Here is a 72,089-nt window from a genome sequence, read left to right as displayed (position 1 = left end):
CCCAGAAAATTGTTGCAGTTACAAATGTTTAGGCATTTTCATGTTTATTTCTTTTGTTTGTATTCGTATGACACAAAAAAGTGGAAAAACAAAAAGCCAAATCTGACACACTCCATGTAAAACCCCAAAATGGACTGGACAAAATTATTGGCACCCTCAATTTAATTTATTTGGTAGCAAACCCCTTGGACCCCTTGGAAAAAATAGCTGAAATCATTAAAAAGGAACCCTTCCAATCTGAAAGACCTGGAGCAGTTGGTGAAAGAAGAGTGGTCCAAAATTCCAGTATAGAGGTGTAAGAAACTCATTGATGGTTACAGAAAGCGATTGATTACAGTTATTTTTTCCAAGGGGTGTGCCAGATATTAGATTGAGGGTGCCAATAATTTTGTCCAGTCAGCTTGAATTTGTCTGGAAGTTGATCAAAGTTTTTTATCCACCAATTGATCAATCCTTCTTGACAATGCTGCACACAGTGGACACAGGAACATAAACATCTGTTAATTGATACAGGTGAGTGTTTAATTACAAATTACAGAAGGATCACACATTTGGAATGCAATTATTTATTACAATTTTGAGAAGATGCCGATAATTCTGTCCAGTCCATTTTTAGGGTTCGGCGTGGATTGTGTCAAATTAGCATTTTGTTTTTCCACTTTGTTTTGTGGCATACAAATACAAACAAAGGAAATAAACATGAGAATGCCTAACAATTTGTAATTGCAACATTTTTTCTGGGCGAAGTGGTGCATTATCTGACAGAAATACAGGGGTGCCAATACTTTTGGCCATGACTATGTATATATATATATATATATATGTGAGCATGCATCATGGTAGAGTCAGTTAAGAACTAATACAACTGAGATTATTGAAGCAGTATATAACACAGCTGAAGTGGGCAAAGTACAGAAAGCCATGGCAGCCAATCAGAATGCATTTCTTGAATAAAGTGACTACAGTGAATTGAAAACTCTTAATCTGTTACTTAATAAGATCCATAATCCTAAAGAGACACCATCATTTTATCTATTCAGATCAAAGTGACAGTGCCTCCTGCCAGCCACCCCTAGTAAGGTATACATATCCATCCACACTCCTGTGACCCATTCCTGTTCTGTTGAGGTCCTTTGCTCTAATAAAGTGGAGGTTCTGAGCAGGGCTGCTGTTAGGAACCATGGAGCCCCATACAGACAACCTAATAAGGCCCACCCCAACAAAAAGTTTACTATGCTTCATGTTTAATGAGCACAGTGTGTGATCAGTATTGATCACTCATTTGCTCATTCAAGAAAGGAAGGGGCTGGTAAATTTGATATATTTACTGGACCTTTCCCCTACTCTCCATCCTGAAGGATGCTATTGTGTGCTTGCAGCTTCCGGTGGAAAGAAGAGGAGGGAAGCCTGCTGCACTGCAGGGGTGGGGCACACAGGGGGGGCCTGGGAAGCAGGGGGAAATGTATGGTGCACAGGGAGGATGATGGGTGCAGCAGGGGGGCAATTACTGGAACCAATCTTCTGTATAGCTCTCTCTTTCACAGCTGAAAGCCAACAGGAGGGAGAGAAGAAGAAGAAGCCAGCTTTCAGCTGCTGCAGAGAGAGCCCAGGAATTGCCACCCCACCCCCATGCCAATCACCCTCCCTGCACACATCCGATTCATCTAGCTGCCTGGCCCCCCTGCTGGCCTGGCCCCCGTACAGGGGACCAGTGGTACCCCCTTATCCACAACCCTGCTTCTGAGTATGAGGGTTCATGTGAGAGTGCTCAGATGTGAGTAGCCAATCAGCAGGCTGAACACTGTCATGTGAGGGATTTCACCATCCATCTGTGTGGTTTCTCCAATTGAAATGAGCGTCATCACACCTTATCTCAGGTGACACATTGGGAAAAATGTATATTTAGCTTTAAAATTTTGTATGAGAAAATGAAAAAAAAAATAGTTTACCTAAACAATATCCTGATTTATATATTATGCATAATTCCTGCTAACAGATAAATAAAAAGGTCTCTGGGAAGGAATAATTTATACATTAGGGGCATTATATCTACTGAAGCGTTCTATAAAAGTATGAATACAAAATTACAAATTTGAAAAGCAGACAATGTGAATCAAGGATATATGGTGGCTGTTGACTTAATTACCTAGGGCAGTTTAGATCTGCCTGCCAAGGCGTTACATTTTCTGGCTATAAAAGGTAAAAAAAGCTGCAGAATAAAAATATGTATAAAGTGTATTTGAGCTGTGGCAAAAAAGAATGTCGCAACTACAGGCATTTCTCTATGTCAATGTAACAAATTAGATATGTCTACAGAACAAACATTCCAGTGCCTAAAAACCATATACAATGAAATGTGAAAATATTTACATATTCTTAAAGAAATACTTTCACCTTCAAAAAGGTCTAAGGCAGCCATGTCTCATACTGCACCTCCATTTCAGTGTTGTAGTCTTCATCTGTGTCTTTGGCATTCACCATTTCCAGCTGTGTCCTTCACTGCACTCTGTGGTTTCACCACAGAACATAGCAGTGATGTAGGGTTCGGAGGAAGGTGATGCAGGTAACTGGCACTCCTGCAAGTGTTGAATTCTGAAGAAAGAGACAGAGACTGAAGTAAGGAATGAAGGGAAGTTAGGTGCCAGCTGAGGTGAGTATACTTACTTTCCTATTTCAGGGAATCTGGATTTATTTTTAAGATGACAGAGGGCTTTAACAAAAGCTTTAAAATAATCCCTCACTGACCTTTGTAATTACAACCACTGTGTAGCAATTCATCCTCAACATTCACAAGCAGTTAAGGAGCTCAAGTCAGATCTCAGCACTTGTGTCTTTCTGTGCTCATGCTCTGTGTATACATTGAGTTTAGAAGGCTGACAAATCAATACTGACTGAAGAAGATGAGGTACAGAGAGAAAGTGAAAGTAAAAATGGGAAGTTTGGGCTGCAATCTTTGAGGATGAATTACTCCACAGTGGCAGCAATTAGTAAGTGAGGGCTTGTTTTAACTCTAGTTTACTGCTTGGTAATTACTTGAGTGTAGTTTGGCTACAGTTCAACTTTAAAGGGGTTAGTTCACCTTTACCAAAAAAACTGCCTATGCAGTTAAGGTATCTGTAGATAAAAACAAACTGTGTAGCTCTGAATAAAGTTGAATAATGCCCTTGCTATAGGTGTAGCATACATACCTCCCAAAGCCTGACTGAACTACTTCCAGGACAATGCCAGGATTTGCTGGTCGTTACTGCTCACCTCCTTCATCACAGGAGTGAGTGCTCAAACACTGAGCTTAAAGTGTTACTAAACCCACACCAGTAAAATCAGTCTGTATATGCAGTAAAGCATGCTTGTTATACTCACTATGGAACCTAAGGGGTTAATCCTCTGCATTGTGTAAAAAGGTTGTTTGAACCTTTTTCTCTGCCCTTCCTCTTGTTGAAATGACCACCTGATACAGACTGAACCTGTGGTCACATGCACATGCTCAGTTTGGTGTGTACTTCTAGAGAGGTTTTGGGTTTTTTTTTCTTGGGAGGGTGCATGTGATCAGCACAGGTCCAATAAGCACTGTCCAGACAGAGGGTCAGAGGTTTCACATCCTCCTAAAGCAGAAAGAAAACTCCCCCTATAAGTTTTAACAAGTGCTCTGCTGAAGTCACAAAACTGCTCTAACTGCTGATGAGAAAAGGTATTTAGCAGTTTATATTTATTAAAATAATTGCATTTCCTATGTACCTTGGTTTGTTTATACTTTTGTACGATTTCAATAAACACAACTGTTAATAAAAAAATTAATAATGGCATTTCCATGTTGTGTGTTCTGTGGGAGACCAGATATAGTGGATGCAGGGTTCTGGGTTTAATAACACTGTAAAGCTATTGCATCAGGGGAGAACTGTAATGACCAGGCCCCATTTAACAAAGTCCTAGTGACGTCCTTGGAGTATTCCAGCCAGGCTTCGGGAGGTATGTAAATTGCCTACACTTACAGCAAGGGCATTATTCAACTTTAGTCAGAGCTACACACATTGTTTTTATCTATATACCCCTTACCAGCATAGGCAGTTTCTTGCAGCTGTGACCTAACCCTTTAAATCACAAATTCAGGTTTTTGTTACAAAATCCTCCCAGCCCCTTTATTTAACCCGCTAATTATACAGCTCAGCCACCTCTCTCCCTTCACAAGTGCTTACTTGCTTCTTCCAGTTTTGGCTGCTTGTCTTGTCTGCATCCCAGTTCAGAAAAAAATCTAATGCTGGCCTGCCCACAGGGCTGCTGTTAGAAACCATGGGGCTCCATACAGCCAACCTGACAGCACCCCCCCCCCTCCACAAAAAAAACAGAAATAACTAAGCTTCAGTTATGAATAAACACAACAAGTGATCGGTACTGATCACCCACTGTGTTCATTCAGTAAAGAAAGGGCTGGTTAAAGGGACATATTTACTGGAACTTTCTTCCACTCTCCATCCTCAAGAATCCTATTGTGTGCCTGCAGCTGCCAGTGGAAAGGAAAGGAGGGAAGCTGGCAGCACGGTGGGGGCACGGGCAGCAGGGGGAAACATATGGTGCACAGGGAGGGTAAAAAGGTAAAATCAGTCTGTATATGCAGTAAAGCATGCTTGTTATGCTCACTGTGGAGCATAAAGGATTACTCCTCTGCATTGTGTAAAAAGGTTGCTTGATCCTGTCTTCTCTGATCCACCCCTTTTTCTACTGTCCCAAATCCATCTGCCATAGCTCTAGGAGACACTGTGCACATGCTCAGTTTAGTTTGTATTGTTAGAGAGTTTTTTTGGAATAGCATGTGATCAGCACAGTGCCAATCAGCACTGCCCAGGGGGTCAGTTCTTATGCACCTTCATAGGACAGCCAGAGCAGAATAAAACTCCTCCTACAAAGCTCTAACCAGTGCTCAGCTGGACACTGATAGAAGTCGCAAGACTGCTCTAACTGCTGATGAGAAGAGATATTTAGCAGTTTATATTTACTAAAATAATTGCATTTCTATACTCTGTGCACTGTGGGAGACCAGATATATTGAATGCAGGGTCCTGGGTTTAGTAACACTTTAATAAGTGATTGGACAGTACTGACTGGCATATTTAAGGCTTTGGATATCTTTTTATATTCTTTTCCATCTTTATAAAGTACCATTATCTTATTGCGCAGGTCTTTTCTGCTCCCCATGGCTCAGTATCTAGCCTGCTCAGTGTATCCACGTGAGAGCAAACTCAATGACTACACACAGACACTAATTGCAATTTAAAAAGTTACAGATGTGGGAAATTAACCTTTAATTGCCATTTTAACATGTGTGTGTCACCTTGTGTGTCTATACCAAGGCTAAACATTCCAGGGTATGAAAACTTTTGATCATGGCCATTTGGGTGATTTCTGTTATCATTATGATTTCAAAAGGAGCCAAACAACTATGGGATAATAAATGGCTTCATATGATCACTATCCTTCAATAAAAGACAGTTTTTTGGCACGGTCAGTCATATTTTCAATATCAATACCAACATTTCATGATTTCTGCCAGGGTATGCAAACGTTTGAGCACAACTGTATATGTGAAACCTTATTATTGATCCCACTATATTATTGTTAGGTATAGATTATTAGTAGACAGTGTGATTATTGTTCCAGTTATTACTATTGGTTAGAAGTTATAATATCTTGTATTATGTTTGTATTATCGATGACATGTACCCATTGTCTGATCCATTGTACTGGTTTGATATATCAGGCATGCTGGTATGTAACCTTTGAATGCATTATTTTTCTTAACCCTTCTCGTGCTGGGTTGTATGTGGTTACTAGAGGTAACAAAAAAAAAAAACAACAACCGTGTACCTCTAGTAACCACATACAACCCAGCACTAGAAGGGATAAGAAAAATAATCAAAGATTTACAACCCATCATAACAGAGGATGGAACTCTGAAAGAAATATTCCAGCAACCCCCAATACTGGCCTTCAGACAACCCCCAAACCTCAGAAATAAACTAATCAGTAGGAAACTTCCTTCTGATGATGATGTCACAAATAATGGAAGCACACCCTGCAATAAAAAATGCTGCAAACTGTGCAACCAAATCAATCCATCAAAAAGTGTCAGACACTCAAAAGGGATCTTCAATATTTCTGGATCATACAGCTGCACCTCCAGTAATGTTGTGTACCTTCTCCAGTGCAGAAAATGCAGCAAAGGATCTTATGTTGGCGAAACAGGACAGAAGTTGCAAACAAGGATGAATTTGCACAGACATACCATCAAGGAACTTAAAGAAGATGACTTCTGCACACCTGTGGGACACCATTTCGCACAACCAGACCACACAATGGGAGACCTCAATATTTTAGTTCTTAAAGGAAATTTCAAATCCATTCAGGAAAGAAAAACTTTTGAACTAAGAATGATAATTCTATCTGACACAAGACATAACGGCCTGAATTTGGACATGGGATTCCTCAATCATTACATAGATAAATAGTGTAGCGCTCATAATAAATAATAAATAATGTGACCAATTCATATAATACAATAATGATCAAAATTCATACAATAAAACACTTTATAGCAATAAGGAAAAAATATATAAATGGTGTCAAACTTATAATAAATAGCTGTGTTCCGTAATGCATACACGTGTTCACACTCTAAATAAATATAACAGGTGTCTAAAAATTAAATACCATGCTCACACACTTACTGTATAAAATAATACCTCGGTTATAATAAAACCTTTATAAAAATAAAGTGCTATAGTGCCAAGACAGTGCAAAAAAGTGCCCACTCTTTCAAAAAATCAATCAAAACAATGTCCTTTTGGTGATAGATAGAGATGAGCGAAGTATTCAAAAATTTGATTCGGCTGATTCGGCGAATTCGAGGAATAAATTCGATTCGATGCGAATATATTTGCTGCGAATTTAACTTATAAAAAGGGTGTTTCTAGGCTTCAGAGAGCCTTTATATTAATGCAGAACACTGTACCCTTAATTTAAATGCCCTTGGAGTCTGCTGGGGAAGAGAAATAATACTGTCAGTCAGTATGACATGCAGATGAGTGCCGTCGATCTTAGAATCACCGCACACTTCACTCATTTGGGCAGTCACGGGGCCAAAACCAGAGTGTGGAGCCACAGTGTGGCGGTGGAGGCAGCAGCAATGGGAGGCCATACAGCACCCTATGACAAAATGGAACCCACCAGCAGTGTGAGGAGACCTGAAAGTGGCACATGGCAGAGTGTGGCGATGGAGACAGCAGCAATGGGAGGCCGTACAGGGACCCATGAGACAATCTGGACCTGGCAGCAGCATGAGGAGGCGGTACAGGGGCCCATGACAGATTACGGGCCTGGCATCAGCATGAGGAGTCGGTACGGGGGCCCATGGCAGATTACGGGCCTGGCAGCAGCAATGGGAGGCCCGTAATCTGCCAGCACCCTATGACAAAATGGAACCCACCAGCAGTGTGAGGAGACCTGAAAGTGGCACATGGCAGAGTGTGGCGATGGAGACAGCAGCAATGGGAGGCCGTACAGGGACCCATGAGACACTCTGGACCTGGCAGCAGCATGAGGAGGCGGTACGGGGGCCCATGGCAGATTACGGGCCTGGCAGCAGCAATGGGAGGCCCGTAATCTGCCAGCACCCTATGACAAAATGGAACCCACCAGCAGTGTGAGGAGACCTGAAAGTGGCACATGGCAGAGTGTGGCGATGGAGACAGCAGCAATGGGAGGCCGTACAGAGACCCATGAGACACTCTGGACCTGGCAGCAGCATGAGGAGGCGGTACGGGGGCCCATGGCAGATTACGGGCCTGGCAGCAGCAATGGGAGGCCCGTAATCTGCCAGCACCCTATGACAAAATGGAACCCACCAGCAGTGTGAGGAGACCTGAAAGTGGCACATGGCAGAGTGTGGCGATGGAGACAGCAGCAATGGGAGGCCGTACAGGGACCCATGAGAGACTCTGGACCTGGCAGCAGCATGAGGAGGCGGTACGGGGGCCCATGGCAGATTACGGGCCTGGCAGCAGCAATGGGAGGCCCGTAATCTGCCAGCACCCTATGACAAAATGGAACCCACCAGCAGTGTGAGGAGACCTGAAAGTGGCACATGGCAGAGTGTGGCGATGGAGACAGCAGCAATGGGAGGCCGTACAGGGACCCATGAGAGACTCTGGACCTGGCAGCAGCATGAGGAGGCGGTACGGGGGCCCATGGCAGATTACGGGCCTGGCAGCAGCAATGGGAGGCCCGTAATCTGCCAGCACCCTATGACAAAATGGAACCCACCAGCAGTGTGAGGAGACCTGAAAGTGGCACATGGCAGAGTGTGGCGATGGAGACAGCAGCAATGGGAGGCCGTACAGGGACCCATGAGACACTCTGGACCTGGCAGCAGCATGAGGAGGCGGTACGGGGGCCCATGGCAGATTACGGGCCTGGCAGCAGCAATGGGAGGCCTGTAATCTGCCAGCACCCTATGACAAAATGGAACCCACCAGCAGTGTGAGGAGACCTGAAAGTGGCACATGGCAGAGTGTGGCGATGGAGACAGCAGCAATGGGAGGCCGTACAGGGACCCATGACAGATTACGGGCCTGGCAGCAGCATGAGGAGGCGGTACGGGGGCCCATGGCAGATTACGGGCCTGGCAGCAGCAATGGGAGGCCCGTAATCTGCCAGCACCCTATGACAAAATGGAACACACCAGCAGTGTGAGGAGACCTGAAAGTGGCACATGGCAGAGTGTGGCGATGGAGACAGCAACAATGGGAGGCCGTACAGGGACCCATGAGAGACTCTGGACCTGGCAGCAGCATGAGGAGGCGGTACGGGGGCCCATGGCAGATTACGGGCCTGGCAGCAGCAATGGGAGGCCCGTAATCTGCCAGCACCCTATGACAAAATGGAACCCACCAGCAGTGTGAGGAGACCTGAAAGTGGCACATGGCAGAGTGTGGCGATGGAGACAGCAGCAATGGGAGGCCGTACAGGGACCCATGAGAGACTCTGGACCTGGCAGCAGCATGAGGAGGCGGTACAGGGGCCCATGACAGATTACGGGCCTGGCAGCAGCAATGGGAGGCCCGTAATCTGCCAGCACCCTATGACAAAATGGAACCCACCAGCAGTGTGAGGAGACCTGAAAGTGGCACATGGCAGAGTGTGGCGATGGAGACAGCAGCAATGGGAGGCCGTACAGGGACCCATGACAGATTACGGGCCTGGCAGCAGCATGAGGAGGCGGTACAGGGGCCCATGGCAGATTACGGGCCTGGCAGCAGCAATGGGAGGCCCGTAATCTGCCAGCACCCTATGACAAAATGGAACCCACCAGCAGTGTGAGGAGACCTGAAAGTGGCACATGGCAGAGTGTGGCGATGGAGACAGCAGCAATGGGAGGCCGTACAGGGACCCATGAGAGACTCTGGACCTGGCAGCAGCATGAGGAGGCGCTACGGGGGCCCATGGCAGATTACGGGCCTGGCAGCAGCAATGGGAGGCCCGTAATCTGCCAGCACCCTATGACAAAATGGAACCCACCAGCAGTGTGAGGAGACCTGAAAGTAGCACATGGCAGAGTGTGGCGATGGAGACAGCAGCAATGGGAGGCCGTACAGGGACCCATGAGAGACTCTGGACCTGGCAGCAGCATGAGGAGGCGGTACGGGGGCCCATGGCAGATTACGGGCCTGGCAGCAGCAATGGGAGGCCCGTAATCTGCCAGCACCCTATGACAAAATGGAACCCACCAGCAGTGTGAGGAGACCTGAAAGTGGCACATGGCAGAGTGTGGCGATGGAGACAGCAGCAATGGGAGGCCATACAGGGACCCATGAGAGACTCTGGACCTGGCAGCAGCATGAGGAGGCGGTACGGGGGCCCATGGCAGATTACGGGCCTGGCAGCAGCATGAGGAGGCGGTACAGGGGCCCATGGCAGATTACGGGCCTGGCAGCAGCAATGGGAGGCCCGTAATCTGCCAGCACCCTATGACAAAATGGAACACACCAGCAGTGTGAGGAGACCTGAAAGTGGCACATGGCAGAGTGTGGCGATGGAGACAGCAGCAATGGGAGGCCGTACAGGGACCCATGAGAGACTCTGGACCTGGCAGCAGCATGAGGAGGTGGTACAGGGGCCCATGACAGATTACGGGCCTGGCAGCAGCAATGGGAGGCCCGTAATCTGCCAGCACCCTATGACAAAATGGAACCCACCAGCAGTGTGAGGAGACCTGAAAGTGGCACATGGCAGAGTGTGGCGATGGAGACAGCAGCAATGGGAGGCCGTACAGGGACCCATGAGAGACTCTGGACCTGGCAGCAGCATGAGGAGGCGGTACGGGGGCCCATGGCAGATTACGGGCCTGGCAGCAGCATGAGGAGGCGGTACAGCGGCCCATGGCAGATTACGGGCCTGGCAGCAGCAATGGGAGGCCTGTAATCTGCCAGCACCCTATGACAAAATGGAACACACCAGCAGTGTGAGGAGACCTGAAAGTGGCACATGGCAGAGTGTGGCGATGGAGACAGCAGCAATGGGAGGCCGTACAGGGACCCATGACAGATTACGGGCCTGGCAGCAGCATGAGGAGGCGGTACAGGGGCCCATGGCAGATTACGGGCCTGGCAGCAGCAATGGGAGGCCCGTAATCTGCCAGCACCCTATGACAAAATGGAACACACCAGCAGTGTGAGGAGACCTGAAAGTGGCACATGGCAGAGTGTGGCGATGGAGACAGCAGCAATGGGAGGCCGTACAGGGACCCATGAGAGACTCTGGATCTGGCAGCAGCATGAGGAGGCGGTACGGGGGCCCATGGCAGATTACGGGCCTGGCAGCAGCAATGGGAGGCCCGTAATCTGCCAGCACCCTATGACAAAATGGAACCCACCAGCAGTGTGAGGAGACCTGAAAGTGGCACATGGCAGAGTGTGGCGATGGAGACAGCAGCAATGGGAGGCCGTACAGGGACCCATGACACACTCTGGACCTGGCAGCAGCAAGAGGACGCGGTACAGGGGCCCATGGCAGAGTGGCGAAGCGTAAGCAGCTTAAATTGAAGGCCATACAGAGGCCTATGTTAAAAATAATAACATGTTTGGGGCATGATTCATGGCGGATTTAGTCAGTTGTGTCAGGAACTGGTGGTTTGAAATCCAGACTAATCCACGCCTGATTCATTTTCACAAACGTGAGTCTCTCCACACTTTGGGTGGACAGTCGTGTCCTCCGCGGAGTTACAATACCTCCTGCCGCACTAAACACGCGCTCCGATGCCACGCTACTGGCCGGGCATGACAGCCTTTCAAGGGCAAATTCAGCTAGTTGGGGCCAAAGGTCAAGTTTCGTTGCCCAGTAGTCAAGGGGATTGTCTACCTCGGTTGGCAGGGTGCTGTCCAAGTAGGCCCGAGCCTGTTGTTTGAGGTCCTGCTCCAGGTCCACCTGATGATGCTGCTGCTGCGGCTGGTTAGTAGTTTCCTCACTGCGCTGGTGAAGAAAGCTACACATCATCGACTGCAGACTGAGGCAGCTGCTGCTGGTGGAGCTGCCACTGCTCCTACCACCCCACCCCTCCCCTGCTGCCATGGCAGCGGAACGCGAGCGCACAGGGCCCACAGTGTCTGAGGATGGACGTTGGCGCAGACAGGCAGAGACCAACTGACTACATAGGTGGTTTTTATAGTACGTTATTTTGGCCTCCCTCTCAGCAGGTGTGAAAAAGGCCACCATTTTTGAACGGTAGCGAGGGTCCAACAAGGTGGACAGCCAAAAGTCATCCCTCTGTCTGATGGTTATTATTCGGCTGTCGCTACGCAAGCAACCGAGCATGCTATGGGCCATTTGTGCCAAGGAATGCGAGGGACTCCCTGCCTCCATCTCCACAGCATACTGCCACGGTGCGTCTGGGTCCTCTGTCTCCTCCTCCTCCTCTACCAGATGCTCCTGCTCCTCCACTCCTGTCCGCTGAGTGGAAAAACCACCCATTTCACTCAATAATTCCTGAGCACCAATGTCCTCCTCTACCTCCTCCTCTTCTTCCTGTCCTGCCCCCACAGGGGTCATGTGGCGTTGAGATCTGTGAGCCACGTCTACCACACCCTGACCAGCCATTGTTAACAGCATTTGTTCCAGGATGTGCAATAGAGGAATGACGTCGTTCATCCCATAGTCCTGCCGACTCACGAATAGCGTGGCCTCCTCAAAGGGCCTGAGCACGCGGCAGGTGTCACGCATGAGCTGCCAATGGCTGACATCTAAGTTACACAGGGGAGTACCTTTATCCGCTTGTAACATCAGGAAATCGGTGATGGCCTTTCGCTGTTCGTAAAGGCGGTCTAACATATGTAGGGTTGAATTCCAGCTTGTTGCAACGTCACAGCATGAGGAGTCGGTACGGGGGCCCATGGCAGATTACGGGCCTGGCAGCAGCAATGGGAGGCCCGTAATCTGCCAGCACCCTATGACAAAATGGAACACACCAGCAGTGTGAGGAGACCTGAAAGTGGCACATGGCAGAGTGTGGCGATGGAGACAGCAGCAATGGGAGGCCGTACAGGGACCCATGAGAGACTCTGGACCTGGCAGCAGCATGAGGAGGCGGTACGGGAGCCCATGGCAGATTACGGGCCTGGCAGCAGCAATGGGAGGCCCGTAATCTGCCAGCACCCTATGACAAAATGGAACCCACCAGCAGTGTGAGGAGACCTGAAAGTGGCACATGGCAGAGTGTGGCGATGGAGACAGCAGCAATGGGAGGCCGTACAGGGACCCATGAGAGACTCTGGACCTGGCAGCAGCATGAGGAGGCGGTACGGGGGCCCATGGCAGATTACGGGCCTGGCAGCAGCAATGGGAGGCCCGTAATCTGCCAGCACCCTATGACAAAATGGAACACACCAGCAGTGTGAGGAGACCTGAAAGTGGCACATGGCAGAGTGTGGCGATGGAGACAGCAGCAATGGGAGGCCGTACAGGGACCCATGAGAGACTCTGGACCTGGCAGCAGCATGAGGAGGCGGTACGGGGGCCCATGGCAGATTACGGGCCTGGCAGCAGCAATGGGAGGCCCGTAATCTGCCAGCACCCTATGACAAAATGGAACCCACCAGCAGTGTGAGGAGACCTGAAAGTGGCACATGGCAGAGTGTGGCGATGGAGACAGCAGCAATGGGAGGCCGTACAGGGACCCATGAGAGACTCTGGACCTGGCAGCAGCATGAGGAGGCGGTACAGGGGCCCATGACAGATTACGGGCCTGGCAGCAGCAATGGGAGGCCCGTAATCTGCCAGCACCCTATGACAAAATGGAACCCACCAGCAGTGTGAGGAGACCTGAAAGTGGCACATGGCAGAGTGTGGCGATGGAGACAGCAGCAATGGGAGGCCGTACAGGGACCCATGACAGATTACGGGCCTGGCAGCAGCATGAGGAGGCGGTACAGGGGCCCATGGCAGATTACGGGCCTGGCAGCAGCAATGGGAGGCCCGTAATCTGCCAGCACCCTATGACAAAATGGAACCCACCAGCAGTGTGAGGAGACCTGAAAGTGGCACATGGCAGAGTGTGGCGATGGAGACAGCAGCAATGGGAGGCCGTACAGGGACCCATGAGAGACTCTGGACCTGGCAGCAGCATGAGGAGGCGGTACGGGGGCCCATGGCAGATTACGGGCCTGGCAGCAGCAATAGGAGGCCCGTAATCTGCCAGCACCCTATGACAAAATGGAACACACCAGCAGTGTGAGGAGACCTGAAAGTGGCACATGGCAGAGTGTGGCGATGGAGACAGCAGCAATGGGAGGCCGTACAGGGACCCATGAGAGACTCTGGACCTGGCAGCAGCATGAGGAGGCGGTACAGGGGCCCATGACAGATTACGGGCCTGGCAGCAGCAATGGGAGGCCCGTAATCTGCCAGCACCCTATGACAAAATGGAACCCACCAGCAGTGTGAGGAGACCTGAAAGTGGCACATGGCAGAGTGTGGCGATGGAGACAGCAGCAATGGGAGGCCGTACAGGGACCCATGAGAGACTCTGGACCTGGCAGCAGCATGAGGAGGCGGTACGGGGGCCCATGGCAGATTACGGGCCTGGCAGCAGCAATGGGAGGCCCGTAATCTGCCAGCACCCTATGACAAAATGGAACCCACCAGCAGTGTGAGGAGACCTGAAAGTGGCACATGGCAGAGTGTGGCGATGGAGACAGCAGCAATGGGAGGCCGTACAGGGACCCATGACAGATTACGGGCCTGGCAGCAGCATGAGGAGGCGGTACAGGGGCCCATGGCAGATTACGGGCCTGGCAGCAGCAATGGGAGGCCCGTAATCTGCCAGCACCCTATGACAAAATGGAACCCACCAGCAGTGTGAGGAGACCTGAAAGTGGCACATGGCAGAGTGTGGCGATAGAGACAGCAGCAATGGGAGGCCGTACAGGGACCCATGAGAGACTCTGGACCTGGCAGCAGCATGAGGAGGCGGTACGGGGGCCCATGGCAGATTACGGGCCTGGCAGCAGCAATAGGAGGCCCGTAAACTGCCAGCACCCTATGACAAAATGGAACACACCAGCAGTGTGAGGAGACCTGAAAGTGGCACATGGCAGAGTGTGGCGATGGAGACAGCAGCAATGGGAGGCCGTACAGGGACCCATGAGAGACTCTGGACCTGGCAGCAGCATGAGGAGGCGGTACAGGGGCCCATGACAGATTACGGGCCTGGCAGCAGCAATGGGAGGCCCGTAATCTGCCAGCACCCTATGACAAAATGGAACCCACCAGCAGTGTGAGGAGACCTGAAAGTGGCACATGGCAGAGTGTGGCGATGGAGACAGCAGCAATGGGAGGCCGTACAGGGACCCATGAGAGACTCTGGACCTGGCAGCAGCATGAGGAGGCGGTACGGGGGCCCATGGCAGATTACGGGCCTGGCAGCAGCAATGGGAGGCCCGTAATCTGCCAGCACTCTATGACAAAATGGAACCCACCAGCAGTGTGAGGAGACCTGAAAGTGGCACATGGCAGAGTGTGGCGATGGAGACAGCAGCAATGGGAGGCCGTACAGGGACCCATGACAGATTACGGGCCTGGCAGCAGCATGAGGAGGCGGTACAGGGGCCCATGGCAGATTACGGGCCTGGCAGCAGCAATGGGAGGCCCGTAATCTGCCAGCACCCTATGACAAAATGGAACCCACCAGCAGTGTGAGGAGACCTGAAAGTGGCACATGGCAGAGTGTGGCGATGGAGACAGCAGCAATAGGAGGCCGTACAGGGACCCATGAGAGACTCTGGACCTGGCAGCAGCATGAGGAGGCGGTACGGGGGCCCATGGCAGATTACGGGCCTGGCAGCAGCATGAGGAGGCGGTACAGGGGCCCATGGCAGATTACGGGCCTGGCAGCAGCAATGGGAGGCCCGTAATCTGCCAGCACCCTATGACAAAATGGAACACACCAGCAGTGTGAGGAGACCTGAAAGTGGCACATGGCAGAGTGTGGCGATGGAGACAGCAGCAATGGGAGGCCGTACAGGGACCCACGACAGATTACGGGCCTGGCAGCAGCATGAGGAGGCGGTACAGGGGCCCATGGCAGATTACGGGCCTGGCAGCAGCAATAGGAGGCCCGTAAACTGCCAGCACCCTATGACAAAATGGAACACACCAGCAGTGTGAGGAGACCTGAAAGTGGCACATGGCAGAGTGTGGCGATGGAGACAGCAGCAATGGGAGGCCGTACAGGGACCCATGAGAGACTCTGGACCTGGCAGCAGCATGAGGAGGCGGTACAGGGGCCCATGACAGATTACGGGCCTGGCAGCAGCAATGGGAGGCCCGTAATCTGCCAGCACCCTATGACAAAATGGAACCCACCAGCAGTGTGAGGAGACCTGAAAGTGGCACATGGCAGAGTGTGGCGATGGAGACAGCAGCAATGGGAGGCCGTACAGGGACCCATGAGAGACTCTGGACCTGGCAGCAGCATGAGGAGGCGGTACGGGGGCCCATGGCAGATTACGGGCCTGGCAGCAGCAATGGGAGGCCCGTAATCTGCCAGCACTCTATGACAAAATGGAACCCACCAGCAGTGTGAGGAGACCTGAAAGTGGCACATGGCAGAGTGTGGCGATGGAGACAGCAGCAATGGGAGGCCGTACAGGGACCCATGACAGATTACGGGCCTGGCAGCAGCATGAGGAGGCGGTACAGGGGCCCATGGCAGATTACGGGCCTGGCAGCAGCAATGGGAGGCCCGTAATCTGCCAGCACCCTATGACAAAATGGAACCCACCAGCAGTGTGAGGAGACCTGAAAGTGGCACATGGCAGAGTGTGGCGATGGAGACAGCAGCAATAGGAGGCCGTACAGGGACCCATGAGAGACTCTGGACCTGGCAGCAGCATGAGGAGGCGGTACGGGGGCCCATGGCAGATTACGGGCCTGGCAGCAGCATGAGGAGGCGGTACAGGGGCCCATGGCAGATTACGGGCCTGGCAGCAGCAATGGGAGGCCCGTAATCTGCCAGCACCCTATGACAAAATGGAACACACCAGCAGTGTGAGGAGACCTGAAAGTGGCACATGGCAGAGTGTGGCGATGGAGACAGCAGCAATGGGAGGCCGTACAGGGACCCACGACAGATTACGGGCCTGGCAGCAGCATGAGGAGGCGGTACAGGGGCCCATGGCAGATTACGGGCCTGGCAGCAGCAATGGGAGGCCCGTAATCTGCCAGCACCCTATGACAAAATGGAACACACCAGCAGTGTGAGGAGACCTGAAAGTGGCACATGGCAGAGTGTGGCGATGGAGACAGCAGCAATGGGAGGCCGTACAGGGACCCATGAGAGACTCTGGACCTGGCAGCAGCATGAGGAGGCGGTACGGGGGCCCATGGCAGATTACGGGCCTGGCAGCAGCAATGGGAGGCCCGTAATCTGCCAGCACCCTATGACAAAATGGAACCCACCAGCAGTGTGAGGAGACCTGAAAGTGGCACATGGCAGAGTGTGGCGATGGAGACAGCAGCAATGGGAGGCCGTACAGGGACCCATGAGAGACTCTGGACCTGGCAGCAGCATGAGGAGGTGGTACAGGGGCCCATGACAGATTACGGGCCTGGCAGCAGCAATGGGAGGCCCGTAATCTGCCAGCACCCTGTGACAAAATGGAACCCACCAGCAGTGTGAGGAGACTTGAAAGTGGCACATGGCAGAGTTAACATGTTTGGGGCATGATTCATGGCGGATTTAGTCAGTTGTGTCAGGAACTGGTGGTTTGAAATCCAGACTAATCCACGCCTGATTCATTTTCACAAACGTGAGTCTCTCCACACTTTGGGTGGACAGTCGTGTCCTCCGCGGAGTTACAATACCTCCTGCCCCACTAAACACGCGCTCCGATGCCACGCTACTGGCCGGGCATGACAGCCTTTCAAGGGCAAATTCAGCTAGTTGGGGCCAAAGGTCAAGTTTCGTTGCCCAGTAGTCAAGGGGATTGTCTACCTCGGTTGGCAGGGTGCTGTCCAAGTAGGCCCAAGCCTGTTGTTTGAGGTCCTGCTCCAGGTCCACCTGATGCTGCTGCTGCTGCGGCTGGTTAGTAGTTTCCTCACTGCGCTGGTGAAGAAAGCTACTCATCATCGACTGCAGACTGAGGAAGCCGCTGCTGGTGGAGCTGCCACTGCTCCTACCACCCCACCCCTCCCCTGCTGCCATGGCAGCGGAACGCGAGCGCACAGGGCCCACAGTGTCTGAGGATGGACGTTGGCGCAGAAAGGCAGAGACCAACTGACTACATAGGTGGTTTTTATAGTACGTTATTTTGGCCTCCCTCTCAGCAGGTGTGAAAAAGGCCACCATTTTTGAACGGTAGCGAGGGTCCAACAAGGTGGACAGCCAAAAGTCATCCCTCTGTCTGATGGTTATTATTCGGCTGTCGCTACGCAAGCAGCCGAGCATGCTATGGGCCATTTGTGCCAAGGAATGCGAGGGACTCCCTGCCTCCATCTCCACAGCATACTGCCACGGTGCGTCTGGGTCCTCTGTCTCCTCCTCCTCCTCCTCTACCAGATGCTCCTGCTCCTCCACTCCTGTCCGCTGAGTGGAAAAACCACCCATTTCAGTCAATAATTCCTGAGCACCAATGTCCTCCTCTACCTCCTCCTCTTCTTCCTGTCCTGCCCCCACAGGGGTCATGTGGCGTTGAGATCTGTGCGCCACGTCTACCGCACCCTGACCAGCCATTGTTAACAGCATTTGTTCCAGGACGTGCAACAGCGGAATGACGTCTTTCATCCCATAGTCCTGCCGACTCACGAATAGCGTGGCCTCCCCAAAGGGCCTGAGCAAGCGGCAGGTGTCACGCATGAGCTGCCAATGGCTGACATCTAAGTTACACAGGGGAGTACCTTTATCCGCTTGTAACATCAGGAAATCGGTGATGGCCTTTCGCTGTTCGTAAAGGCGGTCTAACATATGTAGGGTTGAATTCCACCTTGTTGCAACGTCGCAGATCAGGCGATGCTGTGGAATTCCGTTCTGCCGCTGCAGCTCAAGGAGGGTGTGCTTTGCGGTGTAGGAATGGCTGAAATGCATGCAAAGTTTACGTGACATTTTAAGGATGTCTTGCAGTGGGATGGTGGATTTTAGGAACCGCTTGACAACCAGATTGAACACGTGAGCCATGCATGGCGCATGGCACAACCTTCCTTGACGCAGAGCAGACACCATGTTCTTTCCGTTGTCGGTCAACATGGTTCCGATTTTCAGTTTGCGCGGAGACAGCCATCTGTCGATTTCTCTGTTCATTACACTCAGAAGTTCCTCCCCTGTGTGACTACGTTCGCCAAGGCATACCAGGTGCAGCACAGCATGACACCGTTGCGCCCTGCACATGTGATATGCCGGTCGGGTAATGGGACTTGGCACGGGGGTGGCGGCTGAGGACACGGCGGAAGAAGAGGTGGTAGAGGCGGATATCTTTGCTGGACCAAGGACGTGCAAACGTGGAGGCAAAAGCGGCGTGACCTGTCCAAGTTGCTGGTGCGGCTGTGCCAGCACCACGTTCACCCAGTGGGCCGTAAATGACATGTACTGTCCCTGACCGTAGTTACAGCTCCACACGTCGGCGCTGCCATGCACTTTGGCAGAGACCGACATGCTCAAAGACTGGCCCACCATCTCTTCTACATGTGAATGCAGGGCTGGCACTGCCTTTTTGGCGAAGAAATGACGGCTTGGCACTCTCCACCGCGGCTCGGCACAAGCCATCATTTCTCGGAAAGGTGCTGAGTCCACCACTTGGAAAGGGAGGGACTGCAGCACCAGCAACTTGGACAGGAGGACGTTCAGCTTCTGCACCGTCGGGTGCGTGCTCGCAAACTGTTGTCTCTTGGAAACGGATTCCAAGAAAGACTGCTGACGGAATCCGTGAAGAGGAGTAGCAGGAGGAGCATCTGAACGAGCGGAAGATGTCAACGAGCGACAACTCCCCTCAGCAGAGGTGTTGGAGCCTTGACTGGCTGATAGAGGGAGATTGACGTCGGGTGACGGAGCAAGTAACGGAGCGGGTGATGGAGCGGGGGCTGGGGCAGGCAGAACCGCCGTATCTTTATCACGGTTTTCCCAGGCCACCGAATGGCGACGCTGCATATGCTGACGCAACGCTGTAGTCCCAACATGGGCCCCCTGGCCACGCTTGACTTTCTGGCCACATAGTCGACATACGGCTACGTTTACTTCCTCGGGCGGCTTGACGAAAAATTTCCACACCGCCGAGTAGGAAACTTTGCCCCCGCTACTCCTCACTGGCTGACTGCTACTTCCTCCGTGCACACCGGCACCACTACTGGCCGTGGTGGTAGGCTGCAGTGGAGCTGGTGCTCTACTCCGTGGCCGTTTGCCTCCACTGACACTGCTGCGACCCTGCTGCCTCCTGGGCAACCCACTGACTGTTTTGCTCGCTGCCAAGCTAGCACCCTCTTCTCCTGATGATGCGGAAGAAATAGCCTGATGATGACGAGGCTGCCAAGTGCGATCAGCCTCATCATCATCAATTAGGGTCTCCGCCTCACTACTAGCCCCCTCGGCTGCGTGTGGGTCAGGAGACAGACCTGTCTCTAGACCGGCTACCGAGCCACTCTCCTCGCCAGTACTTCTTCGCCTGGCTGCTGAAGAGGCGGATGTCTCCCCCCGTTCCTGACCGCCCTCTGTTAGCTCTTCCTCACTGTACAGTGGGGCTGAGCCCACAGCATGCGATACTTCGCTTGGTGAGGGAACACCAAAGGACAGGGGCAGGTAGAGGACACGTGATTTCAGTGGGCTTGCTCCCGGGCCATGCCAACTAACGGTTGTGTCTGACGTACCCACCGACCGTTGGCTGTAGGTGTCAGAGGTGACCTGGGAAGAGGAAGACGACCGAGCCAACCAATCGATGACGGCAGGGTTGTCGGTGGAGACACGACCGCTGGATGACACCGGGAGCACTGGCCTCTGGCTGCGACTAGTGCTGCCTCGACCCCTTCCTCTGCTGCCACGTCTGCTCGCTCCTAAATCATGGCCTCCTCTGACACTCCTCTGCGTGTTGTCTGACATACTCTTTAATTCAACGATTCTGTGTCCCTGAGTAACAGTTCTGTGTCCCTGAGTAACAATTCTGTGTCCCTGAGTAACAGTTCTGTGTCCCTGAGTAACAATTCTGTGTCCCTGAGTAACAATTCTGTGTCCCTGAGTAACAATTCTGTGTCCCTCAGTAACAATTCTGTGTCCCTCATTAACAATTCTGTGTCCCTCAGTAACAATTCTGTGTCTGTCCCTGAGTAACAATTCTGTGTCCCTCAGTAACAATTCTGTGTCCCTCAGTAACAATTCTGTGTCCGTCAGTAACAATTCTGTGTCTGTCCCAGAGTAACAATTCTGTGTCCCTCAGTAACAATTCTGTGTCCCTCAGTAACAATTCTGTGTCTGTCCCTGAGTAACAATTCTGTGTCCCTGAGTAACAGTTCTGTGTCCTTGAGTAACAATTCTGTGTCCCTGAGTAACAGTTCTGTGTCCCTGAGTAACAATTCTGTGTCCCTGAGTAACAATTCTGTGTCCCTCAGTAACAATTCTGTGTCCCTCATTAACAATTCTGTGTCCCTCAGTAACAATTCTGTGTCTGTCCCTGAGTAACAATTCTGTGTCCCTCAGTAACAATTCTGTGTCCCTCAGTAACAATTCTGTGTCCCTCAGTAACAATTCTGTGTCTGTCCCTGAGTAACAATTCTGTGTCCCTCAGTAACAATTCTGTGTCCCTCAGTAACAATTCTGTGTCTGTCCCTGAGTAACAATTCTGTGTCCCTGAGTAACAGTTCTGTGTCCCTGAGTAACAATTCTGTGTCCCTGAGTAACAGTTCTGTGTCCCTGAGTAACAATTCTGTGTCCCTGAGTAACAATTCTGTGTCCATGAATAACAATTCTGTGTCCCTCAGTAACAATTCTGTGTCCCTCATTAACAATTCTGTGTCCCTCAGTAACAATTCTGTGTCTGTCCCTGAGTAACAATTCTGTGTCCCTCAGTAACAATTCTGTGTCCCTCAGTAACAATTCTGTGTCCCTCAGTAACAGTTCTGTGTCTGTCCCTGAGTAACAATTCTGTGTCCCTGAGTAACAGTTCTGTGTCCCTGAGTAACAATTTGTTGTCCCTGAGTAACAATTCTGTGTCCCTGAGTAACAATTCTGTGTCCCTCAGTAACAATTCTGTGTCTGTCCCTGAGTAACAATTCTGTGTCCCTGAGTAACAGTTCTGTGTCCCTGAGTAACAATTCTGTGTCCCTGAGTAACAATTCTGTGTCCCTCAGTAACAATTCTGTGTCCCTCAGTAACAATTCTGTGTCCCTGAGTAACAATTCTGTGTCCCTGAGTAACAATTCTGTGTCCCTCAGTAACAATTCTGTGTCCCTCATTAACAATTCTGTGTCCCTCAGTAACAATTCTGTGTCTGTCCCTGAGTAACAATTCTGTGTCCCTCAGTAACAATTCTGTGTCCCTCAGTAACAATTCTGTGTCCCTCAGTAACAATTCTGTGTCTGTCCCTGAGTAACAATTCTGTGTCCCTCAGTAACAATTCTGTGTCCCTCAGTAACAATTCTGTGTCTGTCCCTGAGTAACAATTCTGTGTCCCTGAGTAACAGTTCTGTGTCCCTGAGTAACAATTCTGTGTCCCTGAGTAACAGTTCTGTGTCCCTGAGTAACAATTCTGTGTCCCTGAGTAACAATTCTGTGTCCCTGAGTAACAATTCTGTGTCCCTTAGTAACAATTCTGTGTCCCTCATTAACAATTCTGTGTCCCTCAGTAACAATTCTGTGTCTGTCCCTGAGTAACAATTCTGTGTCCCTGAGTAACAGTTCTGTGTCCCTGAGTAACAATTTGTTGTCCCTGAGTAACAATTCTGTGTCCCTGAGTAACAATTCTGTGTCCCTCAGTAACAATTCTGTGTCTGTCCCTGAGTAACAATTCTGTGTCCCTGAGTAACAGTTCTGTGTCCCTGAGTAACAATTCTGTGTCCCTGAGTAACAATTCTGTGTCCCTGAGTAACAATTCTGTGTCCCTCAGTAACAATTCTGTGTCCCTCAGTAACAATTCTTTGTCTGTCCCTGAGTAACAATTCTGTGTCCCTGAGTAACAGTTCTGTGTCCCTGAGTAACAGTTCTGTGTCCCTGAGTAACAGTTCTGTGTCCCTGAGTTACAGTTCTGTGTCCCTGAGTAACAGTTCTGTGTCCCTCAGTAACAATTCTGTGTCTGTCCCTGAGTAACAATTCTGTGTCCCTCAGTAACAATTCTGTGTCCCTGAGTAACAATTCTGTGTCTGTCCCTGAGTAACAGTTCTGTGTCCATGAGTAACAGTTCTGTGTCCCTGAGTAACAGTTCTGTGTCCCTCAGTAACAATTCTGTGTCCCTGAGTATCAATTCTGTGTCCCTCAGTAACAATTCTGTGTCCCTCAGTAACAATTCTGTGTCCCTCAGTAACAATTCTGTGTCTGTCCCTGAGTAACAGTTCTGTGTCCCTGAGTAACAATTCTGTGTCCCTAAGTAACGATTCTGTGTCCCTAAAGTATCTGTGGCCCTAACTCTGTCCCTAATACAGAGAGGTCTGTCTCTCTTGAATGACCGGAGGCAAATGGAGAATTGTAAGATGGCCGCAATTTATAGCTCCACCATTACACAGTGCTGGCTGGCTGGCTGCTGATTGGCTAATGCGATCACATGTCATGAATGAATGCATTATGGGTCAGCGCGCCTTGTCTGCGCGCCTTCCCAGAGATCCCCGCTCCGTCGCCACACATGTCGCCGCCATTTTTGGAAAAATTTCGATTCGCGCATCCGAAGTCTGCTAATTTTCGGATTCGGCGCGAATCTAATTTTTTCTAATATTCGAAACGAATTCCACTTCGCCAAGTTCGATTCGCTCATCTCTAGTGATAGACATAATTATGCAATGTGTAGTGGTAATTGACAAATTCGTGATTGTGCCAAAATCTTCTCCTATTGGCGGCTAGATTGCCTCCTCACCTCCTCCCAGTGACCCCTAGGGGCCAACAGACTTGCAGGATCACCCTGGATCCTTAACTCATATAGGCCAGTAGCTTCCTTCCTTCAGTAGATCTCCTTATGGGGCTCCTATTTCCCCTGATCCGCCAAGGTATCTCTGAAGGACAATGGCTCACCAATCCAGTGAGCCAAGAAAGAAAGACCCTCTAAGTGTAGTACTTCAAAACGACTCCTCCTCTGCTGCCACGTCCACTAACCTCTCCAATCTCCTAGATTCTTAAATCTTGGTAAAATGTATTCAGCTATCTTTTTAGTAAACAAAAAATACCCAGATTAGTTTATAATCAACATTATAATCTTTCAAAAAAAAAAATTTAAAATTTTTATTTAATTTTTTTTATATTATTATTTATGTTTTTTTAACATACTGTCACCCTAACAGTACAGTGTCACCATAGTGGCACTGTACTACTTGTGGGGGGTGATGATTTCTTATTTTACACTGATTGCTTTTACACCCATAAAGGCTGTAAAAGCAATCATTTCTACTTCTCTCTGGCTGCATTCCTGCAGCCATTGAGAAATACTGTGAGAGCTGTGATTGGTCACAGCTTGTCACATGGTACAAGGTGTCAAGGTCCTACCTTTTCCCAGAGGTTATGTTACTCCATGTGCTGGCATCCATCTTGGATTTCTGCTGAGCATGATGGGAATCTTTTATGCCTTCAGGTCTCTGAGGTCCATCCCCCAGAGGGGTGTGGCTGAGTACATATAAGCCTGGGATCTGCACATGCTCTTTGCACTTGTGTCTTGTGTCTTTGTCTTGCTACAGCTCTGTGTATACGCTCGTGACTCTTCTGGTATTCTGACTCGGCTTGTGACTAAGACCATTCTCTGTGTTTCCCTTCGATCTGACCTTCCGTTGCTGAACCCGGCCCGTGACCTGTGATTCTCTGTCTACTGTTCTGTACTGTTTTGTCCCGTTGTTGTTGACCCGGCTTGCCTGACTACGCTATTGTCATTCTCACCAGCTACACGCCATTGGCGGCGGCCATTACCGCAGCCGGGGTGTCTCGGGGGCCGTGACCTGGTTCCTGGCTGCGTCAAGTCCATCCCCACCATCAGGGGCCCTGGTGAAGGGCAGCCTGGGACTTAGACTCCGCGCCCTGAGGGACTTCGGTCTGTTGGTGGTGGTTGTCGTCAGCCAGTGCGTTACCCTGCCACTAGGCCTACCTGTCCGTTCCACAGCCCTGCCCTGACACAAGGCTGTTGTGAATGGCCCTGTATCATGTGACCTCTGTGATAATTCGCAGATTTCACAAGTAGTAAGTAATGATGTCGGGACGTGACATCTTGCTTAGTACTGTTCATGTGATCACTGATTGGCCAATCACTGGTTACATGAATTGGGACCTCACATAGAGGTCCAGTACAGTGATTGGTGTTCTCCGGACACAGTGGGCACCGGATCGCAATGCCGCGCGCTCTTAGGGAGCGCGCACAGGCAGGGAAGCGGGAGGACGTTTATAAACGGCCACCCGCTCCTGCACTGCTCCCTTCCAGCAGTTTATGTACATGGCCCGGATGGGAAGTGGTTAAAGAAAACTTGTACAGAGAGAAATTTGGAAACTTTTTTTCTGATAATATCAGTTGACAGGCTGCAAAGAGCTGTTCATTACTTTCTGTCTTCATTCTGGAACAAGTATGTAGATGAGGATTTTTGACATTGCTGGCTGAATGCTTGTTGTAGCTGTATTCACAATGCACCTCTATCACCTTCCAAGTGAGGTTTTTGTTCTCCCTGCTCACATTCACGTTATGCTTAGCTTTCCACTATTTCCTCATTCTTTCATTATCATGTATTTTCCCTCTCCCAGCTGTTAATGTCCAACACAGAGGCTGTAACCATACTACAATAAGTAATCCAAGGTCGCATGTTCCTCTTCTATAAGGTACATAACCCTTTTATTTGTTTCACACTGCTGATGCTTGCTGACATTTCCTTTTACGTTGAAGCTGTCAAAAACTGGGCTGTGTGCCAAATGCCTTTTAGAAATAAGGTGCTTGTTCTTTATAAATTTATGACAATCTGGGATGTGTGCCAGTGTACTGTCATTTGATAACTTATGTCGCACTATTTTTGTATTTATTAACTCTGTATGTTCTATCACTGTTTTTCTCAACCATCAGGAATGAGGGCCGGGACAAGAGGGGGGTAGAAGGGACAAGCACTCCGGTAGCAGCGGCTGTATGGAGAGAAAGGGGCTCACTGTGAGCAGCTCTCTTCTCCCTGCCTCTCACTACCAGGAGTGACTGCAGTATCACTCCTGTCAGCCAGGCTTAGTACCACCACCTCCACTACTAGCCCTGTGTTCCCCACTGACACATATTGTAAACAGAAGCTGATTTCCTCTGCTGGATTATGTGTTTACAAGTGACAGCACGTCCTCAGTGCAGAAGAAGCGGCTGTCGGGAGGCTGGGTTGTCATGCTGCAGAGCAGGGAGTGCTCATACACTGTGAATTATTGTTTATTTATATTATTTTTATACCTGTAGGCCATTTGGGTCTCCTCAGAATCTTGGCTTGAACATTCCCATTCTGCAACCCTCATGTCATGGCTTTTCATTGGATGCATACTCCCAGTATTGAAAGACTGAAAGACAATGGCTTTTGCATCCTAGCACATAGCAATTGGCTAGCTGGGAGTTTTCAGACCAGGCTTCTGAGGGGACCCTAATGGTCTACAGGTATGACAATAATATAATTGAACATTTTACAAAGCTGTGCAGTTTTTTAATATACACTAAGGCCCTTAAACTGCACCATCGTGAACTGCAATTTTCAGATCGCATCACTCAACTGAAAATAACTGTAACCAGACGGAGGCAGCAGTGTACAGCGTAGAACGTGGAACCAGAGTTGACATCAGTGGGAGAACGGAGATGTAACAACCAATGAGGTAATGCATTTTAAAGTATCCACTTCTTTCTCAAACCTGATTGGGTATCACACAAGGCAGTCATATATAGAGTCTGAAAGGGGGCAAAAGGGGGGAAGTGTACAGATTTGTGTGTTCCTTTTTTGTTTTTACAGGGTTACTGCTTTACTCTTTGGGGAGCTGCCGCTGATGTTGCATAGCTATACACATAATTTTTATATATGAACTTTATGAACTTATTATATATGGACTTTTAATCTATGGACTTTGTTTAATAGCCATTAGGGCATATCTGTCTCTCCAGCACCATTCATTTTTTCTTTAGTTTTTGAAATGAGTATCCTTATCCTGGTATATTAGCTTTGTAAATTGATCAGATTCTTCTTTTATTATATGTTTGTAGGCCTGTGACAGGCTGTGTTGTGAAACCCTCAAAACACATTGGAACTTTGCTAATTGGGAGTTTTAAGGCCAAGCTTTTGAGGGGACCCTAATGGCCTACAGGTATGACAATAATATTATTGATAATTTTACAATGTTGTGCAGTTTTGAAAAAGCTGTGCACCAAAATGAACATTGCCCTTTTATATACTTGGCCTGGCCTGAGCACAGCTCAGTAGGGAGGTTGACTGAAAGGCTGAGCAGGCACTAGCAGGTGAGATCTAGTATCTAGTGATTCTTCCAGTCCAGTGCAGCAACAAAGTAATAAAAAATACATTGGTAGAACCAGAAGTAGCAGCAGCTCTACCAACCCCCCCCCCCTTTAAGGCGCTCATTGAAGGGGACTCCCTAGTCTCCTGGGGAGCTGTTGATGAAAGTTCTTAACCAACTGAGGGACATGAAGATTAAATGGGAAAGATCTGAGTTCTTTCATCAGGACCATAGTCTTTCCAATGAACTAATTTTGGAGTTTGTCTCAGAGCAGCCTAGAATCAGTTATAGGTCCCAAAAGGACACTTTTGGACAGGCACAGGAGAAGAAGACTTGAGGGAATAACAGTTCAGGATAACAGACTTCAGAAGGTATGCATGCAGAGAATTAGGAATTTAATTTATCGCATGATCTAAGTTATACACAAGCTTAGGACACAGCTTTAATTCATAGGTCTTAAGCTTTAATTTATTAGTCACATGACTAATTTGTAACAAAACAGAGAATGGTCCAATAAAATAGGGAGCAAGTGTGCCAGATGGAACCTGAAGACTTTAGCAAACAGCCATACTCTATCCCTCAAGAGCAAATCTAGGAGTGGGACTCTTTTTCATCAGCTTGCTCCTTGCAACAGAGAGAACAAAAATGTCCTTTGAGCCTTCTCCCAAATTGTTTTGAAAGTTGGCTCTGACTTTTGTAGGGGCAGGGACCTCTAAACTAGGCGAAACAGAAGGCAGTCCTTTGGAATGACAAACATAGATAAAGAAAAAGGGTTGAACCTTCGGATGTGCTGACACAGCTGTTGTGGGCTAACTCAGCCCAGGGAAGCAGTTCTGTGACCCGCCTGGGTGCTTCCATCAGAGAACTGCTTCCTTGCTGCTGGAACACAGGACCAAGGTATTATAGCTGAGCATTGCACCCAAGAACTAGGTGACTCTAGCTTAGGTGCAACTGGAACTCTATTTACTGTCAACTCACACAGAATTTATACTACACAGAGCTTGATCATGTTATCCTAAAAAATACAAACTGTAAACAGTAATATTATCAGTACATCTAATGAACAGCTCACATCTAACAATTATCTAATCGAACAGTAATCTAATTAACAGCTAACGGTGATCTGATCAACAGGCCAGCCAGGAGCCCACACCTTTGGATATACAAAGTATTTTACACATGCTTTCAGGTGCCTTTCATTTGTATAATCTGTTCACTAGAAAAGTCATCATAAGAAAAAACGGAATTAATTTATCTTTATAGATTTCTTGAGGGAGATTGTTGATAAATATTTATGTCCCAAGTGGAAGATCTTCTCCAACCCAGTCCGCAGGAGGGACCCATATTTCCTCTGACTATTAACCTGTACAAGACTAATATTACACCTTTCCATCCACTCCAGTAGGGAAGCTTTATTGTCTTTATTCAGAGAATTAATCCAGGCCTCGCTCTCAGTGTTCATCAGGTTATTATCCATCATCACAGACTGATCCACTCTCTCCATGCGATCAGAGGCTGAACTGAGCTCTTTTCAACGCTCTGGCCAGGAGAAGCAGACAAAATCCCAGGTCTCCTCCATGGGCCATAATCAGTGGGTAGAAGGCTAGCCCCTAGTCCCCTCCAAAAGCCCCTGTCTCGATTGGGTCTGTCACAAGTTCCATCAAGTTGTTTTGTCTGGCAAGGACTTAAGGCTGAAGAAATTGTTCAATGCACTTACTGATGCATTTCACCTGGCCATTGGACTGTAGATAGAAGTACAAATTAACATCTAATAGATGAATGGCAAAGGACTCCCCAGAAACATGAGGTGAAATGAACTCCCCATTTGGAGACTATGTGGCACCTCAAAGCCGGAAACTTCCTGAAAGAAGATTTTTGCCAAAATCTGAAGCTGAGGAAACTCCCTTCAGATAAATAAAATGTGCCATTTAAGACAAATGATCCACCACTACAAGGCTGACCATATGGCCCTCGGGGCAGATCAGTGATGAAATCCATGGGATTGTTGGTTCAAGGACACCTGGGCACAGGTAGAGAAAGAAGTGGACCAGAAGGGAGTCTTTTAGGGTCCTTGTTTTGGGCACAAATAGAGCAAGCAACTCCAACATCCTGGTATAATGTGGTTACAACCGCCAACATAAGATATAATCAAAAGTCTTTTACAGTCCTTAATGGCCAACAAGCTGAGTTGTGCCCCATGCTATGAAACGAGGATGGGGTGCCCTACCTACAAACTGCCTTTGAGGAGAAATCCTTTTAAATGTATAGGAGCTGCAAACAGAATTCTGGTCAATTATGTGAGGGTTTAGGTTCAGCATTGTCAGGATCAAAGGAACTGGATAGGGTATGCGATTTGGTGTTCTTTGCCCCAAAGCAAAAAAAGATGAAGTCAAACCTAGTGAAAAATAAAGCCGATTGGGCCTGTCAAGAAAAATGACTATGTGACCGAATGGCACTATTTACACAGCTTAATCACCAAAGAATGTATTTTGTTACACATTCAACAATTGCTACATCACAGAGTGCATTCAAACAAAACAATCTAAGTGAGTGTAGTGATGGTTACAACAATGGAGGAGAAGTAATCTCTAAAATGAATCTCTGAAAGTAATCTCTAAATTGTCTATAGCAGTTGCTGAAGCCTATAAGCATTTGAACTCTTTTCTTGTGGCAACAGCCACTTCAGGACTGCAAAAACATTCTCAACATAACGCACACATGAGCTGAATTCCCAGAGATGCCCAAGAAAAGGCATTTCTGGGAATTCAGAGAGATGTTTCTCTAGCTTGGCATAAATCTATTCACCAAGAGGGGTTAAAGCATGATGAGTTTGAAGGTCAAATAAAATAAATTAGTACATCAACCATACTGCAACACAAATGTAAAGAAGGTCACAGAACATCTTGCCAACAAAATTCTTGAACATGGCATGGCATAGCCCAAATGGCATTTTAGGATATTCATAGGGGTCTGTTTATAAAATTTGTAGTGCAAATGTGAATGTCTCCATATTCATGCAAAAGTCTCAAAAAAAATCCATGTCTGTAATATGTGTGAATATGTGTGAAATGTCTTTTTTCAACTTGTTGCCTTTCGCAAGGCAAATGTAAAATTTTGTAAAATTTGTTCCTAAGAGAAAATAGCCTAAAAAATTTTGACCAGAAGAGGTAAAGAACATTGACCAATATAGAAAATATCCTAACAATATAGGCTAAGAACATTCAACCAGGAAAGGAAATAATTTAAAGAAGACGTCTGCTAAGTGTACAGATATTCCTGTGCTCACCACTTACAGTGTAATGAATCAACTACTCCAGAAAGTAAACTGCCATACAGAACTGATAGAGCGTTGAAGAGACAGAACTTTGTTGTTTACCTTAGGTGACCCTAAAGTGGTATTAAAATCAAAAGCAAACATTTTATTATATTACAACGTATCAGGTTTCAAGTGTGATGGCTGTATTTGTTTTCTTTTTCACTCTGTCTTTTGCTTCTATTTTTATCTGCTGATCCAGCTAGCAAGTCTGTTGTTTTTCAAAAGCTCTAGCTCTCCAGCAGAATATATCATCTTACATGGATGAGACAAACCATTTAACACTGGCAGGGGTGATTAAAATGATCTGTTTTTATTTATTCATGTAAAACCTTTATCCCAAAAGGAAAAAAAACTGTTTGCTGTAACTGGTTGTAAAGTGTGAGCTGGAGAATGCCAATGCTCCTGTCTGCTGTGCCTCCTGTGCTCATTCTTCCAGAGTTGGGTCTCACTAAAGTAGAAGGTGTTTTACTGACTGGATCAAAAAATGAAAACAGAGGAAAAAAGCCACATAAAAGAAAGCTGATGCAGCCACCACATCTAATGATTGGTAAGCTGCAATATATTACATTTTTGGTTTTGGGTTTAATACCGCTTTAATAGTTTCAGTCCAGTAAACTTGTTAAACAGCAGAGTTTTGTCTCTGCAAGATTGTATCAATTCTGTACAGCAGTTCACTCTGCAGTAGCTGATGCATTACACTTAGCCCTGGTTCACACCAATGCAACTTGTCATGTCGCACCCTATGATTGGCAGTAGAACTGTTCTAATCGGTGAAACTCCAACAAAGTTGGTTTTGCACTGATATGAAAAGTAGTTTCTGCACTACTTTTGATGATTCTGGTGCGACTCGCATTGATATCTATGCATGAAGTCATACAGATGACTGCCAATTAGCACCTGAAGTCACACTAATGTGTGACTTTGAAATCGCACAACTTGAAATGAAGTCGCACAATTTAAAAAATGGATTCAGTGTGAACCAGGGCTTAGGGCTGGTTCACACCCGCCACTGCATTGCATCAGTGGTGTGCAGTGAAGACTGGCTGAGCTCAGCACAGTGATGATGTCCTGAGCTTGGAGGATTGCACTGTTTCCTTTTGTATAATACACCTCTTGGTTTACAGTGCAGAGGTCAAATAGAAACTGACATTTCACACATATTACAGATATTACAGGGATTATTTGGGACTTTTTTTGTGAATACTAAAACATGTACACAATAATGTTTTTATAAATGGACCCCATTTTGACCATCTTGAGTGTTGAAAGCTATTTTCCACTTATCCCCTACAAAAACTGTAGCTGCTGACTTTTAATAAACACACACTTACCTGTCCCAAGGTCCAGCGATGTGCTCACCCTCGCCGTATCTTCTCTGCTTCTTGTCTCCCCAGCACCAGCATCTCAAATGTGAGCACCGGGTTGTGACAGCTTGCGGCTTCACAGCCAAGTGCCCGCCGTGCATGCACGAGTCGTGCTGCTCATCTTGATTGGTCCGGCAGTCTTCTGGGACCTGTGAAGGAGGGGACCGAGTTTCCAGCTCACCTTGCTGCGACAAACTGAGCCAGAAATGGGAGCGTTCATCTGTTAAAACCAGTTAACCGCTCCCCCCCCCAAAAGGTGCCAGATATGGCAGTGGAGGGGAGGGAGGAGGCAAACAAGGGGAGCTTCCACTTTTGGGTGGAACTCCTCTTTAAGGTAGGCTCAGACAAAGTGTTAACTCTATTTTCTGTGTGCACAAAACTATGTGTTATAAAAGAGTCTCATTTTGTATTGATTGTGCTGAGGTTTATATGTGTCTGTAAGACTCTTGCTTGTGGCACAGCAATAAAAGCCTATTTTATAGGTACAGTGAAGCCTGGGTTCTGTTTAACCTTGCTGTTTAAGCCCCTCCCACTGTTAACAGTTTGTCTATGCCCACAATTTAACCACATCCACTCTTCATGTGCCGCAGGTAACTCACCCTGAAATGGCACACATTGGTATAACATTGTCAGTCTGGGGAGAGAGGAGTATTAGATGTACAAGCAGATTTAGAAATACTAACAAATTGAAGCCAAACTCCAGCTCACGTTTTTTAAGCAGTTACAGAAACGGTTTTATTCTTTTTGGGATAAAGGTTTGACATAAATGAATAAAAGCTGACCATTGTAAGCATCCTTATCAGTGATGAATGGTTTGCCTCAACCCTCTGACTGCTGCATCTGCAGGACAGCTTGTTCTGTTACAAAACAGCAGACTTCTTGGCAAAATCACCAGGTGAAAATAAAGGAAAGGAAGACTAAGACAGAAAACTAATGCAGCCATCACATCTAAGAATTGGTAAGCTGCAATAAAGTAAATGTTCGCTTTTTGGTTTATTACCACTGTAATTGCTATGTTTTTTTTTCTACTATAATAATTTTAGTGGCATGGGATCACTTTCTTTTTAGGCTGTATTTTCTCCCTCTTTAAAGGATACCTTTGGAATATATTACATGTTTCACGTGTATTTGGGGTGGTGTGCATGCTGGATGTTGTATATAAGACTGGTAGGAGGCACTTTTGTAAGTTCAGTAAAGTTACCTCTATTTTCCTTAACTGGTGACCTATACATCCGAAAAGCAGTTCATAACAGCATATTATGGCATTTCCCAAGCATAGTGCTGTGCTGCCCCCTAGTGACCTAAAAAATACATTAATAATAAATAAACACCCTCCTGAGCATCAAATTCAATGTGTAATAGAATAAATATGTGAAACAAATAAAGTCAATAGTAAAAAAACTGGCTGAGCCACTAAATCCAAATTATATGTAAAACATATATCAAACATAAACCAAAATCAAGTAGCAATAAACACCTGGCCAACCTATAATAAACGCCCGGCTGAGCTGAAGAATAATGTGTAAAAAATTAATGAGTTCATGTTGACCTATATTTTCTATAGGTCAGCTGTTAAGGTGAGCGTGCATGCCTGAAGGTGGAGGAGCATGATAGATTTGCATACCTGATGACGTCACTGGTGCATTACTTTAAATGTTGGAAGAAAGAGACTGTAATATCATGTTTGGACTGTATTTGGCACTTTATTAAGTCTTATCTATCATTCACCATTTATCTGTTTTTCTATATATTCATTAGAGCTGCTTATCTTTTTTTTTTTTGTATTTTTTGCGTCACTAGGGGGGCAGCGCAGCACTATTTTTGGGGAATTTATAGATGTGGGAACATATTTAGGTGCTTGCAGCAGCTTATCATTTATTTGTGTCAGCGCATGAGTATTATATCCTTATATTATAGCTTTAAACTAGAATAATTACCTAACACAAGCCATAGAACATGTAGAAAATAATCTCTTCATTCAGATGCACCTAGGGCATCTAGAACAGCCTCATGTCTGATTATAGCTCTGTTTACAGAAACCAAAGGGAAAGGGGAAAAAATTAGTTGCTATAGTGTGAAGAACAGTTTTTCAGTCACTTTCCTTTTAATTTCCTTTGACAAAGCAACTTTGAATATTATATGTGATCAATTACTAAAAATGGCTTACAAATATTGCATAACCGATAGCATAACCTTTTACGTGTGTGTCTGATAACTATATTCAAGTATTAAAGTAGATTTGGAATTGGAAATCTTCCTAGCTTGTTTCCCAGGTTTGGCCTCAATTTGGCTTGTAAGACCTTTTAAAGGATAAGTTCACCTTTTAGTAAAAAATAATAAATGCACAATTTTGTGCAGGTAAAAAAATGTGCATTTATTATTTTTGTCTGCAGGAGCCTGGAAAGCATTGCACCAGTGATCACCAGATCACTGATGCCTTGTAGGTTTGCAGATCTGTCAGTATATCTGTTTGCCCATATGGGATGTATGTATGGGCAAGAAGATATACTGTCAGGATGAAGAAACTACCATGGCGCTCCACAGCCGCTAAGGACATTGGGACTTGTAGTCTCTCATTCACAGAGGATTGTGAATGAGTGATGGGGCTGGGTGGGCGGAGTCCCACACAAATGCTTTTTTTTCTTATATTGGACAGCTAGCTGGGGGGAGAAGAAGATCCCTTGCTAATTGTCAAAAGCAGGGGAGCAGGGGCTCGTCTGATCATAACATGTTACATGTTACACTCTGAATATGGGTGCAACATGTTACAAAAGATGAACATATCTGTTAATTTAATCATATAATATAGTTACCCTCTATAGCATACCTGGGCAATTGTGACCCCTGGGCCACATCCAGCCCTTTGGTTGTCCCCATCCAGTCCTCAATGCCTCAACTGTCAGCATGCCTCTCTGAACCTGTCAACTTCCTTGCTGAGGAATCTACCAGACTCAGAGAGGCACGCTGACAGGTGTCCTTGTGAAGATCTGCCAGAAGTGGAAGAAGAGAATCTGTGTAGCTGAACGGTACAGAAGGGATACTTGGGTCTGGTGGGAGAGCATTGTCTCGGAAACATCCTGACAATGTGCCGCCACTCTGCTACCCGGGCAAGTTCTGTGTTGTGTGCGCTGTGTTAGCGCCCCCACGCTGCAAACCCCAGAACTGCGCCTCTCTTCTTCACTCCAGGACAGGATCTGCAGAAATCCCCTCCGTACCGGTCTCATGCTCTCTCCTTCCGGTCACAGTGCTGTTCAGAGGGCATTTGACAGGTGGTGATGAGGTGTTCTATCGCCTCCTCACTGCCTAATTTAACCCTAAAATGCTACATTACTGCTTCCCAATCTCATGCATTGCATGCGGGTGTGATGCGGCCCCATTGAACCCCAATTTAAAAATGCTGGGGCATGTAAACAGATCCATCCAGATGTTACTTTACAGTCCAGGTTGGCGTCAGTAAAACCACAGCCCAGCCACTTGTTTCTACCACCCCCAACCACCTGTCTAAAAGAGAACTAGTTTATGAGCAGCTGTACCTATAGTTCCTAACGCCAAGTTTTTATTTACTATATGATTATGTACTTATGGACCTTCCCAGGTCCAAAATTAATATTGAGCAGAATTAGGTTCAGCCCTACACAACAGTCTCAGTTTCTCATGTGGCCCCTTGAGAAATTATTTGTCTGCCCCTGCTGTATGAGAATCATTGTATAATTGTGATCAGACTTCAGCCCACCAATCACTAATATTTTACCAAAAACAGGTTTCACTGCTGTTTACAAAAGAAATACGGGAGATGATAACTCCAGTATTACTACAGGTGATCAGTAACAGTGTATTACTATAAGTGGTCAGTAATGGTGTATTACTATAGGTGGTCAGTAATGGTGTATTACTACAGGTGATCAGTAACAGTGTATTACTACAGGTGGTCAGTAACGGTGTATTACTATAGGTGGTCAGTAATGGTGTATTACTACAGGTGGTCAGTAATAATGTATTACTACAGGTGGTCAGTAATGGTGTATTACTACAGGTGGTCAGTAACGGTGTATTACTACAGGTGGTCAGTAATGGTGTATTACTACAGGTGGTCAGTAATAATGTATTACTACAGGTGGTCAGTAATGGTGTATTACTATAAGTGGTCAGTAATGGTGTATTACTACAGGTGGTCAGTAATAATATATTACTACAGGTGGTCAGTAATGGTGTATTACTACAGGTGGTCAGTAAAGGTGTATTGCTATAGGTGGTCAGTAACGGTGTATTACTACAGGTGGTCAGTAATAATGTATTACTACAGGTGGTCAGTAATGGTGTATTACTACAGGTGGTCAGTAATGGTGTATTACTATAGGTGGTCAGTAACGGTGTATTACTATAGGTGGTCAGTAATGGTGTATTACTACAGGTGGTCAGTAATAATGTATTACTACAGGTGGTCAGTAATGGTGTATTACTACAGGTGGTCAGTAACGGTGTATTACTATAGGTGGTCAGTAATGGTGTATTACTATAGGTGGTCAGTAACGGTGTATTACTATAGGTGGTCAGTAATGGTGTATTACTATAAGTGGTCAGTAATGGTGTATTACTACAGGTGGTCAGTAATAATGTATTACTACAGGTGGTCAGTAATGGTGTATTACTACAGGTGGTCAGTAATGGTGTATTGCTATAAGTGGTCAGTAATGGTGTATTACTACAGGTGGTCAGTAATGGTGTATTACTATAGGTGGTCAGTAATGGTGTATTACTACAGGTGGTCAGTAATAATATATTACTACAGGTGGTCAGTAATAATGTATTACTACAGGTGGTCAGTATTTAATGTATTACTACAGGTGGTCAGTAACGGTGTATTACTACAGGTGGTCAGTAATGGTGTATTACTACAGGTGGTCAGTATTTAATGTATTACTACAGGTGGTCAGTAACAGTGTATTACTATAGGTGGTCAGTAATGGTGTATTACTACAATTGGTCAGTAATGGTGTATTACTACAGGTGGTCATTAATAATGTATTACTACAGGTGGTCAGTAATGGTGTATTACTACTGGTGGTCAGTAATGGTATATTACTACAGGTAGTCAGTAATTGTGTATTACTATAGGTGGTCAGTAATGGTGTATTACTACAGTTGGTCAGTAATGGTGTATTACTACAGGTGGTCAATAATTTTGTATTACTACAATTGGTCAGTAATGGTGTATTACTATAGGTGGTCAGTAATAGTGTATTACTATAGATGGTCAGTAATGGTGTATTACTATATATGGTCAGTAATGGTGTATTACTATATATGGTCAGTAATGGTGTATTACTACAGGTGGTCAGTAATGGTGTATTACTACAGGTGGTCAGTAATGGTGTATTACTATAGATGGCCAGTAAAGGTGTATTACTATAGATGGTCAGTAATGGTGTATTACTACTGGTGGTCAGTAATGGTGTATTACTATAGATGGTCAGTAAAGGTGTATTACTATAGATGGTCAGTAATGGTGTATTACTATATATGGTCAGTAATGGTGTATTACTATATATGGTCAGTAATGGTGTAGTACTACAGGTGGTCAGTAATGGTGTATTACTACAGGTGGTCAGTAATGGTGTATTACTATAGATGGCCAGTAAAGGTGTATTACTATAGATGGTCAGTAATGGTGTATTACTACTGGTGGTCAGTAATGGTGTATTACTATAGATGGTCAGTAAAGGTGTATTACTATAGATGGTCAGTAATGGTGTATTACTATAGATGGTCAGTAATGGTGTATTACTACAGGTGGTCAGTAATGGTGTATTACTATAGGTGGTCAGTAATGGTGTATTACTATAGATGGTCAGTAATGGTGTATTACTATAGATGGTCAGTAAAGGTGTATTACTATAGATGGTCAGTAATGGTGTATTACTATAGATGGTCAGAGATAAAAATTCCATCACTGTTGAACAACATTTAATGTTGAAAGACAATTTACATAAAGTTTGCAATTTGTGTTGAGAATTAGTTTTAATCTGTGTCCCAGAGAATGTACAAGTAACAGCAGAGTAGATAAAAATGGGGCTAACTGTAATGTTCCCATTATAGAAGTCTTCAGGTCGTTTGAGCAGGTAAAGTGATTCGTAGCCTTTTCTGATCTTAGATGCACTGTATCTCTAACATTCTTTAGATGTGAGGATATGATATATAGAGTGTACACAGTTCAGAGTGAAAGGAAACAAAAAATTCTTCTGTTGAGATCCCATATCTAATGCTAGATAAATGTGTTTGCAATAGCATGCTTATCAAATGTGTCCTTCACTACCCTTTAGAACTCCTATACAGGCATCCTACAAGACGATCCAATGCAGGATCCACCCCTTTACATTAAGAGGCTTGGCTTGTCAAACCAGTCTGATTTTGTATGTTTCTGCTGCTGAGCCACTAAGCTGAGAGGTGATGGCCATATAGTCATATCAGAGGAGGCAGCGTAGAGATCGGGTCACCAGTATGTGAGTACAACACATAAATATAATATCTGATGAGAACAGGAAGAATGCCTTGACTAAGAGCTAAATGATAATGGTCCTTGCTGATGACTAATGAAATTTTGACCTGCATTGGCACAAAAGTCTAAAGCTTTTTAGTCCTAGTCTATAATTTGTAATGGGACTATTTATACCTAGCTGTTATGGAACATGAATGAAGCAGCGATGCAGTACTGGATCCAGGCCAGAAAATTATTCATTGCGGCTTTTTGCTAATGAATTTCAGATTTCACATGACCGGGCATGCAATACCAGGAACAATTAACTATATTTTGTTTCATTCAAATGTTATGTACATGCTGTAAACCAGATTAAGCAACCTGTTGATACTGTTGAGATACTTCTGTAGTAGAATGTGTGTTCTATCTGTACCGAGAGAAATATGGAAACTGCCATTTCTAACTTTCTTCAGAAAATGCTAATAGTCAGGTTGTCTTTGAGCCACTGAGCTGGAATAAGCATGCAGTTTAGAAAGTCAATATTAGAAGTGGCTGCATCTTTTTTTTTGTGTGTTGTTCACTTATTTACAGTTAAATACCTTCCTAAAATGCCCCCCTCCATACATAACAACAGTCTACAAGGATCTAATGTAAGGCTTTGTTCACACTGGCAGCAGGGGCTGTAAAAACAGGCGGTTGACCTGCATTTTAATCACCTCTTGACACCTCCAACTTTACATGACAGCTGGAGGGGTGAGTTTACATAGCCACAGCCACAAAGCTTTGCTTGGCATGCTGAGTTTGACAAGTGGCACCACGTGTGAAACTTGTCCATAGAAGTCAATGGGACTTTGACCCAACTGCGTGCCATGGTGGCTATTGCTGTTGCAGCATGGTAGATCCATGTAAAATCTCAATGGGGATAGAAATAAAACTTCCCTTGGTGACCAGGAAAAGAGCAGACAAGACTACAACTATCAACTGTTGTCTGAAAATCTGGGACATAGTCAACAATGGATCCAGCTTTGCCCAGTAGTCCAAAAATGGCTATATAAGTGGACCAGGTTGCAGTTTATCAGCAATCTGGTTAAGGTTTTGGAAATAATGTTTTAGTTCCTATTCATTGTATTAAAAGCTCATTTTCCTAAAGGGTTACATGACCACAGTCTCAAGATTTGAATTAGGTGGCTTCTTAGTAGTTGCGATAAATGCCCAAATCTTATCTGTGTATAAAAACATTGTGTTATGATTGGTTGATGTGAATGTTCTCCACTGCTCTTTTGCAGTATCAGTTGTTTAAATAATTAGCGATTCAGTCAGTTAACATTCCAACAAACCTTTACTTTTAATATGCATTTAAACTACAAATATATTTGTGGTTCAGGTAACGTAAAGTTTAAAATATTTTGAACAAAATACTTGGCAATTGGATGTCAGCACTGAATAAAAAAATAAGAGGGCAAGCTGGAATTTGACATTTTCATTCCCTGTTCTGTATTCCAAATGCAGAAATAGACCAACACCTGACTACCCAGCCTAAGGGGAGAAAAACAGACTTTAAAAGTAGAAGAATCTTCTTCTGAAATGATCATGAATATTTAAAGTTAGAACTATAGGCAAAACCTTTTTTTTCATTTTGGATTTAGTAAGGAAGGGTTTTAACCCCTGTCAGATTTTTTTATTTTGTCATCTGTGTTCCATTGGGGAGATTTATCTTCGCTTCCTATCCCATAGCCAGACAGGAAGTGAGAAGAAATCCCTGCCCAACCCACCCCCAGCCCCAGATCACCAGAACCAGTGTCTCCATTGGAAGATTTCCCACTATTACTTTTCTGGGCACAACCCAAAATTTGGGAATTTCTTTTACTTTCACTTTCAATGATAATGGTAAATAGGACAATTAAAGAGGGTGAATCTCCCTAATGTGGGCACAGACAGTAATACAAGCTGACATCCATCTACACTCTATCCAAAACTAGAAAAAAATGTTTTGACTTTAATTATACTTTAAATATTTGTGCTTGAACAACGATTTCCTTAGAAGCCCACATTTACAAAGTTTGAGATCATGGTTGAGCTAGATACATAGGTGCATTTAGTTCCGCTTTAAACCTTCACTTCCAGGGCCATTTTTCTGTTGTTATGCACATTTTTAAAAAATCATTTTATGCCTGAAGATTACATAAAATTCTCAAATATTATATATTTTCAGAAAGCAGATACCCTAGAGAATAAAATAGTGGTAGTTCCAATTTTTTATATGACGCAATATTGGTGAAACGGTTTAGAAAATTTAAGTTGAAAATACACTAAAGTTAATTTTAGGGCACACAAAAACAATAAATTACCCAATTTTGGGTAATATGTAAAAGATGAGGTTGGGCTGAGTAGGTAGATACCCAATATACCAAAACTTAAAATTGTGTGAAATGGTGACACACTTCCATATCTTATATTTTCCATTGGCAACGCTTTCAAAGCCCTACCGGTAATCAGCTTTTAGAGTTAACCATGAATAGTGTGCCTAGAATTACTGACCTCACTCTAGCATGTGCAGCAGTATGTAACATATGTAGCGCAATCAATGTTTTCAGGCATAGGTGCCCCTGACGCATGCATTTACATTCATGTGTGTGTGAGTGGGACTCAAAGGTTTTTTTTGGGGGGTAATTGTAAGGACTTGGGTGGAACTTAAATTTTTTACAATTTTTTTAAACTTTTTTTTTGACTTTTTTTCATCACATAGGGGACAGAAAGTGCATTTTTTTGTGACAGGTTCTCTTTAATGAGACATCAGGGGTCTAAAAGACAACTGATGTCTCATCTGCCTTCCATTGAAGCTAATGGAATGCAGATTGTGTTCCATCAGATTCTTCTCCAGCCAGTATGGTGTAAAGTGGCGTTGGGATCTGGAAGTGAAGTTTTAAATGTTGCTTCCAGGGCAGTAAGGTGAAGAGGAGCGTGTGGAAGTAATTGTGTGGCTGCATAGTCTCTCCGGCAGTCGGCTTGTCAGATATTTATTTATTTCAGGTACTTGTATAGCGCCGTCAATTTACGCAGAGCTTTACATATATATATTGTACATTCACATCAGTCACTAACCCTCAAGGGGTATACAATCTAAGATCCCTAACTCACATTCATACATACACATACCAGGGCCAATTTAGACAGGATCCAATTAACCTGACAGCATGTCTTTGGAGTGTGGGAGGAAACCGGAGTACCCGGAGGAAACCCACGCAGACACAGGGAGAACATGCAAACTCTAGGCAGGTGGTGCCGTGGTTGGGATTCGAACCAACGACCCTAGTGCTGCCAGATATTCACATGCTGCAGCCACTAGGAATGTGTGTAAACCCCCCCCCCCCCCCCCCGCTGCTACAGACGTAGCTTCTACAACTGTGGCAGCAAAAGAGTTAAGGGAATCTGAAAAACAACAGACTTACTGGCCGAATCACCAGGTAATAAACTTAGTTACATAGACTGCTGTGTTAATGTTACTGACAGACTGTATCATATAATTCCCTTTTGATTTTGACCATAGTGTCACTTTGAATTGAACAGCCGCTCATATATAAAAATAAAAGTTCAAAAAGAAAAGAACCTGAATTTTCTTTTCTGGAAATTTTTTGCCAACTGATGAGGATTTAAAACTCTTAATTCTGCCTTCCACAACTTTGGTGCTAGGAATGTCATATTGGTGCTAAGCAATGTCCGGTACGGATTACTAGCTTAGTTAACTTGAATGTCAATTCAGTTAAGTTTCTTCTACAGACTATTGCAGTCTTATAGTGAACATCCATCCATAATTTCTACTGATGTTCTCATGTGTGAAATATTTTACCTTAATACTTGATTTACCAGTTACATAAATCCATTCTTTTCTGCTGTCAGATGCACCTTCTATGAATCATCAGTTTTCTCCGAAACTTGAGATAATACAATTGAAAAATAGTTTTGAAAGTATAAATAGTAATTATTTGATGTCATGAGAAATATCCTGCTCCTCAGCTCTCCAACATCAAATGTGACTTCAAATGTGAGTGTTCTAACATGTTTATAGACAGAGTCAGTTAGTTGGTACCGGATGTGGAAGAAAGGCACACAGAGACCACGTATAGTGTCACGATTATTATTTGGTTGAATGAAGGTAACACAAAACACATGAAGAACTGTGGTAGGGTTCTTGGCTTAACAGTTCCATACCCTATGGTACCAGAGACTCAGTCAACATAGATGCAATAGTTCTTAGTTCTGATATGGCCACCAAGGAGTCAATCAGGATGGCCTTGCAGTATATGTACAAAGGTCAGGGGCACCTCCCTAACGCGTTTCGTGTGAAAACACTTCCTCAGAGGTTCCTGATGACCTGGATTGGTGTGTGACCTCTCCCTCCCCCGCTGATGATCAGCATGGTGGAAGGATTAGAAGTACACCTAGACTGATGACATCTAGTGGCCTACACGCTGATGACATCTTCCTGGCATTTCAAGTCCAGAGCACCAGGAGCAGGTCTTAATTGCTCATGCGCTATCTGGTTAGTGCAATGTTTGTACACTCTCAAGAGCACAAGAGTCACGGTTATCCTTCTATTACGGATTTATGAACACTTGCACATAATCACTTTGCTTTACCACAATGTATGGACTGAGTTGCTGAATTATGATATTGTGCAATTTCTGATTTATTTGATTCTTCACCTGATTTTATATTTTTATTAGCGCTGCATACATATTTTATATGTAGAACTTAATACCTACTCACTGAATAGCTGTGATCTGTCCAAGTCAAATATGTGAGGGTTGGTGAAGGTTTCATGTTCATCAGCAGCAATAAACATACACTATATTACCAAATGTATTGGGACACCCCTCCAAATCATTGGATTCAGGTGTTCCAATCACCTCCATGGCCACAGGTGTATAAAATCAAGCACCTAGGCATGCAGACTGCTTCTACAAACATTGATGAAAGGAGCTCAGTGAATTCAAGTGTAGTACCGTGAAAGGTTGCCATCTGTGCAATAAGGTCATCTATGAAATTTCCTTGCTACTAAATATTCCACGGTCAACTGTTAGTGGTAGTATAACAAAGTGGAATTAACTGGGAACAACAGAAACTCAGCCACCAAGTGGTAGGCCACATAAAATGACAGAGTGGGGTCAGTGTATGCTGAAGCGCACAGTGCATAGAAGTCACCAACTGTCTGCAGAGACAATAGCTAAAGACCTCCTTCAGATTAGCACAACAACAGTGTGTAGAGAGCTTCACGAAATGGGTTTCCATGGCTGAGCAGCTGCATCCAAGCCTTACAAGTCAGGGCAGGGGCCGAGGAACGGACAGGCAGGCCTAACAATGTAATGCACTGGCTGACGACAACCACTACCCACAGACCGAAGTCCCTCAGGGCGCGGAGTCTAAGTCCCAGGCTGCCCTTCACCAGGGCCCCTGATGGTGGGGATGGACTTGACGCAGCCAGGAACCAGGTCGCGGCCCCCGAGACACCTCAGCTGCGGTAATGGCCGCCGCCAATGGCGTGTAGCTGGTGGAAGAGACAAAAGAGTAGTCAGACAAGCCGGGTCAACAACAACAGGACAAAACAGTACAGGACAGCAGACGAGAATCACAGGTCACGAGCCGGGTTCAGCAACAGAGGGTCAGATCAAGGGAGAATACAAAGAATAGTCAAGTCACAAGCCAAATCAGATACCAGGAGAGTCACGAGAGTCAGAACAGAGTAATAGCAACACAAAGACACAAGACACAAGACACAAGTGCAAAGAGCATGTGCGGGCCACAGGCTTATTTGTCATCAGCCACACCCCTCTGGGGGATGGACCACAGAGACCTGAAGGCATAAAAGGATTCCCATCATGCACAGCAGAATCCAAGATGGACGCCAGCACATGGAGTAACATAACCTCAGGGAAAAGGTAGGACCTTGACATTACATCACCAAGTGCAATGCAAAGCATCGGATGCAGTGGTGTAAAGCACGCCACCACTGGACTCTAGAGCAGTGGAGACGTGTTCTCTGGAGTGACCAATCATGCTCCTGAGTCTGGCAATTCTATAGACGTGTCTGGGTTTGGCGGTTGCCAGGAGAACGGTACTTGCCTGACTGCATTGTTCCAAATGTAAAGTTTGGTGGAAGGGGGATTATGGTGTGAGGTTGTTTTTCAAGAGGTTGGGCTTGGCCCCTTAGTTCTAGTGAAGGTAACTCTTAAGGCATCAGCATACCAAGACATTTGGACAATTTCCCAGCTTTGTGGGAACAGTTTGGGGATGGCCCCTCCTGTTCCAACATGACTGCGCACCAGTGCACAAAGCAAGCTCCATAAAGACATGGATGAGCTAGTTTGGGGTGGAGGAACTTGACTGGCCTGCACAAAGTCCTGACCTAAACCCAATAAAAAATCTTTAGGATGAATTCGAGCGGAGACTGCAATCCAGGCCTTTTTGTCAGACATCAGTGTCTGACCTCACAAATGCGCTCCTGGAAGAATGGTTAAACATTCCCATAGACACACTCCTAAACCTTGTGGACAGCCTTCCCAGAAGAGTTGAAGCTGTTATAGCTGCAGCGGGTGGGCCAACTCAATATCAAACCCTACAGACTAAGACTGGGATGCCTTTAAATTTCATGTGTATAGGCAGGCAACCCAATACTTTTGGTAATATAGTGTATATAGGATGGCTGAAAGATGCTTTAGGCATAAATAAGAATGTGATGGCAACAACTTTAGCTCCAGTTTGATGACTGACAGCAGTTAAGGTTTTATGAAACTTTGTGCATGGCCATATGAAAGTGTTAGCCCAACTGTAGGCACACATGTTGTTTTGGTTGAAATAAAATAAAATTTTTACCCAGTTTTTATTTCTGTCTGTTACTCCGTTATTTTTTCCCTATTTCTTGTCCTTGTGACGTCATACAAAAAAAGGGGGGAAAACAACTGTCAAAAGGTCAGAAAGGCACAGCCAGTGATAAAATCATTGTCAGAAGTTCTAACTATTTTTCATTCTACTAAATTTTAATGGTATTTCATATCATTTTCTGCTCTGCATTTTATGCCTAGTACATTATTTAATCGCTTCCCAACCACCCTATAGCAGAAACACTGCTACAGGGCAGCATGGGTGTGCAAAATCATGTATATATACGTGATTTTGCATTTCCGGTGTGCGCTCTAGCTGCGCCGCCATTCGCGGCTCTCAATCACCGGGTCCTGGCCGGGTAATATTCACTGACGCCCGGTGATTGCCAAGCAACTCCGACGGGGAGGAGGAGTGTTTGTAAACAAAACAGTTCTCCTCCCTGTCAGCTTGTGCACACTGCTTTGGATGGCTGTGCAGAGCACAGCCATGCAAAGCAGTGTGCTTACAGTGAAGCACAGCACTTAATAAAACAGCACACAGAACACAGTTAACCCCTTCCTGCCCAGTGCCATTAGTACAATGTCAGTGTTTTTTTTAGCCCTGATCACTGTATTGGTTTCACTGGGGATGTCAGTGACACCAAGTCAGTTCCCCCCAGTATCAGAATGCCCGCTGCAGTCCTGTAGTCCCACTATAAGTGGCTGATTGCCGCCATTACAAGTAAAAAAAAACCCAAAATCCCAATATATATACCGCCATTTGTAAACAATATAACGTTCATGTAAAACAATTAATTTACACATATTGGGATATTTTTTTTAGCAAAGACATGTAGCAGAATACATTTTGGCCTAATTTATGATGAAATTTGATTTTTTAAATTTTTTTAACTGGACATATTTAATAGCAAAAAGCCAAAAATATTATTTTTTTCCTCAAAATTGTTGGTCTCTTTTTATAGTGCAAAAAATAAAAATCACACAGAAAATCAAATACTGAAAGAAAGCTCAATTCGTGGGAAAAAAAGAACGTAAATTTCATTTGGGTGCAGCATTGCATGACCGTGCAATTGTCAGGTAAAGTAATGCAGCGCTGTAACGCAAAAAATGGCCTGGTCAGGAACGGGGATAAATCCTCAGGAGGGCAAGTGGTTAATGTACTGTAAATGTACTGTAAATACCCTTTCTGACTCACCATTAAACTTTCCTCAAAGGGTAATTAGCTGCTAAAACACAAGCTTTTACCTGTAAGGTATTACAATGCTGTAACAGCATTGTATTTCAGTAGCTAGTACCACTTACTGACTACTGGGATGCTTGAAAACAGACATTTCTTTGCATTGTGCTGTTATGGCCAGGCCAGCGGTAGGGGAGATCTCACAACAGGGGTCATAGACAACAGTAAATATGTAGCAGGTCATAGTAGCAATACCTATCTGGCAGGGATGGTCATGGTAGTGGTAAGTATCTAGCAGGGGATGTTCATGGTAATAGTATCTAGCAGGGAATAATCATGGCAGCAGTAAGTATCTGGAAGGGGATAGTCATGGCAGCAGTAAGTATCTGGCAGGGGATAGTCATGGTAGCAGTAAGTATCTGGCAGGAGATAATCATGGTAGCAGTAAGTATCTGGCAGGGGATAGTCATGGTAGCAGTAAGTATCTGGCAGGGGATAGTCATGGTAGCAGTAAGTATCTAGCAGGGGATAGTCATGGTAGCAGTAAGTATCTGGCAGGGGATAGTCATGGTAGCAGTAAGTATCTGGCAGGGGATAGTCATGGTAGCAATAAGTATCTGGCAGGGGAAAGTCATGGTAGCAGTAAGTATCTAGCAGGGGATAGTCATGGTAGCAGTAAGCACTGGCAGGGGATAGTCATGGTAGCAGTGTGTATTTGGCAGGGGATAGCCATGGTAGCAGTAAGCACTGGCAGGGGATAGTCATGGTAGCAGTAAGTAATGGCAGGGGATAGCCATGGTAGCAGTAAGCACTGGCAGGGGATATTCATGGTAGCAGTAAGCACTGGCAGGGGATAGTCATGGTAGCAGTATGTATTTGGCAAGGGATAGTCATGGTAGCAGTAAGTATCTAGCAGGGGATAGTCATTATAGCAGTAAGTATCTAGCAGGGGATAGTCATGGTAGAACAGAGAAAAATGTGCATGATTAGAACAACCTGGAGGAAAGTGGCAACAAACTTAAAAATCATACAAAAAACAGAATGTTTACCTTTGTCATTCGAGAATTTACGTTAATTTAAGTTAATACCATTGTCGGTTACATCATGATACGCACTTTCATGGATAATTGGATGACCGGTCATCTGATTTTCTCATAGTGTGTACCCAGTTTACGAATCTGGCAGGGGAAGGTTATTTTAACAGTAACTATCTATTAGAGATACTGCTATTAGCAGTAAGTATCTGAAGGGGAAGGCCATTGAATCATGGTAGCAGTAAGTATTGTCAGGAGGTGGTCATGGTAGCATTAGATATCTGGCAGGGTACAGTCATGTAGCAGTGAGTATCTGGTGAGGAATGGTTATGGTAGCAGTAAGTACAGTATCTAGCAGGGGATGGTCATGGTGGCAGTAAATATCAGGCAGGGGATTTACATGGTTGCAGCAAATGTCCAGCAGGGAATAGTCATAGTGGCATTAAGTATCTAGCAGAAGATCACATCACCCTGACATACCAGTCAGGGATGAGAAATCTTTGAAAGCAGAGCACTACAAAGTAGTGCATGTGCAGAGCACAGAGCATAGTTGCATTTTGTGCACTGTTACATATTTATGAGTAATATAGATGACCAACAGCTTATTGGAGCCATGGCCATGTAATACAACAGTGCATAGCTGTTAAAGAAGTGCATAAAAAAGAACTATGGAGAGGGGAAACTACAAGGATACCTACAGTATGGTCAGTCAGGACCCTTCACCATCATAGTCTCAACTTGAAAAAAATTAGATAAAAGAACATAAGGACATAAAACTGACCAATGAAAGTTTTACATGTATGAAAATTATGGTACAAACAATATGAAAAAGCATATGATCTTGGTGACCTCAGTTCTTTAATCAAGTTAAGCTGATGTTGTTCATTCTCAATTTATTGTTGGTGCAGTTTCCTCAGCATCCTAAAACAAATGTTTCTATAGGCAAATGTCTTCTCATGACCAATCTATATATGCTATTTATGGATCCACATGACAATGCACATATCCAGGAAAATGGTATTGATTTTCCATAAAGTATATAAATGAATGTAAATGTTTTAAATGGAGTATAGTATGTCTGCTTACTAAACACCTTGTAAAAAAAAAAAAAAAAAACCTCTCAAATCAATTTTTGTTTTACATAGTAAAAGATGTTTTTTCTTTGCAGAAGAAATCCAGACATGGGTGTGTGTACCTCCAGCACTGCTGATTTTCTCTCTCGTCAGTCCCCAATAAATATTCAGACTACAAGAGCCAAGTATGATTCTTCTTTGAAGCCCCTGTTCATCCAGTACGATCCAAATAGCTCCAAAAGAATTATTAACGTTGGGCATTGCTTCAATGTGGAGTTTGATGACTCAAGTGATAGGTCAGGTAGGTTTAAAATACACTAATTAAAAATGAATATGTAAGTATTTCTTTCATAGCTATTACAATATTGTATTATAAAAGTTGGTGATAGGCCAATCCATAAGTTGTCATTATGTTAAACCTGTATTTCTCAAATGACTGTTTGGCTGACTCACCAATTTATATATAGTTTGCTGCACATGTCAGTCTGCCTCATTGCTCAGGAACACAGACATATGGGAAGTCATTAACTAAAGGACTGATTTTTGTGTTAAGTCTTATAAATCTGCATCAGCCTAAAGCAGCTCATTGATAGAAAACTATTTTTTAAAATGTTCGTTGCATGTGATCAGATGTTTGAAGGACAGGCTTTGGCTCCTCAAGGGCCCATTCATACCAGCCAGTGCATGGTGTGTGTTGTGCACAGGTACTGTGATGTATTGTTATAGTGATCACAAAACTTACTTTTAAACTTTATTTAAAATACACTCCATGGAACTCTATGTGCAACAGAATGGTGCAACATGTTATTGCGCTTTGCAACACATTACTTAACATTTAAATGTATGCCTGCATCATTGCAGACTAATGGACTCTTACCAGAAGAAGCCTTTTAGGCACCCTTTCAATACATTTAGTAAAGGATAAGCAGTCCCTGAGATTAGAGATAAAAGGATCATTTTACAAAAGGAGAAGAGCATGTTCACATTGCAATGTATATTTTCACTTAGCTTAACGAATGAGGTATAGCTAAGTGAAATCAAAATAATTATTCCACACATGGCTATTTTATACATAGTTACTTTTGTCCACCTTGTACCAATGTAACTATGTATATACCATACAGTACCTGGCCAATTTCCCTGGAAGCTAGAAATCACTATAGTAGACACTACTTCTCCAGTGATCTCCACTTGCTGTTGGGTCCAGTGGTGAACGTCAGCAGGGGCGGACTGACCATTTGGAAACTCGGGCACTGCCCGAGGGCCCGGGGTCAGTAGGAGGCCCCATGAGATGCCCCTGGTACCTTTTTCATAGGCTTTTTTGAGTTTGGGCAAGGACACAGGGGCCCCATGATCCCCTATTACCCGGGGGCCCCATGAGTTGTCAGTCCGCCTCTGAACGTCAGCGCTCTTGCTTGCTGAACACAGGAGTTTGGCATGGACGCCTTTAAGAGAATGCTTTGCATTTTCTGAATGAATGCAAAGCATTCTCTGATTGGATGAGTCAGATGGGCATGGGGTGACTTCACGCTCACCTCCTTGTCCAATCAGAGAACGCTTTGAATTCATACTGAAAATGCAGACCATTCTCTGAAGGGCACCCAGGCTCATCAGCTGACCTCCTGTGTTCACAATGCATCAGGTCAGCTGCTCAGCACAGGACACAGAAGCAAGTGGGGATCACTGGAGTAGTGAGGTCTATTTCTGTAATTTCCAGCTTCCAGGGGCATTGGCCAGGTATGGTCTATAAATACTGTAGTTACATTGGTCCAAGCTATATGCAACTATTTATAATATAACCCTGTCTAGAATTAGCTGATTTTATTTTTAATGTTCTTTGCATGTGATTGGGTGTGCTTAGAAAAGTTAATTTCCAGTAAACTTCACCTCATTAAGTTAGGTGAAAATTCACTTTGCAATGTAAACATACTTTACTCTTTTAAGCCGGGTTCACACTATAATGGACAGTACCAAAGCACTTTACTGCTCCGGCAGCTGTCCATCAACACATCACACAACTGCCTTTTTTTTGTACAAACTTTATTTGAAGTGTACAAAATGTAAATTGAATTCATGTTCGTACAGTGCATCCAATTCTTTATGGTGCGCTGTGATAAAATACAGCATGTCTGCATTGTATCGCAGCAGAGCAGCCCTAGGCTGCATTGCAGTGTCAATGGACACATGGGAGACAACTGTTTCCTGTGTGTCCATATGGTGAAAGATGTTTTACAATGCAGTAAAATATCCTTCACTGCACAATGTGAATGAACCCTTGGTAAATCAACTACACTGTATATACAGTGCCTTGAAAGTATTCATAGCCCTTGAAATTTTCCACATTTTGTCATGTTAAAACCAAAAATGTAAATGTGTTTTATTGGGATTGTATATGATTGGAGTGCAATTAATTTTGCATTGCAATGCACAACACTGCATGTTCTCTGATCAGATGAGACCAACATTTAAAATTTTGGCCTAAAAGCAAAACGCTATGTGTGCCGGAAAACTAACACTGCACATCACCCTGAACACACCATCCCCGCGCGTGAAACATAGTGGTGTCAGCATCATGTTGTGGGGATGCTTTTCTTCAGCAGGGGCAGGGAAGCTGGTCAGAGTTCATGGGAAGATGGATGGAGCCAAATACAGGGCAATCTTAGAAGAGAATCTGTTAGAGTCTGCAAAGTGTTGAGACTGGGCTGGAGGTTTATCTTCCAGCAGGACAATGACCCTAAACATACAGCCAGAGCTACATTGGAATGGTTTAGATCAAAGCATATTCATGTGCTGAAATGACCCAGTCAAAGTCCAGACCTAAATCCAATTGAGAATCTGTGGCAAGACTTAAAAAATTGCTGTTCACAGATGCTCTCCATCAAATCTGACAGGGCTTGAGCTATTTTGCAAAGAAGAGTGGGCAAAAATTTCACTCTCTAGATGTGCAAAGCTAGTAGAAACATCCCCAAAAAGACTTGCAGCTGTAATTGCACACAAATGCACACCACAGTTTTCAGATATTTCTTTGTAAAACATTTTGAAACCCATTTATCATTTTCCTTCCACTTCACAATTATGTGCCACTTTGTGTTGGTCTATCACATACAATCCCAATAAAATACATTAACATTTTTGTTAGTAACATGAAAAAATATGGAAAATTTCAAGGGTATGAATACTTTTTCAAGGCACTGTACAGGTGAAACTCAAAAAATTAGAATATCGTGCAAAAGTTCATTTATTTCAGTAATGCAACTTAGGTGAAAAGGTGAAACTAATATATGAGATAGACTCATTACATGCAAAGCAAGATAGTTCAAGCCATGATTTGTCATAATTGTGATGATTATGGCTTACAGCTCATGAAAACCCCAAATCCACAATCTCTGAAAATTAGAATATTGTGAAAAGGTGCAATATTCTAGGCTCAAAGTATCCCACTCTGATCAGCTAATTAAGCCATAACCAGCAAACACAAATGCTCCTGCGCTTGGGGATGGACTCGATGCTACAACCACATTAAGAATGTCCTGGAACATGCACACCTTGCTGCCCTCAAATGGACCGGGGGAATCCAAATATACTGAATGGGGAAAGAACAAAAAGAGGGCGCACAGGCCTAGTGCATTACCATAAAAAATGTTTAATAAAAAATAAAGTAGGTGTTGTACTCACAAACGACAATATAGTCAAGGCACATCTTGCCTCTTCCTCAGTGGCTCTGAGGAAGAGGCAAGTCCTCGAAACGCGTCAGACTTTTGGATGTCTAAACTCCCTATTGTGGACTGTTACTCAGCGCGGTGTTGATCCAGCTGTTCTTCTATGATGTGCCTTGACTATATTGTCGTTTGTGAGTACAACACCTACTTTATTTTTTATTAAACATTTTTTATGGTAATGCACTAGGCCTGTGCGCCCTCTTTTTGTTCTTTCCCCAATTAAGCCATAACACCTGCAAAGGGTTCCTGAGCCTTTAAATGGACTCTCAGGCTGGTTCAGTAGGAATCACAATCATGGGAAAGACTGCTGACCTGACAGTTGTACAAAAAACCATCATTGACACCCTCCATAAGGAGGGAAAGCCTCAAAAGGTAATTGCATAAGAAGCTGGATGTTCCCAAAGTGCTGTATCAAAGCACATTAATAGAAAGTTACGTGGAAGGGAAAAGTGTGGAAGAAAAAGGTGCACAAGCAGCAGGGATGACTGCAGCCTGGAGAGGATTGTCAGGAAAAGGTTATTCAAATGTGTTGGGGACCTTCACAAGGAGTGGACTGAGGCTGGAGTCAGTGCATCAAGAGCCACCACACACAGACGGATCCTGGACATGGGCTTCAAATGTCGTATTCCTCTTGTCAAGCCACTCCTGAACAACGAACAACGTCAGAAGCGTCTTACCTGGGCTAAAGAAAAACAGGCCTGGTCTGTTGCTCAGTGGTCCTTTCTGATGAGAGCAACTTTTGCATCTCATTTGGAAACCAAGGACCCAGAGTATGGAGGAAGAATGGAGAGGCACACTGCAAGATGCTTGAAGTCCAGTGTGAAGTTTCCACAGTCTGTGTTGATTTGGGGAGCCATGTCATCTGTTGCTGTTGGTCCACTGTGCTTCATTAAGTCCAGGGTCAATGCAGCCGTCTACCAGGAGATTTTGGAGCACTTCATGCTTCCTTCCGCAGACAAGCTTTATGGGGATGCTGACTTCATTTTCCAGCAGGACTTGGCACCTGCCCACACTGCCAAAAGCAATAAAACCTGGTTCAATGACCGTGGGATTACTGTGCTTGATTGGCCAGCAAACTCGCCTGACCTGAACCCCATAGAGAATCTATGGGGCATTGCCAAGAGAAAGATAAGAGACATGAGACCGAACAATGCAGAAGAGCTGAAGGCCGCTATTGAAGCTTTCAGGTCTTCCATAACACCTCAGCAGTGCCACAGGCTGATAGCTTCCATGGCACGCTGCATTGAGGCAGTAATTGCTGCAAAAGGAGCCCAAACCAAGTACTGAGTACATATGCATGCTTCTACTTTTCAGAGGTCCGATATTGTTCTATGTACAATCCTTGTTTTATTGATTGCATGTAATATTCTAATTTGCTGAGATTGTGGATTTGGGGTTTTCATGAGCTGTAAACCATAATCATCCCAATTATGACAAATCACAGCTTGAATTATCTTGCTTTGCATGTAATGAGTCTATCTCATATATTAGTTTCACCTTTTAAGTTGTATTACTGAAATAAATGAACTTTTGCACGATATTCAAATTTTTTCGAGTTTCACCTGTATGTGCGTCTATTCTATACACTAATTAGAAAGCTGTGAATGCATTAGAATGCAATGTGAATGCATTGTTAAAAAGAACTGTAGAAGCAATCAGATGCAAACCTGTCCTCAGGGTTTGTTAACTTTTCATTTTCGTTTCTGGAGCAGCTTTTCAAATGCACTGGGTACGTGATCTGCTGCGGGTGTGAATGTAATCCTAAAGACACCCTAAATGCAGATTACATACCCAGTGCTTTTGCTTGCATCTGATCGCTTGGAACTGCAGTACCATGCAAATCAGGGTGTTTTTGAAAAGTTTACATGTACTACTTTTGGTGCGATCCAGTGTGATTTCCGTGCATTCAAATGAATGGGTCTGAGTCAGATAGGAATTGCACAGAACTGTGGGCCTTAATATATTTTGGATATGTGATAATCTCTGGGGCTTTTGGTGCCAGAAATAATCAACTGACGGATGAGGGTTGAGATACTAAAAATGGAGGGTACAAAATCTGGTGCAGCTCTTCATAGAAACCAATCAGTTTCCAGGTTTTATTGCCAAAGCTTAACCCCTTCACATCTAATGGTAAAACAAATCCTAATGCCTAAGTAAAATTTTTCAACTTTGACATGTGTTAGTAAAACCATACATCTCCAGATTTTTTTTTTATTATCAAAGGAAAACTAGCCCAAAATAGGAAAAAAAATTTTCTTTTAAAACTTAGTTGTGTGTTTCTTGTTACTACCATAACCTACCACCAAAGAACAAAAAAAAATTCTCCAGCTCCTGACGATCGCAGCAATACCACATATGTGTATGTTATTTGTTGTTTGTACCCATAGTACAGGCCAGAAACAATAGTGCGCACTTTGCTTTTTTTTTTTTTGTCCTACCTAAAACACACTAACGTTGACACTGATACTAATTTTAAAAAAAATTTAAATTCTGACCTTTGACCCAAACACTAACCCTGGCACTGACCTAGATCAAACCTTGATCTAGTTATTTTTTCTCATATATATATATATATATATATATATATATATATATACATACACAGTTGTGTTCAAAATAATAGCAGTCAGACATCACTAACCTGATCAATCACTGTTTTTGGTAAAAATGATTTTTCTACATGGCAAATAATTTACTAGCAGGTGTAGTAGAGTAATAAAAATCCAACAGACCCAACAGTCATGACATGCATGCTGCTGATTCTGTGTAATTTAATCACTCATTGAAAGGGGCATGTTCAAAATAATAGCAGTGTGGAGTTCTATTAGTGAGGTCATTCATTCTTTGAAAAACAGGTGGAAATTATTGCCGTTATTTAAGGAAGGAAGGCAGCAAATGTTGTACATGCTGGTTACAGTGTATACAATGTTTGAGTTTGTAAAGAAGAATACAAACATTGCTATTTTTTTGAACAGTTTAATATTCACTTTTCTTCAATTTTTTTAGAGGAAAAACACAAATTTGATATATTTTTCTTCATGTTTTGATTTGGAATAGAATGCATTTGTGTGTATGGAAATAAAAGCTATTAGAAGGATTTTGAGCTTAATAACTTTTTTCAACACACTGCTGTTATTTTGAACACAACTGTACAAGTCAATGACATGCTGTGGCTATAAGCTTGTAACTGCACAGCCTGGAGACAGACAATTTGCATTGAGAGGCAGTGAAGGCTGACAGTTGCGGCCGTTCCACGATTTGTACAGGCTGCTGCCCCCATCTCTATACCAACACTTGTACTACCAGGCATTATTTTGAACACAACTGTATATACATATATAATTATTTTTTTTTACACACTGTTGTTTTTTTTTTTTCTCTGCAAGGAGAGAGAGATACAATGTATCTTCTCCATTCAGAGAGAAAGCAAACACAGGGGTGAGCTTCCCAGTTACTGATCACTGTGATAGCCAATCAGAGGCTATCACAGCTATCAAGTGACCCAAAATTGGGAATTCTGGGTCCCAATCATTAATATGGGACCCAGGGCTCTCAGTGACACCCTGGGTCTTTGCTCCCAGCACAAAGACAGATATGCAATTATACAGCTTCACGGAAAAAATCCCAGTTCTGCGAGGCCGCATATTTGTTGACATCAGCGCCAAGAGGTTGATTGAACAAGCTGAAATTAGAAGCTACTTGGCTGCCATGCACAGCTGCATCAGATTCTGAGTGTACCAGTTTTGGGAAATCTCCCCCACTGTGACATGGAGACTGTCCATGTCACGGAGACTTCCATGACACGGAGACATGGAAGAATGAATGACCTCACTAATCAAGCAAAACACCTGCTACATCTCTCACACCTTTTCGAGACATAGATTCAAGAAAACATTGCTGATTCATCTGGTGAAACAGGAGATTCCCCACCCCCTAGACTATTGTTGTTGGGCCAGTCCCCTTATGTACATAGAGCGTGAAAGGCAATGTACCTGGATGCTCCCTTTTCTTCCCCCTTTTCTTCCTTTCCCTCCTCTCTTCTTTCTCCTCCCTAATTTTCCCTTTCTGTGTGTCTATGTTCTACTCCTTTTAGTTTTTCCTAGTTTCTATATCGGGACTGAGTTTGAGTCTGAACACACAGAGCATATGTACCTGTGCATTGCAGTGTATTGGAGTGCGACTCATTTTGCATTGCAATGCACCATACTGCATGTTTTAATGCCGGTCATGATGTGAATTATAATGCATGATATGGTGTAAATGAGCTCTTTGTGAGAACATTTTGATACATAAGGTCTGAAATGACTATTATTTTTGGCAGGGCTTTATTTATACATTGTTTATGCTCGTCTGTGTTCTGACCATTGTGTTGTGTGATTTATATATTTATGTATTTTGTAGAAAAGAATGTTAGAATGAGCTCTGGGTGCAGCATGTGATCTGCTTTACATTGCATGCATAACTCCATAACCTCTTGCTTCCCACATAACACATATATGTGGTGGCAAAGAGAGTGCGTTGCTGCACATACTGTATGTGCCAATGGGTGGCAGAGCTTTCTAATCCAAGAGTGTGCTTACTATGGGCTCTAAGCACAGTGACCAAGCTGTCAAAGACAGCTATCTGTCTCTACTAATGATAGGGAAATGGTGGGACCGGCTCCCTATCATGTGACCACTGTGATAACCCAGTGGTCATGTCATGGGCCAGTCCTTCCTAGCTGCCAGGCATAAAGACCCTGTTGTTAGGAGGCCAGGACTTGGCGTTAAAATGTATGGACTTCTAAATTAGAAAAGTGGATGGTTCCTACAAGACGCCTTCTGACTGCTCTCAGCTTTCCCTGCACACACTTTCTATTATAGTTCAATTGGTGGTTTTACTAAAAAATGTCCAGAAGTGGCCAGGAAATGAAAGGAGGAAAAAGCTTAATCTTGCATTTAGATACAACTGTAGTGCACTTCTCTCCCTTTTTTATGGATAATTTAATGATCTGGGAACCTTTTTGCATGATTGCGAAGTGTTCTCCAAACATGTATTGTAGATTTGTTGTTTCACTTGCAGAAAGCCTGATCAGAGCCTTAGTGCAAAGAAATTCCTTGGGAGTCACCTGTCAGATTTAAAGATACCTTGTTTGGATCTGATTGATGATGTTTGATTCTGATTGACAATGCATAAGGCAGAAAGGAGAAGTTACGCACAACATATTTAGGAAATAGACACACCCACCCCACACATGACAAGCTCTCTGGTATCTTGTTGCAGTGAAATTCATAAAACTCAGATTAGCTAGTTTTAGTTCAGATTAAAGTTTCCTGGTTAGATCTGATATTTCTCATATTGATTTCTAATGTTTCAAGGATTTGCACTTTATTTGCAGCCTTAAATATAATGCTTCATAGCCTTCAATACTTGTTCTCTACAATGTGTTCTGCTATAACAGGGCTTATTGATCCTTCTTTCTTGTAGTACTGAGTGCAGGGCCACTGACTAGCCATTATCGCTTGCGGCAATTCCATTTTCACTGGGGAACATCAGACAGAGATGGATCTGAGCACGTAATAGATGGCCAAACATATCCTGCTGAGGTAAGATGGTCCAAGTATGGGGAAGAAGCAAACTGGCCCATTTACTATCATTAATATTACAATAGGGGGTCCACAGATATGCTGACAATAGTAAAAATAATAATAACTTATTGCAGCATCCTAATTTCTTCATATAAATTATTTACACTTATATTGTTTTTTTTGTTCTCCAAGCTGCATATCGTTCATTGGAATTCCAAAAAATATTCATCCTTTGAGGAAGCCACTAAGCATTCCGATGGTTTGGCTGTAATAGGGGTGCTACTAAAGGTATTCTGATCAACTTTTATGTATCTAATAATTTTTTGTATAATTTATTTATTTTTTATCGGTAGCAATCAATACATTTTAAAGTACACAGTTGCATCTTTATTGCAGTCGCAGAAATCACCATATATATACAAGTGAATATCTATATCAAATAAACAAGCCTTGAAAAACATACTGGGAAACCACAACTTAATTGTTTAGGGCTTCAGCTTTTCCTCCAAGTTTATTCACCCGGAATGTACTAAAGAAGAAATATAACTATTTTACATTATTCAGTTCCCAATGGGACAAAGTACATGTAGTACTTAGTCCCATCTTCCTAGGTCCACTGTAACACTAGCCGTGATGTTGAACAGGGCCTCCCCCACTTGGTGCATTGCTGCCCGAAACAACAGCTAGCAAAGAGACAACTTCTTTGCTCGCAATCGCTTTTCTCTGGCTTCCAGCACTTGCTCAAGGCAAACATCGGCACAAGGAATGCAGAGGGAGGTGAGGCTATATTTTGTCCCATCTGTGACTGAATACTGTAAAAAAAAAATAGGTACTTTTTTAAGCTGATTTAACCTAAGGGTTACATTGGATTCTGAACAATATTGGCCCACCATGGTCTATGAAACCTTTTCTCCACCCATAAGCACACAGACAAAGTTCATGAAGGGCTTGCCAAATGCCTTAAAGCGAATATACTGTATACCAAAACTTTCAGCTTTGGATAGAGTGGGGAAGGGATAAAACTCCTTTCAGATCATTTTTATGCAAACCGTGTCCAGTTTGAGAGATTTTCCTTCACTTCCTATCATGGATACAGAACAGGAAGTCAGAGTAAGTCTCTACACAGTAGGGGAATTCCCTTAGTCTGTTGTATCCCTGTTCTGGGAACACAGACAATATAAACTTGACAATGGTTCTAAACCTTCCCCACTTTACCCCAAAGTAAAAGAAAAAAGTTTGGCCTATAAATAAACTGTAATATCGCAGGATTTATCTTACTTTATTTTATTCTGCCTAAAAGGCCATATAATTAAATTTTAGTCTCATCTGACCATAACACCTTTTTCCATGTGGCCTCAGAATCTTCAACCCTCCTCTACAAGCCACATTTGTGGAGAATTTGTGATATTGTTGTCACATGCACACAATGACCATTTGTTGTCATACATTCATGCAACTGCTTCAAAGTTGCTGTAGGCCTCTTGGTAGCTTCTCTGACCAGTTTCCTCCTGGCTCTTTCATCCAGTTTGGAGAGATGTCCAGATCCAAGGAGAGTCTGTGTTGTACCAAATACCTCCCACTTCTTAATAATAGACTTCACTGTGCTTCTAGGTATTGATAAAGCCTTTGAATTTTTTATGTATCCATCTCTTAACTTGTGCCTGTCACAACTTTATCCTGGAGATCTTTTGACAGTGCCTTGCCACCCATAGTTGATTGTTTGCTTCAGTTGCACTACCAGGGACTGAAATGCTGCAGGAAAGCTCTTTTCATTCTGAGCTAATCAAAATGACCACAGCTGATCACAGTTGAAAGTTAAATGGCTTTGTGTGCCATTGAGAAAATGATTAGCTACACCTGAGTTTTTTTCTGAAATGTTGGTGTTATATCTTTCACTTGGATAAAACAAACACTGTGTCTGTCTGCATGTTGGGCTGTAAAGCAACAAAATGTGAATATTTTAAAAGGGGGTGATACTTTTCTCTACCCGTTGTATATTGCTCAAGCCTAGATGTCTATATACCGATCAGTCATAAAATTATGACCACCCGCCTAATATTGAGTAGCAGCCCTGACCCACTGAGGCATGGATTCCAAAGTACCGTCCACATAAATGGCAGGATCCAACCCATTTACCAGCAGAACATTGACCAAGCACGCACTACCACCGTTGGCTTGCCTTCAACCCACAGTGCATCCTAGTGTTATCTCCTGTTCAGTGATGAACACGCACCTGACCACCCACATGATATAAATGTAAACATGATTCATCGTATCAGGCCCCCTCCTTCCATTTTTCTGTGCTCCAGTTCTGATGCTCACGTGCCAATTGTAGGCTGTTTTGGTTGTGGACATGGGTTAGCATGGGAACCCTGACCAGTCTGCAGCCATGCAGCCCCATACACAACAAACTGCAATGCACAATTTTGGAAATGCTCTGGCCCAGTCATCTAGCTATTACAATTTGACCCTTGTCAAAGTTGCTCAAATCCTTATGCTAACTCATTTTTTTTGCTTTCAACACATCAACTTCAAAGACAACATGTTCGCTTGCTGCCTAATATATTCACTCTCAGTTGCCATTGTAGTAAGATAATTAGTGTTATTCACTTTACCTGTCTGTGGGCATAGTTTAATGGCTGATTGGTGTATACTTGAAAGCCTTTCCAGAAAATGATATTTAATCCAGCTAATAAAAAGTGTGAAATAGTGCTTTATATGTTATTTTTGAGAATCAGTTCATTATATAACTGATTTGTTCTATTACTGACATTAAACCATATATTTGGAAGTACTCTTTCACAACCAAAGTATTATCTCTCAAAGACTACAACCTGCTGGAAGACTGAGAAACTCAAATTAAGTAAGGCGTTTACGATTCACTCACTGAGATTTATTTTATAGTCTTTGCATATATTGCTAGGGGGTAGGTACAGATCAGTTATTACTTTCTATGACTGGCCTGGCATATGTACAAAGACTGGAACACAAACTCTAGGCCCTGAAAGATATAAATGTTGCTTGTTCTGCTTCCGCAATCCAAACACTGAGAGTGTGATGTCTGTAATAGGTTAACTTACAGTCTCAGTAGCTTGGAAAACAGTGACTTGATCCAAATGTCATCTTGCAGATTTTAGAAAGCTTTAAAGCAAAACTTGTGCAGATCATAACAGATGAATATTTATTTTAGTTATTATTTATTTATTACAGGTACTTATATAGCGCCATCAATTTACATAGCGATTTACACATACATATATATATATATATATATATATATATATATATATATATTGTACATTCACATCAGTACCTAACCCTCAAGGGGCGTACAATCTAACCCTAACTTACATTCATACATACATACACATACTGGAACCAATTTAGACAGGATCCAATTAACCTACCAGCATGTCTTTGGAGTGTGGGAGGAATCCGGAGTACTCAGAGGAAACCCACACAGGCACAGGGAGAACATGCAAACTCCAGGCAGGTGGTGCCGTGGTTGGGATTCAAACCAATGACCCTAGTGCTGCCAGGCAGAAGTGTTAACCATTTAGCCACTGTGCATCAAAAAAATCATAGTATGTGTAGCTCCAGCAGAAAGCATGTTGTGAATGGAGGCTAAAGCATGAAAAAGAAGGGTGGGACTAAATGTATAGGGCATCCCCTAGCTATGGAGGGTGGTAGGGACAAAATGAATAAAGGCAAACAAACAGAATGCATGTGTAACATGATAGTGCCCAGTCCTGGTCAGGCTAGACAGTGAGAAGATAATTTACAATTTAATCAGAGATGTTGGTGTTGACAAGGGATGCAGTCCTACTTCATTTTTATTACAGAATAATGTTTTATTGAAACTGATTTGGAGGGAATGCAGCAGTACAGTGTAAAATAAATGATCACAATAGTTCAGGTTTAGGCCTAGTATGGAGAAACTGGTCCTCCACTTAGGCTGGAAATTGGTCTGGTATGAGAGACAGAGAAGGAAAAGGCAGAAAGTGGGAACATAGGGTTGGAGCGAAGAAAGAGGGTATGTGCTTGGTGAATTTATCAATAAAATGATTCTTTTTGTAGTCTCAAATGGGATCTGCGGTGACAGTTTTACCTTGAAGAAGCTGTTTATCAACAGACATTTTAATTGCAGCTGAAAAGTTAGGCTAGTCCTACATGGATTTAAATTCAGCCAGTTCAGCAGGGACTGGCTGAAATTTGATCCATGTATGGGCAGGCTGGTTGTACACAAGTCGATTTATTGGTTGACTTGTGTACAATCGGCCTGTTGGAATATTTTCATTTGAACAGCACTGCCGGCTATAGCATGAGTGTATTGTGAGGGCAGGGACGTCTCCCCTCTGTCAGCACAGAAAGGCTCAGCAGGAATGATTTGTGTGGTTGGGGGATTGGAGTCATTTATGGCCTGCCTTACTGTCAGTATACAGCGGGTAAAATAAGTATTGAATATGTCACCATTTTTCTCAGTAAATATATTTCTAAAGGTGCTAGTGCCATGAAATTGTCACCACATGTTGGTAGCAACCCATGCAATCCATACATACAAAGAAACCAAAACAAATAAATTCAGAAATTAAGTTATGTGTAGTAAAATGGAATGAAACAGGGAAAAGGTTTTGAACACACTAACTGAAATGTATTTAATACTTTGTGCAAAATCCTTTGTTGGTAATGACAGCTTCAAGACGCTTCCTGTTTGGAGAAACTAGTCGCATGCATTGCTCAGGTGTGATTTTAGCCCATTCTTCCACACAAATAGTCAAGTTTTGAAGTTACCATGGGCCTCTTCTATGAACTCTGATCTTTAGTTCTTTCCTTAGGTTTTCTATTGGATTCAAGTCAGGTGATTGACTGGGCCATTCTAGCAGCTTTATTTTCTTTCTTTGAAACCAATTGAGAGTTTCCATGGCTTTTGTGTTTGGGATCATTGTCTTGCTGAAATGTCCATCCTTGTTTCATCTTCATCATCCTGGTAAATGGCAGCAGATTTTTATCAAGAACGTCTAGGTACATTTTTCCATTCATCCTTCCTTCAATAATATGAAGATTGCCAGTACCATATGCTGAAAAACAGCCCCACAGCATGATGTTCCCACCTCCAAACTTTACTGTTGGTATGGTGTTTTTGGGGTGATGTGCAGTGTTATTTGAACTCCAAATATGATGTGTATTATGGCATCCAAAGAGTTCAATGTTGGTCTCATCTGACCAGACTATATTCTCCCAGTATTTCACAGGCTTGTCTAAATGTTGTGCAGCAAAATTTAAAAGAGCTTCAATATCCTTTTCCTTCAGCAATAGAGTCTTGCATGGTGAGCATGCATACAGGTCATGGTGGTTGAGTGCATTACTTATTGTTTTCTTTGAAACAATTGTACCTGGTAATTCCTGCTAATATGTTTTGCAACAATAAGGTTGCAAAGGTGTTGAGAGCTCTTTGCTTTTACCCATCATGAGATGTTTCTTGTGTGACGCCTTGGTATTGAGGCACCTTTTTATAGGCCATCAAGTTGAAACTGAACCAGCTCATATTAATTTGCACTGAAAAGGGGCAGGATTGCTTTCTAATTACTGATAGATTTCAGCTGGTTTCATGGCTTTCCATGCCTTTGTGCACCTCCCTTTCTTCATGTGTTCAATACTTTTTCCCTGTGTCATTCCATTTTATTACACATAACTTAATTTCTAAACGTAGTTGTTTTGGTTTCTTGTATGCATGTATTGCATGTGTTACCAACATGTGGTGAAAATTTCATGTCAGTAGCACCTTTGGAAATATATTTAGTGAGAAAATGCTGACATGTTCAATACTTATTTTACCCGCTGTACCTTATCTGAAAAAAAAAGATCAGGAATATGGTTACAGCAGTGAATCAAAGAGGGATCAAAGTGCACAGCATAAAAATAATTTCATCATGCAGGAAAAGAGTCCTGTAAACATGTTGGTAAAACATTAGTTGATTAAATTGATGGCTTTTACCTACAGATCATAGTTCAAATTGAGTAATTTTTTCTTTCATGTGCTTCTGTAATAATGGCTATCACACTACTTTAATTACAATCAGTGTCTGTATCTGTGTTTTATTGCAGATTGGAGAATCAAATCCTGTACTACAAAATATAATTGATAATCTGGACAAAGTAAAAACAAAGGTATATATCAGAAACAGCAGATGGAACAAGTATACTTTAGACTGGGTGCTTAGAGCCACAACCCCAAGGCATATATGCATATACACGGTATCTAGAGCCTTCCAAAATGGTAGAAAATTCACAGCTTGTTCTTATTTATCATTATAGGAGGAGGACAGGTACATTTTCTAATTTACTTTTTCTTGCAGTAAAATCAAATTTCAAAGCTGCATAACCTTTATCCTAGGAGGCCATGCTACTTCCATGTCATCTTTGATGACCTGTGCAAGCCTACTGGTTCTGGAACCTAGTTTTGTCTGTACATTAATCTTAGAGTGAAATATTGAAGAGAATGTAGCAGCTACTGTTGTTTTAAAGGTTAAGTTCACCTCCCCCCAAGAAAAAAATGTGCATTTATTTATTTTTTTGAAAGAAGCCTTCAGAGCATTGCACCCACAATCAGTGAATTGCAGGTACAATGTCAGGCTCCTGCACACACTTCCTAAAGCTCTCTGCCTGTACCTGCCCAACTGGACCAGATTGTAGAACTCACTTTCACTAGGTGAATAATCCTGAATAGGAGATTAAGGGGGGATATGATCAACATGTATAAATACATCAGTGGTTCGTATAGTGAACTCGGTGTAGAGCTATTCACCCTGAGGTCATCACAGAGGACAAGGGGGCACTCTTTACATCTGGATGAAAAGAAATTTCATCTCCAAACACGGAAAGGTTTCTTCACAGTAAAAGCTGGGAAAATGTGGAATAGTCTCCCTCAAGAGTTGGTTCTGGCCAGTTTAGTGGATTGCTTTAAAAAAGGCCTGGATTCTCTCTTAGATACACAGAATATAACTGGATACTAACATTTATAGGTAAAGTTGATCCAGGGAATATCCGATTGCCTCTCGGGGGATCAGGAAGGATTTTTTTTCCCTGCAGGAGCAAATTGGATCATGCTTTGCTGGGTTTTTTTTGCCTTCCTCTGGATCAACTGTGGGTGTAGGATTATAACTTTTTTTTAATGGTTGAACTGGATGGACTTTTGTCTCTTTTCAGCCAGACTAACAATGTAACTGTGAAACTATGATAGATCCCTCAAAGAGTTAAAAATCCAAGTTGATGAGTTAGTAAAATGGGTAGTTATCCATAATCTGAACATTAGAGGTTACTACCAATATTGCTAGCCCACCAGCTAGGATTGTTAACTCCTGGAGGGATCCATTCTGTCAGGATTACACATTCGATCGGGTCCTGTCACAGCAAACTATGGCATCATTACACATTATATTAGCCGGGTAGCAGGATATAAACGGACTTGTGTTTGTTTACACTCGGCTACCACTGATATGGCAAAAACAAAAGGAAGGGGGATCCATTCCCCTCAGTCCGGCCGGATCAGATTGGATGGCAGTCAGGTGTAAACTGAAAGCCAACCCATAGAGGAGAGCGCGCTGCGTCCACTTATGTAGAGTGTACACAGACCTGTCATCTGCCTGCTCCATGGGGAATCAGTGAACAGAGCCCCTGTAGAGCAAACAGATCACAGGCGGAGTCTGCCCGATGTGAAAGGAGTCTAAAGGAAGGTTTAAGTGGCTTAGAGCAATATTAAACCCAAAACCAGAAATGAAACAAATTACATTACAAATTACTAACCAAACCTCAGATGTGGAGGATGCATTTGTTTTTTTTAGGCTTTTTTCCTCAGTAATACAGCTTCTGTATTAGACTGTCTCCACTCTGGAGGAAGGAGCACATGGGTACCTTTGGATAGCAGCATTGTGTTAGATGTACTAGCAAATTTGAATACAGTAACCCATTGAAGCCAAACTCCAGCTAACACGTTATAAGCAGTTACAGCAAGGGCTTTTTTTGGGAAAAAGATTTTACATAATTAAATAAAAGCTGATCATTTTAGGCACTCCCGTAAATGGTTTGTCCCAATACTCTAACTGCTACACCTGCAAGAGAGCTTGTTCTTTTGAAAAACAACAGACTTACTGGCAGGATCACCAGATGAAAATAGACGAAAGAAAGCCTAGAAAAAAAAGAAAACTAATGCTGCCATCATGGCTGAAAATTGGTATGCTACAATATAATAATATTTGTTTTTGGGTTTAATACTGCTTTAATGACTGCTTTGTCATGACACCACCATATCCCAATCACTCATTACTGATGTTCTAGGAGAAGCAGTTGGGTGAGGGTATCATGCATTTGATCTGCAATTGACCTTCTTCTAAGCTGCATCACCCTACTTCAAGCTTCTTTTCCATTCCCAGTAAACATAAGGCTGTGTGCTCTGTCTCGTACTCCTTCACATGCATTTTTGATGTTATGTTGAATTGTTTTTAGCAACAATAATGAAAAAGTGCATTTAGCAATATTGGCAGTTCTCAGTACCAAAGAAAAGGGGACAACTGCAACCAGTCCCGTGGCATCGAATGGCCCAGCCCTGACCCTGGATCACGAATGCTTGTGTCTGTTCACCCACATTGCACTATAGGTAACACCTTTAATGGTGGGTCTATTGCAGCCATAGAGAAATGTTTATGAGTACAAGTTTTTAAGATACAGCATGATTACTTTGTGAGGGTGGTGATTGGATGATTCATCAGTCTTGTCCATATCACTAATTATAATTTGAACAATAGGTCATACTAATCACTAATAAAGTTACATACAAGTAAAATGTATTTTCATCAGATTTTATCATTTATATTAACAAGTATTGTGATTGTTCTTCCTAGAATAAAGAATGCCCTTTTGCGAAATTTAATCTATCAGATTTGCTGCCTAAGGAGAGAAACTACTGGACATACCTTGGATCTCTAACAACAAGTCCATTCTCAGAATGTGTGACTTGGGTTGTCCTCCAGGAGGCGATCTCCATCAGTTCAGAGCAGGTAGGAAGCTCATGATCTGAATAGTACATGCTGCCCTCTTTTGCGGGGTCATGAGAAATGGCCGTCCCCAAACAAGATATTGTTCTAAACCTGTAGGTAAATAAGAGAACCAGAACCTTCACTAAGTGGAAGAGTGGGTGTGATAATAAAGTTGGCAGTGCCTCCACCCAGGACAGGGCCTCTTTGAACAGAGGGGGATCCCTTCCTGTGAAATTAACCAGTGATCTAAACAAAGTAACTGGAAGCAGAGGAACAACTGCAACCAACATATAAGGCTAAAGTATAACTAAATGCAAAACTTTTTTATTTAGTTTTGGATAGAGTGCAGAGGGATTAGAAAATATGTGAGTTTTTATTGCTGTCTATGCTCCTCTTGGGGAGATTCACCCTCTCTATTTGTCCTGTTTAACATTATCATTGAAAGTGAGGGTGAAGAAAATCACACATTTTGGGTTGTCCCCAGAAAAGTAAGAGAGGGGAAATCTTCCAACGTGGCACTCGTTGTGGTGACCTGGGAGTCCCCAAGGAAATCCCTTAATTTGCAGGGATTTCCTCTCACTTCCTACTTTGACTATGGGACAGAAAGTGAAGGGAAATCTCCGCAATGGGGCAAAGATGGCAAAATAAAATCTGACAGAGATATAACCCTCCCTTACTCTATCAAAATTGAGAAAATATGTTTTACCTATAGTTCTACTTTAACCATAAACATATACCGTAGATGTACACCAGTATAGAAATAAAGCATTATATAAGAAATTAATAATTACATATGTAGCACAGATCCCAGACCGGGCTGGCTGTTTAACCCCGGGTTCCATTCCCTGATAGGCACATGGCAGCCAGGCACACAGTAGTTCACAGTCACTTAAGCCAGGTAACAGGCCGTGCTTCTCTGTTTTGCAGTTCATTTGCTGATTAAAGCTTGCATGGGGTGAGGGTGAGCCTTGGGATACTCAAAAAAACCCCTAGCAAAGATGAAACAGAGGACACTAAAGCTGATCAATAAAGTGACCTAAATAATTGATATAGTGAACCCAATCCCTATAGGGATGCAACAATGTGACCCCTGGTACCCAATACTGGGACACAAATCTATATGCATAGAAATGTGAATCCCTGCAGAGGGATGAAAAACACTCTGTGCTCAAAAAATACACAACACTCTGATAATATATAGCATAAAACACAATCGTGTAAACAGTCCAATTTCTGTGAGAACGAACGGACACAGTGCTTCACTCCTGCTGGTCATGCAACGTATAAAATGTGGATGCACAACACACAGATAGGCGATCCCAAAATGGCTGCAGTGGCCTCTCACCTCCACTCGGCGACCCCTCAGGTCCACAAAGCCTTTTGGATCACCTTTGGATCCTCCCTGTATAAGCACTCCTTTCAGCCTGGTGTCCTGGGCACTAAGACCCCACAGGTATCCTGTATCACCACTGTAGTTATTCCCTCTGGACCAGTGAGTGGATAAGCAGGTAGGAACTCTCACAATGATAATCTCTCAATAGCCCATGGAACAAGAGAAAGACACATTCTCCATAGTGTAAAATCGGTTTTTAATCCCAAACTAAGATAAGCCAAAGTATACACTCACATTTGGTAGAAGATAACAAGCTTTTCCCCATGTGCTGGGTGTATGTGCTTTTTAAGGATGACTCTTGAAGATTAGAGGACCCCGGGGTGTTGACCATGGCTGTCCTTCCAAACACCCATTACATGGAATGTGAACAGTTTCAACACTCTTAGTTGATCTTAGGCTGCTGTGCCCACTTGAGAGCTGCCACAAGTCTGCACAGTGGCTGAACACCAACGCATGTCCTGCATGTCCTCATTATCATCTCTTCTGTTGTGGTATTAGTAGCATGGACAGGACATGTGGCTGAGACCGCCTCTCATTCTTTCCACTTCCGCTTTCCAGGATATTTTTCCAACAAGAGTCAGGAATTGACATACATAATTACACATTACAGTGTGATAGTTGCAGCTACAAGTAGAGGGGAGCGGATCCCTAGATACATAGTCAGTACTTTGAGAAAACCACTGCCAACCACCTTCTCGAAATGCTACTGGCCCGAATATCATGATTATTTATTGATACTTTTGGTATTTTATGAGCTATTGTGTGTAGTATGGGGCAAATTAAGTCTAGATCTGTATATTTATGTTTGATCAATTACTCAGAAAATATGTGAATACATTTCATTAGCATAACTACCAGGCGACTAGTATTTTTAGAGCGTGATGACAGCACTTGCAACCTAAATATCACTTTAAAAGATAGTTGGTAATGCTAGTTCCTGGATTTCCATGTCAAACCAATAGTTTTGATACTTCGGAGTTGATTTACTAAATGCAAATAGGCTGTTCACTTAGCAAAGGAAGTTGCACTTTGCATGGAAACTTTCCCCAGAGCTTAGTTCCAATCCTAAGCAAGCAAAAATGATGTTTTGTTTTTTTCCTTGGACATTAAAAGGTATTTTTTGCAAAGTGAAATTTTATCACATTCACTAAACTCTGAGGGAAAGTCCCTTGCCCTGTTTAGCATTGCTTGCAAAGTGAATTTGTCTTTAGTAAATCAACCCCTTTAAAGTGTTACTAAACCCAGGACCCTGCATTCACTACATCCGGTCTCCCACAGTACACACAACATGGAAGTGCAATTATTTTAGTAAATATAAAGTGCTAAATACCTTTTCTTATCAGCAGTTAGAGCAGTCTTGTGACTTCAGCAGAGCACAGGTTAAAGCTTGTAAGAAGAGTTTTCCTTCTGCTCTAGGAGGATGTGAAACCTCTGACCTTCTGTCTGGACAGTGCTGATTGGCCCTGTGCTGATCAAATGCACCCTCCCCAAAAAAAAAAAACCTCTCTAGCAATACACACCAAACTGAGCATGTGCATGTTACTACTGGTTCAGTCTGTATCCGATGGTTATTTCAACAATCGGAGGGGCAAAGATGAAAGTATCAAACAGCCTTTTTACACAATGCAGAGGATTAGTCCCTTAGGTTCCACAGCAAGTATAACAAACATGCTTTACTGCATATACAGACTGATTTTACTGTTGTGGGTTTAATAATACTTTAAGTAACCAACCCTGAATAAGCATGCAGACCTGGAGTTCTAACTTTGTCTCTATACATAATGTTCCAAGTCAGTGGCTTGAAATATATTGAAGCCAGAGACAGGAAGCCAACAAGAATATTTAGAAGTAGGACAGCAGTGGCAGCCCATATATTTCTTTCCACACATTTCTTTTAATGATGTAAGAATGGGACAGAGAAAACCCTCAGACATCTTACATTCCCTTAGAAATGACAAGTGTTTAGTTTTCTTTTTTTTAGTAGTAGATTGTTTTGGCATACACGGAAATATGGATTTCTTGACTTTATAAGGCACTGAATCCACCATTCCTCCTACGCATTGGCCACCTTCATAGTCCGTAGGAATCCTAGCATGGACCCCATTAAATGAAAATTTTGGAAACTTTTAAATGAGTGTTAATATTTCTCTAATCTCCATCCACAGTTGCAGCACTTCCGAGGTTTGCATTGCTCATCAGAGAATGAGGATCCAGACTTTATACTAGAGAACCACAGACAACTCCAGCCTCTCGAAAACAGATTGGTCAAATCATCGTGCAAACGTAATCCTTAATTTTACCTCTACTGCAATTGGAAGATGCTGCAACATGAAGATAGTTTAACTACATCTGCTTCACTAAAGGACTAACAGTGTGCAATACTGAAAGCAATGGCTTCTCTACTCTCAGAGTTATCCAGTTCCAGAGGTTTTCTTATAAGTTTACATTACCATTGTGAAATGGCAATTCTATGCAGCCATCAGTTTATCCAGTGTTTACAGTAAACTGCCTAGACTTGATGATACCTGATAAGTAACAACCATACTTGGGACTCCTTGCTGTCAAGCAGCTCTATTTACTTTAAAAAAAATGGTTCTCTATATATTGTATATGAAACTTAACTTTTTGCTGTATTGTGGCATAATTGTTTGCTACATTGATTACATTATATATTTTTTACATTCTGAATAAGAGGTCAATAAAGATTAATTTTTTTACATCTTACAAGGGTTTGACAAGTAGCAAACTAGAATGAAAGAATTTCTACTGGGTAGTTCTTTACAATGGGCAAATGTATCTTGAGTCTGTCAAGAAGAAAATATTTCACCTGGCCAACCACAGCTGGTAAAAGACTTGCCCATCTTCAAATCTCCACCATGCTGGAATCTGTCACAGTGTTTGGTTGACTTTTAGGGTTCATGCACGCTTGGCTTAAAAAACACCAGTTCTTTTATAAGAAAAAAACTTGCTTCTATAGAGCGTCTTTGTACAAGTGTTTAGGAGCGTTTAGCGTTTTTTTTCTGCAAGAAAACTCTTAAAAACACAAACCAGATGGAGTTTTTTTTCTTTCTTTAAACACTGAGCTTAAAATATACCTCTAAACATCCTAAACGTCATTAGCTATTTGTAAGCTCTTACAGGATTGGCCTTAAACGGGGCTTTTTTATTTCACTCCACTTCAAGAACAGAAAGGTGAGTATAAGTAAGGAGTGGGTGCTGGTGAGGGAGCAATTAGCTGAATCTTGGGGATGGGAACATGTTACATGTTCTACCCTAAAAACGGGTGGAACATGTAACATGTTACCAAAGATGAACTTATCCTTTAAGTGCTACTGCATATTAAAGAATCATTGCCAAAGCTCTAGAACTTTCCAAGCCCTAACTGATGAGTAATCTTTCACACTTTAAAACTTTAAACAGAATTTAAAGTGAATCTGTGCCCTGACTATATACACTAAAATATTTACATATTCTGAACAACCAGCAGAAGTACTTCAAACAAGCCTTCATTAACCTCTGTAGCTATAAATATTGTGGAGAAATTCAGTTTCAAGTTAATAAGAGAGACACTAACATCTGAGCTCATTTCCCCTTTACTTTCTGTGAAAGCAGAATCTTGGCAAACTGCTAGACTTCTAATGTAAACGCATCAGGCATTTCTAAGCTGTTAGAAACCAACTGTATTTACTGTGATTTTTGAGAATGAATTGGTTCAAAGTACAAACAGCTACAGAGGCTAGGAATGATTCCTTTTAAGCTTTTTATTGATTTGTTAGGCTAGGTTCAAACTTGTTTATTCTCTGAAAAGCAATCCTTGTTGGATGGTATTTCAGAGTGTGGCTACGCTGCCACTGTCAGACATTCAGGAGGCAAGGTATTTTTCCTTTTGCTGAATGGAAAATTTTAGAGGGGAGTA

At 43.7% G+C, this 72,089-nt stretch overlaps 1 protein-coding gene across 1 annotated transcript; it reads left to right on the top strand.

Annotated features, from left to right (window-relative positions):
* The first annotated feature begins 38,210 nt into the window (after positions 1-38,210).
* On the top strand, positions 38,211-70,900 carry LOC149460447 (carbonic anhydrase 13-like). The gene is made up of 7 exons (XM_089679718.1): positions 38,211-38,325; positions 48,558-48,763; positions 57,648-57,766; positions 57,941-58,036; positions 63,854-63,916; positions 66,646-66,801; positions 70,339-70,900. The coding sequence occupies exons 2-7, from the start codon at positions 48,571-48,573 to the stop codon at positions 70,465-70,467; spliced, it is 756 nt and encodes a 251-aa protein (XP_089535844.1). The 5' UTR covers positions 38,211-38,325; positions 48,558-48,570; the 3' UTR covers positions 70,468-70,900.
* The last annotated feature ends 1,189 nt before the right edge of the window (positions 70,901-72,089 follow it).

This window comes from Staurois parvus, unplaced genomic scaffold (assembly GCF_062004578.1).
Source record: "Staurois parvus isolate SC_StPar_1 unplaced genomic scaffold, SC_StPar_1.0 ptg000230l, whole genome shotgun sequence".
NCBI classification, from domain to species: domain Eukaryota; kingdom Metazoa; phylum Chordata; class Amphibia; order Anura; family Ranidae; genus Staurois; species Staurois parvus.
The sequence above is the reverse complement of the archived record's forward strand: the minus strand, read 5'-3'. Positions and strand labels throughout refer to the sequence as shown.

Bases quoted from the DNA above. Each gene is read 5' to 3' on its own strand.
- LOC149460447 (XM_089679718.1), top strand. From the start codon at position 48,571: ATGGGTGTGTGTACCTCCAGCACTGCTGATTTTCTCTCTCGTCAGTCC. The intron at 48,764-57,647 runs GTAGGTTTAAAA...TCTTTCTTGTAG, and splicing joins TGACTCAAGTGATAGGTCAG to TACTGAGTGCAGGGCCACTG. The intron at 63,917-66,645 runs GTATATATCAGA...TGTTCTTCCTAG, and splicing joins TGGACAAAGTAAAAACAAAG to AATAAAGAATGCCCTTTTGC.